Source organism: Microtus oregoni, unplaced genomic scaffold, assembly GCF_018167655.1.
Source record: "Microtus oregoni isolate MIOR12 unplaced genomic scaffold, Mior012 000040F_ref0000088, whole genome shotgun sequence".
Lineage (NCBI taxonomy): Eukaryota > Metazoa > Chordata > Mammalia > Rodentia > Cricetidae > Microtus > Microtus oregoni.
This window is the reverse complement of record NW_024543207.1, coordinates 18824298-18896386: the sequence shown is the minus strand read 5'-3', so window position 1 is coordinate 18896386 and position 72089 is coordinate 18824298. Positions and strand designations below refer to the sequence as shown.

Genomic DNA, 72089 nt, shown 5'->3' with positions numbered 1-72089 from the left:
CCTCCAAAGCAAACACTGAGACTCCGCTGACAGGGAAACCTGCCCTGAGCCTACAGATGCTGCAGCACACCCAAGTGGGTGTTGGACGTCCCACCCAGACTCACTCCCCAATAGCTGCAGATGCCCCACTGTGGTGATGCCTGTGTCCTTGTGTGTAGGTGTCCTTGGCCAAAGTCCCACAGCCCAGAGTGGCAGGAACAAAGGCATTGCTCACTGCCCTGAGATCCAAATCTTGAAGCTGGAAGTGCTGATTCCCTCAAGCCTCTGCGGAGGGACCTGCTCTGGGCCACTTCCTGTCGTTTGTGGGTGGCCCTCCTCTTACTTATTTCCCTCACCCTTGGGACTGAGTGCCTGACAGAGATAACTTAAGTGTCGTGTCTTTTACTTTCGAGTGACCCACAGAGTTCAGCCTATGGTCACTCGAGTATTCCTGTTTTGCAACAGAACATCACGGAAGCTGGTGTGTATCTGTGGAACCTCATGGCAGACAGGAAGCAAAAACTAGAGGTGTAGGAAGAGGGTTTGGTGAGCATGGCCGCCAGGAGCAGGCTCCTGGATGCTGCCTACAGCTAGGCCCACCTCCTGCCTTTCACATTCACCAAGGCCATCATCATAAATTCACAGACGCATTAAGCCATTCACTGGGTCAGAGCCCTCAGGGTCTGGACAACACTGGAGATGCCCTGCAGACACCAGAGATGTGACTGGGTGTTTTGTTCCCTCTCTGCCACTCTTTGGTGCTATTATTTGTTTGTGGTAAGGACAATTAAGATCGCTCATCTTCTCCTTGTCTTTTCCTGTGTACAGGTCTGTCTCTGTGTTCAAATATCCCCTCTCCACAAGGACACGGAATCTATTGTGTCAGACAAGGTCCTGCTCCAGGGACCTTATTATAACTGGATTACCTCTGCAAAGACCCTACTTCCAAATAAAGCACTCCCTGAATCATGGGCAAGTCAGCTTTGCATTCTTCAGAGGGAAGACAATTCAAACCGTCACCTGCTTCTCTTACTGGTTTCCTCTTTCACGGGGCCGCTATAGGGAGGTATGTCTGCCAAGGGCCCCAGGGAAGTGTCAGGCATTCTCAGGTGCACTTCCTCCACAACCTTGGCTTAGGGTACATACAATTTCCATTTACAATATCTGCACAAACCAACCTCAGCATTTAAAGTGGTAGGTCAGGATTTGAACCTGGGTCCGACCAGTGGCAAAGCTTGGGTCCTCCCCAGCCCCACCTGCCAACTCCTCCTGCTTCTCTTTATCCCCGTAACTGAAGTAAACCAGTCTTAATTTAGCTCTCTGCGCCCTAGAGAGCCCTCCAGCTCCTCCAGAGAAAACTAGAAAACCCTGGTGTGTCATGAATGTGCTGTTGGGAAACTCGCTTCTACAACTCTCTATTTTTAACTCAGGCAGTAAAAGTAACCCTTCGGCTTTGTAGTTATTGCCTAAGTCCAGCTAGTGCGGCATTGGCAACCCAGCCTCTGATTGCCTTGTTTCTATTTCTGTTTAATGCCAAGCTTATCGCCTTTGGGGAGCAGAAGGAAGTATATGACTCCAGGCATTCCCTCTGCCCCTCAGTGAGGGTGAGTCTCAAGACAGGGGGCATCAGACAGCAGGCCCCAAGGGCGTGTGCCAGAAGTCAGAACTCCGGATGAAGTCATAGCTCTCCTCTCCGTTGTTCCTGCTTACCTTGACCCAGTTCCTGTCACCTGTCTAGCCAAAATTTGACTTGAAAGACAGACTGTGCTCTTTGCCCCACAAATCAAGATGTTTACATTCTATCCACTTCGGTATTGTCAGTGACATAATCCCACGTTTGCAAAGGCATCGCTCCGAATGGAAGCTGGCATACACAGCAGTGAGTGTCTTCACGCTCAGCAGTCCCCTTCATGAAGGGCTCTCCTGCTCACACTGTCCTCCTCCTTCCACTCCAGGATTGCCAGGGTTCATACACACACGACTGTTGTCCTTCCTCTCACCCTAGCTGAGACTGTGACCCAAGAATGTGTGCTCTGATCCTGATCATAGTGCCCTATACAGTGACCTTATTTGGAGACAAGTGAAAATCACCATTGGGTCCCTAGCATGGCTGCTGAGCTGATAACTGGCATCCTCACCAGCAGAGGAGATTCATCCTGCAGTCAGAGGCGCTGCTTGGTGGGAGGCAGCATCACCTGGGAGACAAGGCTCTCTGAGCATGTCTGTGAGGGACCCTCTAGCCTGGCCTAACTGGGGGTGAGAGAACACACCCTAAAAGTGAGTGTACCATTTCATGGGTTGGGAACCCAGACTGACTGAGAAAGAGAAAGTGAGCTGAGCATCCTGGTGCCTCTTGCTTCCTAACTGTAGACAAGATATGGCCAACTGAACTGCCTCATTCACAGTCACTAGGCCTTCCCCACCAAGAGGGGCTTGCACCCTCAAACAGTGAGATGATTAACCCCTTGTTCCTTAAGTCGCTTTGGTCACACCAGATGAGTAACTAATACAGATTAGTAACAGGTAGTGACGGGAATGGTTCTACCACGACCCAGCAATGCCAGGGAGGGGTGCAGAAGACCATTGCCCAGGGTCTTAGTGGGACCATGGCTCTACCACAGCTTGGCTCGGTTTTCTGCCCTATGTGACATGTCCATTGTTCCGGGTGCCAGGTTTGTGGTTTTCCTTGATGACAGCCCAGGACTCTTAACAGAGCTCCTCCGCCACCTTCTGCAATTTCATTCTGTCAGATCTGGTGGGAGCCATAACCACCTAAAGAAGGTCAGCTCCAAGAAAGTTTGCTGGTGGTAAAAAAGACTAAATTCTGCTTAGAAAAAAAAGGAGGTTTGTTAGAAACGATTATTTCCTCGGTGTTGAGGACATTATATTAAATATCCCTGCCATTTCCCATTGATCACCTCCTTTCCCTGTGAGCTGGAACTAAAAATAAGCAATTTGTGCAAAGGGCTGAGCGCACACGCTGAGGAAAGCAGGCAGGTGTGGGCCCTTGGTCACTCTCCCCGCTTGCTGCCCAAATCACCACAGAAACAGACAGCACTGTTTCCCCCTGGCTCAACTCCCTCCCTCAACACAGAAGCACCAGACGAGATACAAACATGGAATGGATGGATACGGACACTCAGATAAAGTCACTAGAACAACAGTGTATTATGTTTCTCATCACTGTGACAAAGTACCTCACAGGAGCCACTCAAGGGGGCGGAGATTTGTGTTGCCCCCCTCCCCCCCCCCCCCCCCCCCCGCGTCAGAGGGTGGGAGACATCACGCGGTGAGAAAGCCGCCTCCACTCCTCACACACGGCTGCAGAGAAAACAGAGAATGCAGCCTTAGGAAGAGTCAGGTTATAACCCTCAAAGGCTGCCCCCAGTGACCCATCCTCACAATTCTCGAGAGAGTTCCAGCATAATCTTAAACTCTTGGCCGTGGTATGTACTATCTGAATTTCCATCGGGGTTCTCTCCGGAATGGCCCGGTGTCCTCTTCCTACAGCATTATGAGGCCTTTCTTGCCCACATGTCTAAACTCCCACCTTCCTCTGCAAACCAGTTCTGAAAACCCCAGATTTATCACAACGGTGGCGCTTATCCGGGGCATCTGTTCCTTTTGTCCTGACTAACCAAGAAGCAGAGAACATGGCCAGATTCCTGGTTAGGCTATAATCTTCAAAAACCCACCCCAGTGACACACCTGGCAGCTAGGGCCCATGTCCTAAAGGTCACACAGCTTCTCCGAACAGCACCACCAGCAGCTGAGCAAGCGCTCAGATGCATGCATGAGCCTGTAGGGCAGTGGTTCTCAACCTTCCTACTGCTGCGATCCTTTGACACAGTTCCTCATGTTGTGGAACTGTGAACCATAAAGTTATTTTGTTGCTACTTTGTAACTGTAATTTTGCTACTGTTATGAATTATAACATAAATATCTGATATGCAGGATGTCTGATGATACCCCTGATAAAGGGTCAATTGATCCTGCCCCCAAAGGGGTTGTTGTAAAGGAAGGTTCAGAATCAAACCATAGCTGACATGTAGAAGCAATCCTCACAGGGAGGTGTCTCAGTCTCTCCAGAAAGTCCCTTTGGAAATCTGTGGATCCTCTCATGTACTAGGAAGGGTTTTCTGTGGGGATGTGGTGTGTATCTGTCAGTATTCCTTAATGAAAGCCACGTACACTCAAATGCTTAAACATTAGGAAGGCCACACATTACCATGAATATTGGAGATGTCATCCCTGCCTGCCTGCATTTCTGTGGGCTTTCCTCTGCTCAAGGATCCCTACAGAAGACTCTAGTCATTGACCAGAACCATGCGTCTCTAACTTGCTATTGAGTCTGAGAATGTAGGCTCAGAAATGCCTGAGATGGCTCAGTGGTTAAGAGCACTACCTGCTCTTCCAAAGGTCCTGAATTCAATTCCTAGCAACCACATAGTGGTTCACAGTCATCTGTAATGAGATCTGGGGCCCTTTGAGGAAGAGACCCTGGTCAGTTGTTCTCATCAACTTAGACCATGAAACCCAATATGGACAAGTTCAACAGAACCACCATATACAGGTTGCCCGTGTGTGCTGATAATAATGTCCTCAGGTTGCCTATTCTAAGCCTATTCCTCTCAAATCCAAGCATGTACCCAACCAGTTGCTTTGGAGTTCTAGAGCCAATGAACAGCCCAAGAAAACGGATCCCTCAGATAAAGTGCACCATTAGGTCACTCTCACAGCGGCACAGTGAATGAGACCCACCCAGTGGAAGAGCAAAGAACTTATGTGGAAAGTGTGGAAGACCATTGCCCTCACAAGAGCCAAACTCATGCAATCTGTAAAGTGCATCTTGTCTGGAGTGAGATTCTTCTGCGTTAGCCTGGAAGAATCCAGGCTCCCTCCTCCCCCCATTGCCAGTACCACACTGCTCCTATAGACGTTCTAAGTTTCTAAGCATGCCACATGAGAAACATCCATTCACCCACCTCTCTGAATGGCCCAGCATCCCTCCCTAGTTATAGTGAGTGTGTGCGTGCCTGAGTGTATATGTGTGTGTGTGAGAGAGAGAGGGAGAGGAAGAGAGAGGGAGGGAGAGGAAGAGAGAAGGAGAGAGAGGGAGAGGGAGATACTCACTTGGTACCTCTGCCTGACCTGGAACTTATATAGATCAGGATGGCTTCAAACTCATAGAGATCTGCCTGTCTCTCTCTCCTGAGCGCTGAGATTAAAGGCATCCACCCAGCACGCCTGGTCCTTCTTGTGGTTTTATTCCTGGTGAGAATTTCAAATTATCCATGTCTGAGCCTCACCCAGGAAGATCTGTTTGATGGGCCCTCGGGGTGCCTGGCATATGTCAGACAACCACACATGCTAAGCAAGCAGCCTGAGTGGTCCCAGGGCGAGAGAGGTGAACACTGAGTAGAAAACCCTCATGGTGTTTGCTGCCCATGCTTTCCTCTCTTTCTTCTCAGTTTTCCTTCCTTCCTGTCATTGTAAGAGCCCAGCAGAGTCTGTCACAGCCGGCAAACGTTCCGTAAAGGAATGAACTCTTTCTATGGCTTCCCTGGGTGAAAGGACGGAGGGAGGTAAGCTATCTGCTTACTGGGGAGAAGGGGGATATGAAGGTTACTTTTCTGTCACATCTTGTTTGACATGAAAAAATGTATTTTTCACACCTGCAAAATTGACTAACAACAGACTTCGTTTGACTCAGATAAACCAAAAGTAATTTGGCTTTGGGATTGGATTAAACACAGAGAAGAGCAGACATAAGCCACGACTCGTAGAAACGGGAAGCAGATGAAAACTGACGAGAGAGCTTTCTCACGAACGGTACTAAGCACGACAGTGGCACTGGGCATGCTGGGCTTCAAAGCTGGCAGTGCCACGCTTATTAACCTCAAACATTCTTCGTACAGTAAAAGCCCCAGTTACACGACGTCTTAGTCGCCAAGCTTCAAACAAACAATATCACCAAACGCAACCAACCAGGGTCAAACATTTGCACAGGAGGGGGAGAAATCCTTCAGACAAACAAGAGATTATGAACTGACTTCAAAACTGAGTAATGAAGGAAGAAAGCAAGCACGGACAGTGTGATTATGAGCCTCACGGGTGTTCCAAGGACACGAGCTGCACACGGAGAATGACTGTCTCCTGATGTCTTTTTCATTCACAGGTGAACATGTATTATTCTCAGCCACTCTGTTTAAAACATGCTGTGAAAACTCACATGCAATTGGTTGTGCTTACTGGATACAAACGGCCTTGGGAACAGGCCCTGCCTCCTTCACCCTAAAGTGTGTGTTCAGTGCTTGGGGCCAGTGCTGGGATCGAACCCAGGGCCTCACACGTGTTGGGCACATGATCGCCCACCTGACACACTCGGCCCCTCTGTACTCACCATGTCTATCACTGTCCTGACAAAGTAGCCGACAGGCAACTTAAGAAAGGGGGGTTTACCTTGGCTCACACTTTGATGGTACAGTTTATTGAGGTGGTTGGTCACATTGCCTCTGCAGTCAGGAAACAGAGAGAGAATGATAACTCAGCTCACTTTCTCATTGTTTAAATCCAGGATCCCAGACTGTGGAATACCACTGTTCAGATTTGGGGTAAGCCTTCTCACCTCGTTTGCCTAATTTAGATGCCCATCACAGACATGCCCAGAGGAGAGGCTTATCCGTTCAGTGATTCTGGAGCCTGCCAATTTGACAATCAATATTAACCATCACACCCACTAACGCATTGTCTTGAAGGATGCATGCCAGGAGGGTTTAATTCTAACTACAGCCTCATGATAACATATATATTACACAGATAAGTTTCTATGTTATAATTATGTATATTTAAATGTGCATGTACTTACATGTTGATGCTAACTGCAGTGACGGTCAGTCTTTGTGGTCAACATGACTGGGTTTATAGTCACCTAGCAGACACACTGTAGGCATTGAAGGTGTCTCCAGAGAGATTGAACTGAGAGAGGGGAGCCACCCTGAATGTGGCTAGCCTCATACCATGAGCTGGGAGCCCTGGCTGAATCAAAAGGAAACAGGGAGAAGGCAAACTAAGTTCCTGCATCCATCTCTCTGCTTCCAGCTCAGATGCAATGTGACCACCTCCTCACACTTCTGCAGCTGAGCTTTCCCTGCCACGAGGAGCCCGAAGCCCCTCAGCCTGGGAGCCACGATAAATCTGTTCTTCCCTGAGTCATTCTCACCTGGTGCTGTATTACAGCAAAATGACAAGTGGCTAACACAGCTGTTTTCCCTCAGTGGCATCAAAATGCCAGACAGAAGGAACTCAATGGGTGAGATTCATTTTGGTGAATACTCTCCAGGGTTCCTAGCTGGGTGGTTTCATTGTTAGGAAGCACAGAAAGACAGCACACACTGCTCCCTGCACAGCCAGCTGAGAAGCAAATATGGAGAAAGATGGTAAGGGTCTCATATATCCACCAAAGGAATGCCCTGCATGACCTGACTCCCTCCATCCTGGCTCCACCCTATAGCAGGTTTTCTTTGGGTTCACCATCCAGCGCCCAAATCATGACAAGGAGACTTATTAATTATGGATACTCAACTTTATCTTATGCTTGTCCACTAGCTCTTATAACTTAATTTAACAAGTTTCTCTTCATCTACATTTTGCCTCGGGGCTTTTTACCTTTTATTCTGTAAGTCCTACTTTATGATAGCTGGCTGGCACTGGCTCTGGGCGTCTCCCTCTTTCTTCCCTATTCTCTCCTCTCTCATTCCCTTTCAAGCCTAGATCCCCCTCCCATTTATTCTCCCTGCCTGCCAGGCCTGCCTAGCCCTCTACTGCCTAACCATTGACCATTCAGCTTTCTATTAGACTAGTCAGGTGCCTTAAGCAGGCAAGGCGAAATAGCAACACATCTTTACAAAATTAAACAAATACAGCATAAACAAATGTAACACACCTCTAAATAATTAAAGAAATACAGCATAAACAAATGTAACACACCTCTAAATAATTAAAGAAATACAGCATAAACAAATGTAACACACCTCTAAATAATTAAAGAAATGCCGCATAAACAAATGTAACACACCTCTAAATAATTAAGAAATGCCGCATAAACAAATGTAACACACCTTTACACAGTTAAAGTAATATTCCACAACACTACCCCCTAAAAGTGCCACCTCTCCTAAGTGCCTTGGCTTTAGTACATGACTAAATTGTAATTAGTACATGACAAAATTGCACCAAACGGATACAATTATCCAAACTGTACACAATGTATCCAAATTTATCAAATAGAACCCAAGTAACTTGAACTCAAAGGGAGGCAGATAAAACAAGTGTGAGCCAGGACCCCAGGAGAGGTTGAGTGATGTGTGCATAGTTTGCAATAACTGAGGTTGGGAACCTACCAGAATACAGTGGAGGAGCCTGGCATGGGCTAGATGCCCTATAATACACACAACAGCCCCAAACCAAGAATGCCTCTGCTCGGACCATTGATAGTGCCAATGTGGAAAAGGTCTGGTTAGACTTCTAAAGTGAAGGTAAGCTGAAGCTAAACATCATGAGTATCTTTAGATCACTGGGTGAGGGACCACAAATGCTTACAAAGCAGCTAGGCCGGCCATCTGCACTGGAAATGCTATTAAAATGAATTTATCAGACCTTGTGAGTAGGTATCATTCTTATTTCATTGCTAAGAAACTTAAATTTTGCAGAAATTAAATAACTTTGCTCCAAAATTAACTCTTGAGTGCTGTCCAGAAAATGACTCCATCAGATTGCTTACCGATAGTTCCACTTCAGTGACAATGGTTTCAGCACACGATAAGAGAATCAAGTTCGAGGCAAATGGAAGGGCAGCCCCACTGTCAGGAGGAGACAGATTCCACTGCTCGTGGACGTTAACCAGAACTGAGAGCGAACGCTTTCACCACAATGTACTGCCTGAACTCATGGGCCATGCTGTCAATGTGCTTCTCCTGGGACAAAGAGCTGCCTGGCTACATCCGTGACATTGCCATCAGAAAGGGCAATCATAATGTCTTTTTAGAACCGCTCTGAAACTAGGCCTAATCGCGTGTCTCCTATTCAACAATCAGTCAACATTACATGCACACTCACTCTGAAACCCTTGGACTCTGGTCAAGCGTAGAATTAGGGTGGTGGGTCATAGCTTTTCCCAGGTTTGGTAATCTTTATATTCAGATGCTCTCTTTTGTGAAGTGGCAGGGTGGGTAATTTAGCCAATCACAGTCAGCTTCATAGTAACCAAGCAGGACTCTGCATTTGACACAAACTCCTTAAGTTAGGAAATGTTCTAAGGCTTGTTTTCAAAGCTCTCTCTGTGCATTCCCGGCTTCATGCTATCCACAGATCCAAGCCTTTATAAATTTTTACAATTTTATAAAACCCGACATATCCTGGGCTTCTAAGAAGGGTAGCCGGTGTCATGTCTCCTTGACCTCAGGCTGTGACGCCTTCCCAGCGTCACAGGCCGGATTGCGTTTCCTCCTCACACACCACCTTGTTCTAGGTCACAGCACAGCTTTTGTGAGGAACTTTTAAAAATAGCCCACTTGGGTTCCAAGCGCGAGCTAGCTCATCATTGCCTAAGCATTGCCTTGGAGAGGAGCCCAGACTGGAGGCTTGCAAGAGGTGTGGGAGCCAGGCAAGGGAGCCAGACAGATGGGCTGAGACTATGGATGATGCGCAGACCATGGTGCAGCCATGAGCAATATGCTTCCCTGCAGTTGCCACCGAGGAGTCAGCTCTTGAGTCCCAGAGATGCATGGACAGTGGGCAATGAAGGAGCAAGTCCATGCAGGATCCCAAAGCCAGGGGGTGGGGGGTCTTCCTTCTCCAGTCTCAGATTATTAGTGAAATGACTCACTGAACAGCCAATAGCCAGGCAAGAGGTATAGGTGAGATTTCTGGGGAGAGTAAGGAAGAGGAAGAGAATCTAGGCACAAGGGAGATGATGCCAGGAGACATGGAGAGGAAAGGAGAAGAAAGGGGAGGTGCAAGAAGAAAGAGAAGTAATGCCTTATAATAGAATGTGAATTAAAATAAATGGGTTCATTTAAGTTATAAGAGCTAGTTAGGAACATGCGTAAGCTATAGGCCAAGATTTCATAATTAATGAGGAGTCTCTGTGTCTTTGGGAGCTGGCTGGTGGGACAGAAAAGACTTGCTATATATGAAGTGCAACACGGAGGCTTGAATATCCACATAGGGCCTGAGAAAGCAGTCTCTCAGGTAGGCTAAGATCTCTTTCTGAAGGGAAAAGGGGGGATATAAGTATAGGAAGGATGGGATAATAGTATGGATTGTTGAATCTACTTTTGAAAAACCACTAGTCTCAAATATTTTACATTGATAATGGGTTTTTGCATATTGATACAAATTTAAGTTTATTTTGTTATCCTGTATCTATGTTTCTACTCTTGTTTAAGATATTATATCTATGCAGCTCATTTAAAAATGTAATGTAAAACTTTAGTCCTTGAAAGCTACTGTAGTAATTGGAGCGGCGGGGCTGCGTCCCCGGCACCCCGGCCACCTGGCTAACTTAACACCCGAAATAATTACATGGACACTGTATTCTTTTAAACACTGTTTGGCCCATTTTTATCTAGCCTCTTCTAGGCTAATTCTCACATATTAATTTAGCCCATCTCTAATCATCTGTGTTGCACCCCAAGGTGCGCTTACTGGGAAAATCCTAGCCTATGTCCATCCTGGGTCGGAGCTGAATCACATCTGCCCAGGAGAGCGGAGCATGGCGTCTCTGAGAGGAGCTGCATGGTTTCTGAGCTCACTTCCTCTTCCTCCCAGCATTCTGTTCTGTTTACTCCTCCCACCTATGTCTTAACCTATCAGGGCAAGCAGTTTCTTTATTTAATTAACCAATGACCTTCCTCCATCAAGCTACTTAGGATAATAAAGAAAGACAGATTAATAGTTAGTCATCTATAACAATCAAACTTGTAGTCATGTTAGGTATGTTTTCAAGGTCAAACAGATATATTTTAGAGACATGGTATTCAAACACTTTAAAGACATACAAAATATGGTATTTAAAATGTTTTAATAACATAAGGGTTTTCATGACAGTGAGACACATCTGCTCCTGGCAGCATCAACTTACTTCAAAAAAGGATGGTGGGCATCACAGAACCTCCACATGGAATTTGCTTTCATTTGTGACAAAGCCTCTGACTAAAGAGACTATCCTTGTCTAGACTGCTGACAGTATGCTGTTCAAACTGGACAAGAAGAACACAAAAGAACGTAACTACCAAGACAAGGTAGGACCGTCCTTCAAAATTCCTGCTTCACAGAAAAGCCTCTCAGATCATCTAGGCCCATAGGCCAAAGCTTGAGGGAAAAGTGAGACCAGGGCTTAAACGCCTAGGTAAAGTCTTTCACACAGAGCCAAATGAGGAAAGTCAAATCACACACACACGCACGCACACACGCACGCACACACACACACACCATCCTACTCAAGTGTCCAGGATGCACCTGAGGACATTGTCATCAGTACGAGGTAAAACAACTCCAATCCAGCAGCAACAGAGATTACTCTGCTGTCTGTCTGTCTGTCTGTGGTTTGGCTATCTGCTGGACTGCATAAGAGCACATAAGATGGCTAGGAATTAGTTCCAAATATCCAGAGTTCCAAATATTCGGAGCCCCTGGGTAGTCTAGAAGCCCAACTGCTGTGCCACTGAACACAGGCGTTGCCTTCAGCTTTACAAGTGGTGCGTGGGTGCACAGTTGTTCCCGAAACAGATTTTGCCAGGATTTCACACATCCACTTTCCAGAGAGATAGGAGGCTGGAAATGGAAGCCACAGCCACCCAGAGTGAGCAGGGAGTGTGTGCGGAAGAGATGGAACAAGTGCCTTTTGGGTTCACAGACTCCTTGGGGAGAGGAATTCCTTTGTTTGGGCTGCTATATAAGATGTCACAGCAGGGTGACTTAAAGTGCAGAACCTACCATCACCCAGTTGCTTAGACTAGGAGTCCCAGATGAGGTGTAGGAGGCCTGGCAGGAGCCTCTCTTCATCCCTGACTGCTTCTCCCTCTGCCTCTTTTCTCAGACCTGCATCCAGGCTCCATGTCTTTGTGTTTCCCAACATACAGAGCAGTTTTTTAGTTAATTCTTTGAAAGTTTCATAAAATGTAATTGGATCACATTCGCTCCTCCTCAAACTCTCCTCAGATCAACCTTCCTACACACTTAACTTTGGGTCAGCACAAATGGGACAGGACTCGGTGGGCTTTTTAAGTTCCCGCATCTCACATGAGCACTGGTCATACTGGATTAGGGTCCATCCAGCTCCTTCAACCTAAGGACTCTTTAAGAGCCTTGTTTTCAGATGCATTGGTGCTATAGCGTGGCACCAATGGAGGAGGTGCTGATTTCAAATGGGGGTGAAGAGGAGCGGCTAGAAGCTTTGGAGGTGCTGAAGAGACTGCTCAGTAGTTAAAACCACTCTCTGGTCTTGAAGAGGACTGGGGTTCAGTTCCCAGCACCTACCTGGAAACTTACAACCTATTGCATTCCAGGTGATACAAAATCCTCTCTTGATATCCACAGACACCAGATGCACACAGAGTATGCATTCATACATTCAGGCAAAATGCTCATACAATAAAAGCAAAAAAAAAATCTTTAAAACATAATTTTTGGGGAGATACAGTTCATTCAACGCCATGGAAATTGGGCAGGGAATAGACACAGCCTTCCCCTCCCCTAAATCCATGGGCTCAGACATAGTTGTGTCAAGCTAAAGCAAGTTGCCACCTTCTGTGATGTGTCTTGCCAAATACAGCTTCTATACATAGCTAACTGTAACCTAGTCTCAAGTGTAAACAAGACACAGCCTAAGCGTGCCTTCCTGTAACTAAGCTACGGGTCTCGGCCAGTCAGAGCAGCTGTGTTGTAAGCAGTCACAAGCCAGCTACTGATCAGACCATGTTTACCTAGGGAAAGTGCCCACTGCAGCCAATCACATTGTCTGATACATCATTTCCTTTCCACTATCAGTAGAACGACTCTTGTGTGGGGTCCATTCTTTGAAAGAATGCCTGCTTCCGGAATGTTTTGTGTAAATTTTGTTAAATTGAGCTGGTTCCCATTTTTCTTGTAACTGTTGAGTTAGTCAAATAATCACTCCTAAGAAGCCATTAAAGACAGGGAAGAGATGAGGCCACTGCAGGAAAGATGGAAGGGTTGATTTTTAATTATCCCTTTTTTATTTGTTGAGAATTTTACACACGTATACAGCATGTCTTGATCATATGCACCACACCCTTCAACTGCTCCCGAATCCCCGCGTGTCCCCTTCCCAACTTCATATGTTTTGCTTTTCCTTAGTAACCCAATTAGAGTTGTCCATGGATGCATGGAGCGTGGGGCCATCCACCAGGACATAGGCCACCAGAGGGGCCACCAATGAAGACTACTGATATTCCCCTTTTTTCAGCCGCCATCAATTACCGAGATCTCCTCAGCTGTGGGCGGAGCCTTGTGAGCCCCGCCCCCTCCATGCTGGGATCGAGACTGGCTGGCTCCCTTGCAGGTGTGTTTTCCTGAGTGCAGCCTTCCTAACAGTTCCACAACCACGCTCCCCAGCTTCTGAGTCCAACAGTCTCCCTGCCCCTTCTTCCCTGACATTCGCTGAGAGAGGCAAGTGGGGTGGGGGGCAGGAAAAATAGAGTAGTCAGAGGAAGTTCACAAGAGGGGTAAAGTGGGGACTGGAGGACAGAAATGCGAACGTGACTCCTTCTGCTTCTCAGCCCGAAAGTGAGCCTGGTGCTAGGAACAACCACAGAATTCAGCTTGCACACTGGTTGTGAGCAAAGTCGATTGATCAAAAGGACCAATCAGGGTGTATGTCAGGGTTCTCTAGAGGAGTGGAGTTTATAATGGGGGGAGGGGGGGCACAGAAAGGGAGCTTACTAGAGTGACTTGCAGGCTGCGGTCCGTCTAGTACAACAATGGCCATCTACTAACAGACGGTCCAAGAATCCAGTAGTTGTTCAGTCCACAAGCCTGGGTGTCTCAGCTGTCTTCAGTAATGATGGAGTCCCAGAGAAGTAGTCTGTAATTAGACTAAAGGGATGGACTTAGCGGTGGGAGTGAGAGCTAACTTCCTTCTTCCATGCCCCTTATACAGGCTGCCAACAGAAGATGTGGTCAGACTAAGGGTGGATCTTCCCACCTCAAAAGATCTGAATTAAAGGTTTATCTCCCCACGTTAAAGATCTGGACTAGAAGTGAACCTTCCCACTACAGATGATTTAATTAAGAAAAACATCTCTCATGGGTGTGTGCAGAGAGTTCCAGGTGTAGTCAAGTGGGCAGTAAGAAGAGCCATCACGCTGGGCCAGCAAGAGGATTCTGGGCAAAGGGCTTGACACCAAGCCTGGTGACCTAAATGCAAAGCCCCAGGACAAACAGAGTTGAGCGATAGAACCAACTCCTACAAGTTGTTTTCCGACTTCACATACCATAGCACACGCTCATGTGCATGCCACACACACACACACACACACACACACTCACACACACTCATACACAAACACACACACAGACACACATGCACACACACATACACACACTCACACACACTCATACACAAACACACACACAGACACATACACACAAACACACATGCACACGCACACACACTCATACACAAACACACACACAGACACACACACAAACACACATGCACATGCACACACACATATATACGCACACATATACACACACACACAATTTTTAAAAAATCCCCTCTCTCACACACACACACAATTTTAAAAAAAGCATCCCCTCATCTTGAACAAGTCCCTTCTCAAAACCCCTTAGAAAACACAAATGTCTTCCTAAATTCTCTAAGTTACAAAAAACTCTACATTCTAAAATCCCCTCATCAGAACCCAAAAGCCGTTTACATAATAAATTTGAAAATAAAAGGGAAATATTAGCAGACATTTTCCACGGATTCCAACAAGGATCTACACTCTATACAGAGGCAACCTAATTATAAAGCTGAGCAATAAACTTCCAGTCGAGCAGAATTATTCTTTTCTATCAGCCAGATGGTAATTGCTTTTAAAAATATGCCCGCGTGTGTGTAACTCACATCTTATCTGTTTGTAATCTCTTTGGAGGAAGTAAAATCCATCTTTTTAAATTGCCTGCTTTTTTATTCTGCAAAAGCTAACTCTGAATAAATTATCTTCTTAGGGAAACATTGCTGGCCTAGGCCAAAATTTTAAAGACACTAAAAAAAAAAAAAATAAAACTGTATTTTCTCAAAAAATAAATAAATAAATAAAATGAGATTGCAGTGTGGTAGAAAAACTATGGGAAGTGGAAACTCTTATGAGCAGCTATTTATGAATGCAGAAAGCAAAATAAAGTTACCTTATCAAAGTACTCGCTAGTCCCCGCCACCCAGGAACGTGGAGGGTTGTGCACATTGGGAACAGTTTTGTGTGGTTGCTCTTAGAGTTTCACCAAAATGACCCCATTTCTTTGAAACTTGGGTTCAAACCAAGTGTCTTAGGTCTCTCTTTCTGGAGACTATGGTTGGTCTTGTCAACCTGACGACTTCGAGGGTTACCTAGGAAACACACCGTTGGATGTGTCTGCCGGTGCATCCTTGAATTGAATAGCACCTTTCTACGGAGGCCTAGATAAGAGGAGTCCAGGGGAAATGCAGGGTTACCTTCTGAGCAAGTGTGCCCATCACTGCTGCGGCCATCTTCCATGAGGACTATAACTCCAGCTTCTTCAGCCTGCCAGTGTGGTTCCAGCACCAGAGTCTCCAGGGAGCTCTAGGAATGAAATGACGCTGCCTAAAGCGACAAAAGAAAGAGCTCGAAGACACTGTATCCAAACTCCAGATGTGTAAGCAGAATGCACAGAAACCATCTCTCTTCCAAAACAAGCTTACGGAAAACCATGGCCGTACAACAGGCTGACTTACATCAGTTTTTAAGTTTCCTCCTCCAAAGGGCCTCTGGAGCAGCCATGAGATCGTTGACTGGAAGAGTGGGTCATGTACCTTGCAATGGGGGTGTGAGGAAGAACTCAGAGGGGTCGAGGGGCACTGGACTTCCCGGTTCTAATGGGGTTCTTTTTGCTTCCCTCCCTTTATTGGCATTTCCGGTCCCATCTCCGATGTTATTGACCTCGCTGCCTTTGACAATGGTAAGACACTCTCTTTTCTGGCGCTCACAGCTATATTCCCAGAAGAGATGCCAAGTAAGGCAAATCTAGTGTTTCTCAGCGCCCACCCGTCTTTACCTCTAAACCTCTAGCCAGACTCATTCCTAAGTCCCTAGCTATAAAATATTTCATAAAAACCAGTGCCTTGTGAATGTGTGAGGAAGAATGAAACCTACGCTGTATGCTACATGATGGATGGAATTAATGCATCGATTGATTTTCTTATCGTGGTGACCAAATATGAACACAAAGTAACTTAAGGAAGAAAGGGTTCATTTCAGCTCATGGCTTGGCACTTGGACAGCAGGACAAAAAAAAAAAAAACAGAGTTCAATAGGAGTGAGGTATCTGGTCATGCTGCATCAGAAAGCAGGAGACAAACGTGGGTGTTTAGATGGATTTCTTCTTCGTGTTTGGTCTGGGATCCGTCTACATTTAGGGTGGGTCTTTCCTCCCCTCAGGTAAAGTTTTCTAGATATACTTGCTTGTGCAGATGCAGTCTTCTAGGCTATTCCAAATCCAGACAAATCAACAAGCTTGGGGATAACACAGGCAGGAACCCATCGGTACCTTCCTGACAGAAAAGGATTCGAGCTGTTGATGTCATTTTCTGCTAATACACAAGGTACTGAGAAGACCTGCAACGTGGCCCAAAGGAGCAAGTACCACAAGGCAGCAAGGACCGGGAAATTCTGCTGGAGTGGGAGCTTCAGGATCATAACTGCTTCCTCTCTGCCTGGCAGCGCAGAGACAAGAAGGGAGCCACTGGCTTTATTTGTGTCTGGAGCTGGTGACAATGGGGTACAAGAGCAAGGCAAAGCGTAAAGCATGCTGCCCCTCAATGCATGCGTGTGTACTAAAGATAGATACAAACGCTGTAACCCTCTTCAGACCCCTGTACTTCTAATGAAGGGCTGCAAGATCTGTGTCCTCACGACCCCTGTGCATCTTACAGCCTACTGTGTACCTCACCTGTACAAAATGTATTTCTTGCCAAGAGGTTTACAATGAAAGTTTGAATTTTTACAAAATAAATGACAAAAAAAATAGAGCTCAAGTATAGGCGTGGAGGACAGAGGTAGCTGCAGCTCAGGAAACCCAAGAGACCGTTTCCTTGAGGCCTCCTGCACAACTGCACGCTACCATTTAATTGTTCTCGAGCTGTGGTAACAATTAAGCTCTAAATCACAGTGGGATGAGATGGCCGTGTTCTAGAAAGCCCCTCTGTTGCACTGTGTCCACCGAAATCATTGCTGTGTTCGACAGACTAAGATTGTCCTGTCCTTTATTCCTAGTTAACACCTACTCTAAGTTGAGGTAAAACTGAATTTGTTTTCCTCCTTCTCCGTCATTTGAAAGGATTCTATCCTAGGCTCTCCTCTCTGCCAATGTGTTCATCAAAGAGACTCTCATCCCTCAGGTACTGAAACCCTTCTCTCAGTCCTGTGGTAGGAATTCTGAGGAAACACAAGCACCGAAGGAGGCCATGGCATCGCTGTAGTTTCTACTGTCCAATAGAGCTACTGCCTATTCCTCGCCAGGGATTTTCAATGGTGATTTTTCTACACTCAGTGCCAACTGACTGTGGGGTTTTATGTCCCCCACAGCAGTGAGGGACTCGCAGGAGCTGATGGCCTGGACTGAGACACACTGGAGAAAGGCTGCAGAGACAACACTGTCCATTCATAACCCAGAGGTCAGTCAGGTGAGCGCTCTGTGACAGTAGCTGACCTGCCTGTCTGGGGCCTGAACTGTAGGGGAAAAGCTACAGGGACGTGTGTCTGGAAAGAGTGCCACAGGATGGGGTGTGACCAGGACACTGGCTTTCCACTGGAATATTTGTTCTTAAAATAGTTCATTTTCTCCAAAAAAGACTCAATGATTCAGAAAAGCAGCTCCAGCAATGCTAGCAGACAGCATCTTCCCTCACCTCCCTTTTCTGTTCCTTCTTTGAAAGTCTCACACTGTACACAATGTATTTTGAACATGTACACTCCCGACTGCCCTAATCTCATGCTGTATACAATGTCTTTTAAACATATACACTCCCAGTTGCCCTCAAGCCTCTCCTGCCACAGTCCCCTCCAAATTCCATGATGTCTTTTCATGACCCACTGAGTCCAATCAATGTTGTAGCTATATACATGGGTGCCAGGTTATCCACAGAAGTACAATGTACCAGGGATCACGGCCCCAGAGAAAACTGAATGCTCTCCCAGGAAACTTCAGCTGCCAAAGCTCCTCAGCCAGAGGTGGAAAGATATTCTTTCTCTCCCTTCTTCTTCCTCCCATCTACCCATTTAGCTCTGTTCGTCAGGCCTTGGGTTGTGGTTCTTCTTTCTCAAATATTTGGTACTGTTTTGATTACTATTTTGGCTCGTGAGATATTGACAGTTTGGGAGGCCTCCTTCACAATCTTTCTGGGGGATAACTCTGAGTGAGAACTGGTACACTTCCAGAAGGGACAAATGCTATTTTTCCTGTGGGTGACCAATTTTCAGTTGCTCCTGGGTCATGCAGCTGCACCCATGTTTTCTCTTAGAATTGAATGCCTGACAGCCAGGGGACAAGAAGCCTCCTACTCTGCTTTTGTTTGGTTTTTGCTCTACCCACATCCTCATCTGTCCTAGCTCCTTTGCTACTGCTGTGATAGAAAGCACCATGGCCAAGGAAACATAAAATAAAGCAATTAGTTGGATCCCCAGGTCCAGGAGATTGGCACCCATGGTGGAGGAGCAAAGGCGTGGTGGCAGGAATAGAACTCGCATCTCAAACCCCAAGCTAGGGGCAGAGAGCAGGTTGGAAATGATAAGAGAGTCTTTTGAAATGTCAAAAGCCCACCCCCAGTGACACACCTCCTCTAGCAAAACCACACCTCCTAATTCTCCCCAAACGGTTCCACCAACCAGGGACTAAGCATTCAGACATATGAACCTATGGGGACTGTTCTTATTTAAACAGAGAACTGCTGCTGTAGACAGTCTGAGATATGCTCTCTGCCTATCTATTTCTTTCTGCTGTGGTCCTCCAGAGATTCCTCTGAGATCCATGCTCACAGACAAGCTTCTTTTCTGTTCTCTCGCATTATGTTAATGGGAATGTAACATGCCACAGTCACCTTGGAAGTGTCTGGAATTTTCATATGAAGTTAAATATATACCTACCCCTTGACGCAGTCTGGCCATGCTTTGCCAGCGATGAAGAGTAACGATGCATCCTTGAACAGGGTCATTCCAGGAGCCATAATGCAGAGTAGCCCAAGCCAGAAGCAAGCCGAATGTCCTCCGACAGCCAGATGGGTAAACAGTCTCTGGTGTGTGCATCCAAAGAACATTTCCAGCCATGCAAGCAAACTATCCCCACCCAAGAAGGGCCGGTATCAGCACGAGACTATAGATTGATTGACAGATGCTAGGTGTGTGAACGCACATCTTGTGTTGCCCCATTCGCATGTCATGTGCACAGAGAAAAAGAAGAGTGGGAGGGGGGGAGAGGGAGAGGGGACTGTTAAACAACATTATGATGATAGGAACCAATGCAGGGTGTCTATGGTGATGGAGGAGTATGGGCTTGACTTGATCTTTCTAGAATGATGGAAATCCTCGATGTCTTGATTGAGGTATTTCTGAAATTACCTATGTGCATAGTTTTGAGAACCCAGAGTTACGCAGTTCAACCCTGGGCCTCCCAGGGCAAGTAAATGATTGCTCTACTTTAAACCATCTTAAAATCAGAACTAAGCTACTAGCAGAGTTAGAGCATTTATTCTTGATTGTATTTTTCAGCGCTGACATTGTAGCAACAGACATCATGACAGCCAAATAAACAGCAAAAAAAAAAAATCTATTCCATTCTAATGCTCTGAGAATATGTAATATAACTAAGATACACATCCCGCATTTCAACTAATTATGGGATTTCACTCACCACCCTCAGCAACCGGGAAGCCGAATCAACTTTCTTTTCTCAGAATACTACGTTAGAACCTATATTTAGACCTAGCATTGAAGGTGACATGGAATAGAGACACTATCTTGACACAATGTCAGCTGTCATCTCGCACTTCCACACAACCGGAGAGCAACTGTCTTTGCCGGAAGCAAAGATGAGAAGGACAGGAGAAATGAGACTATGCTCCTGGACGTCTCTTTAGGATTAAGCCATTTCCTCCTCGGAAAGGAACTTGTGAGTCATCTCCTCACTCAGCTGCCAGAGAGAAGTTACACTCCATCACGACAAAATCTTCTCAGATCCCTTCTTCCCTGCTCAAGAGCTAAACACAGCCCACGAGGAACAGCCGGGAGAGCCACTAGATACTAGGTCCTCCAGGAGGCTACAGAGCCAAATGTGCTAGGGCCTGACCGCTGGACATTTGGAGGTCACAGATGAACAGTGGGATGTGGCGCTTCTAACAGATGCCGCGTGAAGCACAAAAGGCGCCCATCAACCATGCAGTGCTGCATGGCAACTCCAGGGTCATGACCTAGATATGGGCTTGTGTTCTGAAAGAGTGTCAGCGGAATTCTCAGGATTACAGCCCCGTCTACCTACTTCTTCTACATTCTCATTCTCTCTTTGGTCCTTGAACATCCCAGTATTTTAGGACTGGATTAAACTCCTCTGTTGGAATACACATTGTACCCTGTGCTCTTGATTAGAGTCGAATCAATTCAGGGCTAGGCATAAGGAATGTACCAAACACAGAGAGCTAACTAGTTTGACTTTGAACCCAACCCTGGTCACTGTGTAGGTGACATTTGGAGAGGGCAATAGTTAGGGAAAAGCAGCTGCCTCAAAAATCCCATGTTTAGCGCTGACTGTGGTGGCCCCAGGTGAAGGCTGAACCAAAGGGACGTTCTGGGAGCGAGTAGCTGCTGCCCTCAGCTGCGGCAGAAGAAGGGGTGTCGATATGGGAAAGTGTAGAATGCATGAGTTGAGAAACAGGCAGAGGATTTGTGACTGTTTATATTGGGAGGAAGAGAGGAGAGAGAGAGGAAGGAGAGAACGAGCAGAGGGACAACCTGGAATGTCTCTAAGAAGTAAGCATAACTGAAGAGTTACAGCACAAACCTTGTTGAAAATCAGCATCCACAGATTTGAGTCTTGAGAATTTATAAAGAGCCTTGAGGCTGCAGTCTTGCAAGCCCATCTTCAAAGGGGTGGAGTGTGACCTGGGGATAAGGAAGACACCTGGGATGGCTTGGCTTTGAGAACCTACATCCTCATACTGTTCACCTCCATTGATCCACAAGTCATCCCTTCTGACCTGGCGGGAAGAGTCTGCTGTCTGAAGACCCGAGGCTGTGTAGCTATTTCCTCCAGACAGACACATCCTCTCCTGTGGGGAAGGAGGTGGCTCATAAAGCTCACAGGATTCACCAAGCTGATCCTGGAGTTACAGTAGTAGGCACCTGCTGGGGAGAAAAGGCGAGTTTTGGGGGGTCTGCCTGTGAGTTACACGGAGGTTCCAGTGATGCAGCCTTCATGAACGACCACCCCAGCTGGAATGGGGCTTTTGGTGATGTTCTCGCTCAGTTCGCCCCTGTTCCTGTAAGTAACAATTAAACTCATTGGCTCATCAAGCCAGATTTAGAATTGTTTCTTTGGCCTCCAGTACCCTCTCTATCTGTTGTGAATAGGTATAGAATACCCAGTAAAGGAAACACATCACCCAGTGCTGACTGTACCCTCACAAAGGGTTTACCAGCTCTCTATTGTCAAGCCAGAATCCAGCAAACCACCGGGGCACCAATACTGTGTGTGCCTCAAGAAGAGGTAGCTTACCTCCTCAAGGAATCACACTGCAGTGTCAATCAATCCTGGCAGGAACCTGTGTCCCGACCAAAGGCAGAGGGGGAATCGCTCTAGTGTAGGTGAGAGGAAAACCCAACACAGGGAAGGCTGTGTATGGTTGGACCTGCAGCTTCTCTCTCTGGAACGGAGCTGTGAACATGAGAGAACACACCCACTAGTGAGCCAATACCAAAATGCTCCACACTGAAAACATACAGCCAAGTGACATTATACAGACCGAGCAGGTTGTATCTGTATATTTAAGAATACATATGCATGTGCATACATGTATGTAACAACAAATAAGGAAAAGAAGCCATGAATTTGAGAGAGAGCAAGAAGTATATGGAAAGGTTTGGAGGTAGGAAAGGGGAGGGGTAAAGGAAGTGATTGTAATCTCAAAAAATAAAAAGAGATTAAAGTCCACTTAGAACAGTCACGGGGAAAGACTATTATTGCCACCCTATGTCCACTGGCCCCTGGTTATTTCTAGTGAGAAATCATTTGGACTCACGCCGTCCTTCCCCAGGTCGCTCTGTAGCTAGATGGAAGTGGAGTCCACCACAGGTGCCGTAGAAATGGCCAGGTTCTTTAGTTACAGTGTTTTCTGGGAAAGCCAGTGGCTGCGGTCTCAGGGGAAAGGGTTAACTACCCTCTCTTATTCCGTGGGAGAGAAACAAACTTTCTTGCTTGCCTGTTATTAAAGCAGCAGAGCATGCACTATTGAATATGAGAAGATTATTGCAAAGGGTGAGTTCTGCTAGGGAGCTATGTGTTACCTAAAGTCCATAGGACTTATGCTAACCACGTTTTCTTCTAGATTCTGTTAAGTCAATTCAGTCCAAGTCCAGCCCTAGAATACACTCTCCTGGAAGACAGCTGTTGCCACTTCCGCTAACTGGTCCAAACTTGTGAGGTGATAAATACCTTCCTGAGTTTGGCTTGGGTGGAAAATAGCAAACACATGACCACAGAGGTGAGGGTTTGGAGACGTTAGAGGCAGGTGACTGCCCATGAACTAAGGAATGAGGGATCGCTAGCACAAGGCATATGTGAGAGAGCCTGTACACCAACACTACACCAAGCAGGAAACACCTGGTGCACACAGTAGGTGTGAAATAAATCCTGGGTCATAAGCCATGGGGCAGGCAGAGGGTCATTTCAGCCATTATAACCAGAAAAGAATACACAAAATTCACCTTAAGAATTTATAATAGACCTAGGTGTGAGCACACCTTTAATCCCAACACTCAAGAGGCAGAAGCAGGCAAGCCTCTGAGTTTCAGGCCAGCCAGGAGCCATACATAAGGCACTATCTCCCTGTCCCCCCACCCCAAAGAATTGTATAATAGTTCAGATATATTTATCTGGAAACTATGAAGCCTAGAACGCCACCCAGGCTGATGTGGAGAGGATGGCAGAACCATCACCCCTAAACTTCAAAGCCCTGTGAGGACTCTGGATGCTGCTGCCTCCGGAAGCAAGTGGTCCCCCACCAACACCCTCATCACTCCTTTTGGTCTCCCCGAGTTTCACTGTAGGAATTAGATTGACCAAAACCAGATCACGTGTCTGCCTGTCTGGAAGGCGAGCTGAGAAAGTGAGTGTCTGGCCTCTGAAAGGAGTGGCTGTAGGTACACAAGCTCTGTGTGATTTACCCTCTGTTTCATAGTGAATGGTCCCAAACACAATGGCTTACCCCGACGGCATTTCTTTTTTAACCTCTCACAGTTTCTGTGGCTGAGGAACTCACTACAAGTCCAGGACCTCCTCTGAAATGCCCAAGGCTGAGGACTGGAATTGTGAATCTGCCTGCCAGAACTGCCTTGGGCTGTCTTTCAAGACCTCAGGGCTTGGGCTTGAGATTCCCCACATAGAAACTGGGTTGCAGAGACGAGAGTGCCAGCAGAAAACAAGTCAGCTCGTTGTCCTGTGACGACGATGACCTCAGCAGTCACCTGGCTTCATTGCAGACCTGTCCTCCACTGGTTAGATCAGTCAATCCCAGTCCGGAGTTGATTGAAGGGAGCCCAGAACCCACTTCTCCCATCGAGAGCAGTGAAAGAAGGAATGAGATGGGGTGATCTGTGGGTGTGTCCTTGGAAGATGCATCAGGGGAACTCTCCAAGGTTAGGAAGAATTGCTGATGATGTCCCCGTGGCACAAACATCGTCCTGCCTAGATGAGGCTGCAGTAGTTACCCTCTCAAGCCCCTTCCTTCTCCTCTTCCTTCCTTTTGCCCTTTACCTTGATACTCAGAAGCCTGCAGAACATGATGCCACAAGACAGATTCCGAGAAGCTGTTAGGTCTGGGAGTCAACTTTCCCTCCCTTGGCCTGTATGTATTCCAGGCAGGACACAGTCTTCTCTGATCTCAGACATCCTTGTTGGGAAATGAAGGACTGGGCTTTTAACTCAACAACATCAACAAAAGTGTGTATGTATCTGCCTCGTCTTGAGCACATGCAGAGCGACTGCATCACGTGCCCTAGAGTCCCCAGGGTCTTTGATGAAGCTGGGAAATGACAAAGATGCCCCTCATGGGAAAGTAGCTCCAGAACAGCAGGGTTTTCCTCCAACAGCCCCACAGTGACAATATGCAGGGGGCCTAATGGAGTTGTGGGTGCAAAAATCACCCTGAACTAAATAAAGCTGGGGACTTAAATCCTGGCTCCTCTGGGACAGCTTGACATCTTTGCATTTTAGTTCACCTGACTATAAAACCAGGGTGGACTCAGTGCCTACCCAGAATCATTCTTGTGGGAATTAAACAGGATCTGTACACAGTGCTTGGGATGCTTAAGACACAGTGTAATGGCAACTAAATGCAGACTTTGCTGATGAAGTCATGAAGGAGGATTGGTCCTGTGACCTTGTAATAACACAGATCCATACAAAGAAGCATTTATGTCAGTGTTCACAGTGACCTTAATACATGTCCATGAGAACAAACACGATGTGCAAATTTAGGGCAGGTATTTCTTGACATGATTATTGTTAATGTCTTACTGACCTTGAGACTGGAGTTTGCATAACCAAAAGCACAGGAAGGCAGTCCTTTTTATTCTTTATTTATCTGTTCACTCACTGAGATAGGGTTAGCTTGTAGCTCAGGCTGATCAGGAACTCACAATTCACCTGCCTCGGCTTCTCAAATCCTAGGATTACAGACACGCACCACCACACCTAGTTCTTGGAGGCCATCCTTGTAGGCAAAGAATAAATGCACAAACCCTGCTCTCTGTCTCTTCTAAACGCTTCCGCCAGAGAGATGACATCTGGGACCACTGATTAAAGGCTCACGAGACAAGCCCTGGGCAGGTGCAGCTCAATTCTCAGCCGCTCGGCCTGCAGGGAACCATCTCAGTTCCCTCCCACGTATGTTTTCACCCTCAGTTCTTCTGTGCTCTGGCTGTAGACTCCCTTGCCACCCTTTCTCTAGCTACCACTGGAGAGGAACAGTTCCCCTTTGATGTTATTATGTTCAACTAGATGCATTCCGCTCAGCTCTTCTAAAGTCATAAGCTTAATCATTAACAGGATGGGTTTTAAGCTTCTATTTGTTTTCATTGTGGGTATGGAACGTCCTTTCTGAACGGCTGGAAATCAAGTAAACAGGGGCAACTGTAGCAAAGTGAGTCTCGTCGCACATTTGGATGGAGTTTGATCTCTTCATTCGTCCTATAATGTAGAGCTTTCTGGAATCTACCAGAGTAGGAGGAATGAAGGCGTAAGTCACAAACAATGCCACACCAGTTTGGAATTATGATTAATAGGGTGGTATTTATTTAAAGGGGAAAAAAACTTACAGATCTCCGTCCCAGACAACAGCCCTCTATGCAACCAGGAAGGGAGTCTAGTTGCCAGTGGAGCAGGAAGTGAAGAGAGAGAGGAGAGGGAAGTGGCCGCTTTTTAAAGGGAGAGAGACCACGCCCCCATGGGCTGGTATCTCAGCGGCTAAAGGCTGGAGGAGTGGGAGGACCTCCTGCAACAGAGGAAGGCAATGATGAGCCCCCCAGGCTCCCCTTTGCCTCCTTTGACCAGCCTTCTGCAGCGCACAGCCATTGGCTGGAGGAAACAAAGAAGCAACTTAGCAACTTCGGCTCAAGCGCCCTTTCTGGCCCTTTCTTTCCAGTATGTCATAGTGTGTCATTGTAGCTACTGTGCAACACTACAGACCCAGCTCTTCACTCTACTTGCTGCTTTCAGGTTCTGTGTGAGCAGTAAACACTTCCATCCCCTATAGAATCCCTGTGACTATCATGACCCTGCTATATGGAAAGTCCTCAAATGCAATGTGTGTGTGGCTCTCTTAAACATCCCCACTTACAAATTTTGGTTATTTTTTATATTTTAACTAACATTTTAAATAACATTTGGCCTTAGAGATTTTGTTTAAGATTTTGTTTTCTTTTACAGTGTGTGCATGTGTGCATGCCTGTGGAGGCCAGAAGAGGGAGTCAGAATCTCTGTATCTGGAGTCACAGGCGGTTGTGAGCCCCCGAATCAAACTCAGGTCCTCTGGAAGAGCAGCATGTGCTGCTCTTAATGACTGAGCCATCTCTCCAGCCCTGGCTTTAGACTTTTATACAGTTGGTGGTCCTGGATTCTGCAAGTGAGGCAGATGACCCATGAGTTAAGTCTGTGAGTGTGCCGGTCCTGATTGGGCCTCTTGTCCCAGCATCAGCATTAGTCCTGATCATTTCTCTCTCTGAGTGTCCACAACCAGACACCCTGTGTAAATGCTGTACCACTCGGCCTCCTGCTGCTAGACAGAAACTCCTGAGCCATTTACAAAGAAAAGAAGCTGTTTGGCGCACCACTGAGCAAGCTGAAAATCCAAACAGCAAGGCACAGCTCTTTCATTCAGCCAGACTTTCTCATCTTCTCTGCTGGTGCTAAGGCATAGCAGATCAGTCTCAGGCCAGCTGGTCAGCAGCAAGCCTGGGCACTGTGGATCCTTATTATTTATCATTGGTAATTTAAAAAAAAAGCTGATTGGATAATAGCTGGACAAGAAGAGTTTGAGCGGGAGGGAGAGCTAGAGGAGGAGGATTCTGGGAAGAAGGGCAGAGTCAGAGAGTTGCTAGCAGGCACACAGAGAGCAAGATGGGCACACTGTACTGAGAAAAGGTGCCAAGCCATGTGGCAAAGCATAATAGAAATATGGGCTAATTTATGTGTAATTTAAGTAAGCTAGTAATAAGCCTGAGCTATTGGCCAAGCATTTATAATTTATATTAAGCCTCCGAGTCAATTATTTGGGACACAACTGCCAGATAATTGAGAGCAGGCAAATGGGAGAGAAACATCCAATTATACCTGAAGGTCTCAGGGCCTGGGGATCTGGGAGACTCGGGTAGAGGGCCACCATGATATGGGTCTCAGCTAGACCATCCCTCTTAGCATATGGCAGTGTGGAGCCAGCAGCTAGAAGTATTTAGAATTCAGTTTCTTTGCCAATAAAATGTGTCTTAAAAAAAAAACTTGGGAGGTCTTCCACAGCAGTTAAATCATACAAAATCATGAGGCATAGACCTGTGATAATTAATATTGATTATCAGCTTGGTGTGATTTAAAATCACCATGGAAACATACTTCTGGGCATGTCAATAAGGGCATTTCCAGAAAACGTTTACCTGAGCAAGGAAGAGCTACCCTGAATGTGGGTGGCATCATGCCATTAACCAAGTACATACAGGGGACAGCAGAAAGCAAGCTGAATTCGATCAGCATCCATTTCTGCTTCCCTGTGGATGCACTGTGACCACCTGCATCTGGCTCCACCCCCATGCCTTCCCCACCATGACTGACTGTGCCCTCAAACTACTAAAACAAACTTCTCCGTCTTTCTCAGTCAGGGTTACTGTTACTGTGATGAAGCACCATGACCAAAATCAAGTTAGGGAAGAAATGGTTGATTTCACTCACAGCTCCATGTAACAGTTCATCATCAAAGAGCAGCGAGAGCAGGGTCTCCCACGGGGCAGGAGTTGATGCAGAGGCCATGAAGGGCTGCTTCTTATCAGCTTGCTCATCATGGCTTGCTCAGCCTGCTTTCTTAGAGAATCCAGGACCACCAGCCCAGGGATGGTGCCACCCACCCATCAATCCCTAAAAAAACACTCGAGGTCTTGCCTGCAGCCATATCTTACAAAGATGTTTTTCTTAATCGACACTCCCTCCTTTTGGGTGACTCTAGCTTGTATCGAGTTGACATAAACTAGCCAGCACACCTTTCCTGAGCTGCCTTACCAGACATTTTGTCAGAACAAGGAGAAAAGCAGTTGGTACTGATGCCTGCCCAGGCTCTTTCTGTGTCAGTTTTTCCAATCTGATGCAGTCTGAATGCTTGAAGGAACTCTCAGGAAGTTGCAGGCAGATACTTCTACCCTCTTGCCCTTCCTTAGTGATGAGGATGAAGACGACGATGATGATGATAGCAGTGGTGGTGCTGCTGCTGCAAATGATAAAAATCAAAGAATGGTATAGAATAAAGTCATAAACAAAACGAACAGGAGACCAGGGCAAACAGACCTTGGGTCCGCTTCGCTTTGATTTCACCAATAGTCGGAGCTGTTCTTAGTACAAAACACAATGTGGGTGCTGCTCAATCAAGACTCCCAGGGGCTCCCGGGAACCTCCCTCTCCTAGTGCAATGCCAGGCAGGCATGCACCTTCTGCTGCTCTGTACCAGTTAGGCTGGCTCCCCCATTGCACAGCTATCCCCAAATCTGACTCCCTTCTGGTCTGTGTCTTCACAGTGACCTCACCAGTTATTTTCAACGTTGAAAACTCAAAATTTGGTAAAAGATGTCAGAAGTCGATAGGCGAGGTGCTGGCATCCAGAAGGAACAAGAACTGAGCGGACCCAGCTCCTTAGCATCCACAAACCGGCAGCGGTAGTAGAACCTGACGCCGGTTAGGACAGCACAGGGATATACTCTGCACTTGAGAGATTGGTTTCGCCTTCGCAATTGGGCCACACTCGCAGCACACCGGAACCTTCACAGTTCAGACTAATCTGAAATATCTTTTAGTTGAAATTATCACCGGATTTCGAGTGTGAGTTTCCAAGGCTAAAGGAAGAAAAGAGGAAGGAAGGGCTGGGAATCTGCAGGTGGAAGACTGATCCCTCCTTAATTCAAGCATTGGAAAGGTTCCTCACGGAGAACTGTCTTGGGGACGAGGGTGGTGCTGCTCAGAAGATCCTTTCCCGCCCTCGGCGCCGGTCAGCACCAGAGAAGGCATTTGATGCTTCTCCGTAGCATTTTGAAAAGCTTCCACTGCGCATAGCCTGGCCGGGGAGAGCGGAGAGTCTGTTGCCAGCAGGCAGGAGGGGAGCGGCCCAGTGAGGGCTGGGTGGGCTGACTAAAAGGTTTGCTCCAAGTCGTGACTTGGAGGCTGTGCTTTTAGGTTTGGGGCTGGCCTGGCCTCTCATCCCGCTCTCAGGTTGGACTCTGATCAGTCCTTAAGAAAGTGTCCCTCCTGCCATCCTCCGCTCCCACCCGCCCCAGAACTGTTGCGTAGAAACATTGGGCTCGTCCGTCTGATTGGAAGCATTAATAAAGAGGTAGATTTCCGCCGTTCCCCTCTACGTTGTCCTAAGGAGGTTAAATGGGCTATGAGACCGGAACCCCAGACATAGCATCCAGAATTGGGGACAGAGAACGAACGCAGTGATTCTGAGACCCTATTAGCGTGCTCAGGCCAAGCCATCTCCGGCTCCCCAGCTCAGGCAGCTCGCGCGCAGCCCAGAGCCAACGGTGCGGACGCGCACCGCTGTCTCCCCCCAGCGGCCGCGCTTGTGTCGCCACAGGAACCCGGCGGCGGGGGTGGCACGGCGCAGTCAAGCCCGCGGCTCCGCCCCGCGCCTCCCCCCTCCCGGACGGCAGAGCCGCCCCCTCCGCGCCGCGCTCGGCTCAGACGGAGCAGCCGCCTCTGCAATGTCAGCAGCCGCAGCGGCGGCGGCGACGAGAGCGGCAGTGGCCCGGGCCCCGCGGTAGCCGCCAGCGCCGCACGGCCCGGCACGCGCACAGCGCGACTCCGCGGCCACCTCGCGGCCTCCGGGGCGCCGCGGGCGGCTCTGCGTTCCTCGGTACTGCTCTTGGACACCGGGCCAGCCGGTCTGCGGCCACGCACAAAGGACCACGGACACCGGGCGTCCGGGAACTGCGCCCTGGGACCTGCCAGGGAAAGCGGCGGTTCCGCGTCTCCACGCCTTCCCTCCTTGGGCGGCCGGAGCCCTCGCCGGAGCGGGCCCGTCATATGACAGCGGAGACACAGCGGCCAGCGAGCGCCGGTGTAACCAGCTCCGCTGCGCCACGGCCGACAGCTCCTGGGGTGGCCCTCGCCGCGCCCCGCTGAGCGGTCTCCTGCCGCCGCCCCAAACCCCGCGCGACCCACCTATCCAGCTCCGGTGTCAGGAGACCCGGGGAGCCCCCCGCCAGAACCGAGCCTAAGATGGCCACGCTGCTCCGTAAAATCGGGCTCATTCGCCTGCACAACCGGGACACGGAGGACCCCAAGCACCACCATAACCACCGCGGCGGAGGCGGCGGCCAGCAGAGCGCTTCGCTGCGCGGCAAAGGCGGCGGCAAGAGCGGCGGCCACAAGCAGCAACAGCAGCAGCAGCAGCAGCAGCAACACCCCGGGGGCGCGGGCGACGCCAGCCCCGGGCCGGGCAAGGGCAAGAGCAAGCGCGCGGCGGAGCTGGCCGCGCGCGACAAGCAGCCGCAGCCAGCCGCGGGGGCGGCGGGGGCGGCGGGCGCCGGGGGGCCCCGGGAGCGGGCGGCGGGCGCCAGGGCGGGGCCGGGCCCCGCGGTGGCCGGGGCGGCGGTGGGCGGCAGCCTGGTGCCCGCGGCGCGCCAGCAGCACTGCACACAGGTGCGCAGCCGGCGGCTCATGAAGGAGCTACAGGACATCGCGCGCCTCAGCGACCGCTTCATCTCGGTGGAGCTGGTGAACGAGAGCCTCTTCGACTGGAACGTGAAGCTGCACCAGGTGGACAAGGACTCGGTGCTGTGGCAGGACATGAAGGAGACCAACACCGAGTTCATCCTGCTGAACCTCACCTTCCCGGATAACTTCCCCTTCTCGCCGCCCTTCATGCGGGTGCTTAGCCCGCGACTGGAGAACGGCTACGTGCTGGACGGCGGCGCCATCTGCATGGAGCTGCTCACGCCGCGCGGCTGGTCCAGCGCCTACACCGTGGAGGCCGTCATGCGCCAATTCGCTGCCAGCCTGGTCAAGGGCCAGGTAAGGTTGCGGGGCCAGGGGTCAGGTGTAGGGGTGGGTGGGGGTTCGAGGCTAGGCCAGAGATGGGAAGCAATGTCTGACCCCTCCAGGGACAAGTAAGAACTGGTCCATCTCATTCTGACCAAGTCTACATGGGGACACTTGGTTCCACCGCCTCTGCTTCTTTTCCCTAAGGGATTTATTTCTTCCTGTCCATTTCTACAGCCCTGATCCCCGGCGCTGGTCTCTCTGGCTTGTTGGTTCTCTTTCTTGCTTTCCATTTTCTGCTTACCGTCTTGCTGCAGGAGCCTCTCTCCTTTTCTCTACTTCTTCCCCTGGCTACACTTCACTCCCTCTTTCCCTTTCCCTTCTGATGGTCCTTCTTCCCTCCCCTCTTCCATTTCCACAAACCCTTTTCTGTTTTTTGCCCTCCTGAGTTTCCCATACTCTCCTGCCCTTCTCCACTTTTCCTCCTCTCCACTAAGTCTCTGGTCAGCGTGATTACCACAAAGGTGCGAACTTTTCCTGAAGCCTAGGATCTAAGCGTCCAGCCCAGCACATCATACACAGGCACATGCGCGCGCACGCAGGCAGACACACGCACACACACATATAGAGGTGTACACACATAAAAGCACACGTATACATCCACTCTCACACATGTACGTGAGCATACACACACACACATATACATGCCCTCGCCCACACTGCACGAGCATACACACACACACACACACACGTTTCTTCTTCAAACCTCTCAGGTGGACTCTATTCAGACCAGGCCAGCTGCCTGCTGATAAGCCCTCTCCCCTACTCCCTCCCTCCCTCCCAGCAGCCCACCCTTGTAAAGGTGAAAGTTCTCTGGGAAGCCTCTCTTAAGAAGTGTGGTCTTGTGTTAGATCAGGCCAGACTCCATCCAAGAAAAGCTGCCCTGCCCAGCCCCCATCTCAGCCTGGTGCTTGTCCCTTGGAGGAACACCTCTGGAGTATATGCTGGGCCCCAGTCTCTTTCAGACCTTGTCTCTTCTCTTTACTTGTGCTCCCCTCTACCCCCCTCCGTGGGTGTCAAAGCTAAAGATTCAACCAAGCACAGAAAGGAATGCTAGGCAGATCTGAGCCTCTCACATATTGCATCATGGGGCCACTTTACAGAGAAACAACCCCTAAACTTACAGAGATGAATGGCTTTTCCAAGATAAGCCTCCCACCCAACTGCAGGGAAGGACCTGCTGGGTCTGTTTTCTTATGTTCTGTGTTCTTGGCCACACTCAAATCCACAGTGGGCATTTTCTAACATCATATTGTCAAATCACATTTCTATCTGGCTTGGATATCTTCAGCATGTACAGAGAATTCTCATTTCCTTTAAAAGACCCCCGGCGAAGTCCACATGGTCCTTGTCCAGCCAGCTTATCATAGTCGGTCATTTCTTCCTCGGTGCCTGTCGCTGCCGTTTCGCTGAGGGTACACACACTAATCAAACACGCTAATCAAATGGGGCTTATTCTACCCACTTCCCTCAAGGCGGAACACCTGGGGTTTAGAAAAGAATGAGAAAAGAAAAAGAAAGGCATCCCAAGGCCAGTGAAAAGGTCACTGCATCCTGAGCCATCCTGCCAGTCCACCTTTTCCAGGGGTCACAGTCCTGGTAGGAATAGGCTGGGCATGAGGACCCCAGAGCAGGCGCTATAGCAGAGCAGGCCAATGCTTTGACAGCCTGCTTCCTTCCCCTCACCATGAGACACTGGCCAGAATACAGTGTGTATGAGATTGAGCGCCTGCCCCTGGGAGATGAGGGCTAGCTCTGTTTCCCACTGAGGCTTTGAATGCGATGGGAGGATAGTCCCCAGAAATGCCATGGTCATTTGTTTATCAATCACTTCTCCTCGGGGAAGATGATGTGGAAGGTCAGAGAAGAGGAATGAAATTTGCTTCATAGACTCAAGTCTGTGGCATTATGGACTTGGGGGGTATATAAGCTCCAGTCTGCATTCTGAGGTTCAGGGAAATAATAATTTTGAATGAGGAAGTGCGATTTGTAAACAGAAATGTCTTGATAAATAGTTTTTACTTAATGCTGCAAACAATAGCAGCTCCCTCGGTGTCTGTCCACTTCCAGGGCTCTATGTGTATGTTCTATTTCTTTATAGATAAACCGAACAGCATTGCAGATGAGAGGGTTTCTCACCGACAACAAAGTTAGCCGCATTTTCTTCCTTAGTTTGATAAGCAATCAGACCCTGTTCCGTCCACCTAGCAGGTTGCCTCGTATTATCTGATGAGACGTGGTATTTTTGAAGTGGTGGCCAAGACTTGCTGCTTTTTAAAATAGCCATTTACTCTCCCTGTATTTCCTATCCCCTGGTTTCAACACACAGTCCTCCAAAAGGGGGTGACAACGTGGTACACATGAAATATTCAAAGGCAATGAAAGAACTGAAGAGATGAATAGCCATTAAAGTTTTAAGGGCCTGGGTATGACGGGACAGCAGCATCTCTGGTAACCTGAGGACTGTGACGTCTTGGTCCCTTTGCAGAGCCGTGGCCAAGGGCTGCTCGCCGCATATGTGGTAGACGCCAACTATTTCCATAGTTACAGGTAACCTACCTGCTTTGGACCCATCCAAAGACCTGATTATCTGTTCCCAGGAAGCAGGACCGCTGTTGGCCCATAATCACCTAAACAGACTGTCAGCCCTAGTGGCGCTGTTCTTCTCTTTGCATTTCAAATTTTTAGGGCTTGTGTCCTTAAGCTGCAGTTAGAAAAGGCTTGTTTGTCCCTTTCCTAGAGGAAAGTGTTCAGTGCTCACTTAACTTACTGAATTGAGGAAACACCCTTCCAGTGTCTGCAGAAGCATCTCAAGACAGCTTTAAGAGTTTAATGTGTAACATTCAAAAGTATCTGGTTAATAATGTTGTCTACAAAGTCAAAACTCAGGTTTGTTCTGTGTGTGAAGAATTCAGGAACTTCATGAGGCTTTTCCTGTACTGAATGTGCGTCTTGTGTTTCCAACATGCCCTTCACGTTGCACTGTGCATGACTCTGAATTAAATGAACACATTTGTTTCTTATATGCTATACTCTGTGTATAAACAGACGTAAGCCTCTTACCTGTTTATAGCTAAATCAAGGAATTCTCAACAGGGACTTTTTTAAAAAAAGAATACTGGACCTCCAGGCAATCCTCCTGCATCAACCTCCCGAATGCTGGGGTTACAGGTGTGACCCTTCACACTCAGCAGGAGAGATTCTTGGCTAATTCTTAGTCCTCTGCAGTTGATGAACAATTTCTGGGCCTCTGAAATAATCCATGCAAACGTCAAAAGCTTTTAGAACAGCGTCTATCTCCTCTGTCGTGCACAGAGCCATAGGAACACAGTTCGCAGCTCCATGGTTGGCAGTGTTAGCTTTGGATCGCTTTCAGAGTTTTGCTTGAAACTGAAGGAAGCTGCAGTGCCAGCACAGGGCTTGCACTAGCAGGCATCACCAACAGTTTGCACTAGCAGGCATCACCAATATCTCGCACTAGCAGGCATCACCAACAGTTTGCACAAACAGGCATCACCAACAGCTTGCACTAGCAGGCATCACCAACAGCTTGCACCAGCAGGCATCACCAACAGCTTGCACTAGCAGGCATCACCAACAGCTCACACTAGCAGGCATCACCAACAGCTTGCACTAGCAGGCATCACCTGTTTTTGTTCTGAGATCACTGGGAGCAGAGCCTACAAGCCTAGGCCCACTGGTTCCCCGAGTGAAGAGGAAAGCCTGGTCACAGCATGCCTCCAAGCTCACCAGCATCTCCAGGTGGAGCACATTCTGTGGTCGCACGTGTGGCAGGCAGCCCACCCATGGCTGCAGATAAAAGGCACTTGATTACGCCCTAACTCAGGGCTCTCTTCCGACACTTGCACACCTCCTGAGTGTCCCCGTTTTAATTAATTAGCTATGATTGTCCTCAGAGAACCAGATGGCCCTGAATGACAGTTCCTCTCCCTTCTCCTGTTCCCCTCAGAACTGAGAGTCTGCCTTACAAACAGGAGTGACAGCAACAGCTAACACTTCCTGTTTTCAGTGCCACAGTCTGACCAAGCTGAGCACAACAGCAGCCACCAAACCTTTCCGGGGTACAGGTGTGGAAACCACAGCTCTTCAGAGTCAGGATGACTTAAGTCTCCATTTCAGCGTCTCGTAGCATCTCACCAGAGGTCAGACCCCTGAGTCAAAGGTGTAAGAAAATGCTGCTTGCAGGTGGCCATTTATTCATTGTCGTCCACGAAGAAGCAGCAGTAGCCAGCTACTTGCAAAAGGTCCACAAACCCTCAGGACCCAACCATCCTCCAGTCTAGTGTTCGGATAACAACTGATCAGCAGCTGAAAGAGTGCCATGTTTCTAAGGCTGTATTGATAAGGGAACCCGGCAGAATCGTTGCTTGTCCGAGTGTGATGCCTGAGGGAGGGCTGGGCATCCCAGCTGGCCCATCTGCAGCCCTGGAAGGGGTATAGCCCAGGAGCCACATGAGAGCTTGCGGTCTGCAGCCAGGCCTGTGCAACCTTCTTAGAAATTATATTTTATTAACTTTTTGAGAATATTATGCATGCACCCAGTGTAACTCCTTCCAGATCCCTGCCCCATACCTCCATCTCTCCCAGCTTCATATAACCGGCTTTCTAGTTTGTGTCCTATATACTCAGGGATGTGAACCCATCCGTGGTGCCTAGATGACTTACCAGAGGTCTAAAATCAACTCTCCCTCCCACAGGTGCCAGTGGCTTCCCAGATAGATGTGCGAGCTCACAAACCTCCACCCCCACCGCCATTGCTGGGTTATTTACTGGTTAAATCTGGTAACCAAAGTCACTGCAAGTTTATGAGACCAGGAGCCCTGTCATGTTTTGATCCAGACATCCCTGACCTCTGGCTCGCTCTCTCTCTCTCTCTCTCTCTCTCTCTCTCTCTCACACACACACACACACACACACACACACACACACACACACCCTCTTTGATGGTCTCTTAGGATAGGGACCTCCTACCTTGTGGGGGTCATACAGGTGTCCCGTCTATAGCTGAACCCTTCACAGTCACTGACTCTCTACTCTGACCAGTTGGAAATTTCCATTCTAAAGGACCTCTGTCCAATATTTTGACATTGTGAATACCATGTTGTCATCTGCAATACTCACACTCAAGAACGGCACACTCAATCAAGTTACAAAGGCAGGTGGGCGGATTCGATGTTGTGTTGACTCATGCTCATAACTGTCCTGGAACATGTATGGCCTGTATGTAGACTTCAGGTTGGACGTATGACACTGTGTCAGAGAGTCTGAGTTCAGGTGCACATGCAGGGTCAGAAGCAAGACCCTTCCTGAGACCTCTGTCCCGAGCAGCAGGCCAACCAACAGCATTTGCTTATGACCGCACAAATCCACACCATCATAATGAGCGACCCAGGCCACCAGCCACTGAGCTCCTCAGCCCTACAGCTTCTAACCCACTGCAATGTACAGTGTGTGTCCAAGCTTTGTTAATTTGCAAGAGTTGTCTCCCGGAAGTACCGTGACCTGGTGGTTCCCATTTCAGACCTTCATTTTCCCACGACTCTGAAGGTTAGACATCAAAAGTCAAGGTGCGACAGAGCCTGCTTCCCCTGAGGCCTCTGTCCTTGACTTGTACATGGCGTCATCCCTTCTGATTCTCACCCCATTCTCCCTCCACCTGTGCCTCTCTTCTGGCCTCTTGGGATGACATAGTCCTAGTGAATTAGGGCCTATTGAGGACCTCAACTTAACCTGATAACCTTTTAAAGACCCTGTCTGCAGATCAGGTCATGTTCCCAAGGTCTGAGGACTGTGGGTTCGACATTTAAACTGGGATGAGGGAGACATACCCAAAGCCAGCCCCTATGTGGATTTATTAACTAGTTGAACAACTTGGTTCCAGAGAGCCTGTGGCTGGTTTGTAAGGCATCATGAGTGAAGCCGTGCTGTGAAGGCATAGGATGGTGAAACTTGACTGCAGTGCCAAGCCGAGAAGTGCCAGCATGCTCCAAGGGAAGCCAGGAAGTCTACATCCTGCATGGGGTCAACTAGGGTTGGGGTAGCAAGTATGTCTGATTCACCCTGAGAGACAAGGGTTTTATTCTTATGAGTCACCGTGCCGTTTGGTCCTGTGCTGCAGGGAAGGGACAGAGATAATTACCAACGACCATGACTCTGCAGCTTGGAGTATCGATATGCCTGACTATTTGGAGAAAAAAATAGCTACTTGTTCTCCTATCAAGTAGGGCAGGAGGAGGACACAGACAGGACTCTGCATCCTAAAAATAGCCCCACACCAACCCCAGTGCTCCGTCGAGAGCTCCCGCCCCCAGTACCTGGCACAGTTAATAATAGGAGCTACCAGTCTCCTGCCTTGGGAGTCCGGAGAGTCAGAGTTTGCTCGCCTCTCTGATTTAACTGCTGGGGGAGAGGCCTCTGTTTGAAGAGACGCGCACGCACGGTTACTACTGTGTCATGAGACACTGCGTAGAAATTCTGACAGTGACACAGCCCGAAGACTCCATTGTCTCCTCTACATCTCTTCCTTTATGCCCAGGAGTGATTCCTCTGGATCAAAGTTTAGAGGGAGAATGACCACCCTGCTACCCCAGTCGTGTTGGGGACAGATAAGGAACCAGCCATAGTGGCTCTCGCATGCAAATAGTCAAAAATAATTTTTAATAACAATAGAATAAATGAGCCATTTATATGGGTCCTCTGTGCCACATTTTAACTATCCCTATGGTGGATATCCCCAAGATATGCTGCTTGGTTGATAAGGAAAAAGAAGGGAGGCCATGTGACTGTGTTTTCTGTCTGCCCGCAGTTCTCACAGGTGGGGACACATATGTGCCTGACGATCTTGACTCTTCCAGTGTCGAGGCCCAGTCCTCAGAGCTTAATGTCATGGTCTAGGTGCAGACCCTGACAGAGGCTGCTGGTAAGCCTCTCTCTGGCCACGGTGAAAGCAAACCTTTCCTTCCCTCTGACCGCTTACACAGCCCAAGGAGGAGAAGGCTGGAGAGAGACAGTGTGCTCAGGTCAGTCCACCCAGCATCCCCAGGTCCAGCTAGGCAGAGCTGGAGATGGGGAGGGGACACCATCTGTACACAATCCATTTGTGAGAGCATCCTCAAGGCTCTGTTGCTGGAGAAGTCACTCCTGACATTCCTGTGGTGTCTTTTTCTACTCTGTCAAGTCCCTGGTCCTCTCGTGGCTTGTTAATCCTGTGAGTCTAAGGAACTTCTGTGAGCAGGGGCACAAGGATACCAGACTGGGGAAGCCAGGGGGAGCAGAATTGGGACCGCCCAGGGCACAAGGATACCAGACTGGGGAAGCCAGGGGGAAGTGGAGCAGATTTGGGACCATCCAGGGCACAAGGATACCAGACTGGGGAAGCCAGTGGGGAGTGGAGCAGATTTGGGACCACCCAGGATGTCAAGAGTATCAGACTAAGGAAGCCAAAGGGAACAGATTCAGGAACATCCAGGAGAAAAGGCTGACAAGTGAGGGTGGATGTGGCTATGAGAGCAGGGAAGGAGTTAGTGGGGCGTGCCCTTCTCCGAGTAGCAAGGCAGCTGTCTTCAGGGGACACACACAGGAAGGGACCGCCATGTGTGTTCTCCCAGTCTCCCAAGAGCTTCCCTCTACCCCACCTCTTACATGGTGTCTCGAAAGGCGGACCTCTTTTGTTCAGACTTCGCATTATGAACTTTCTAGAACACAGCCAAAGGTCACCAGTATCACTCAGCACAGTGGCAATGCTCCATGCTCCATGGCCCCATTGGGGTCTCACCAGCCCCTCCTTCTGGAATGCCTTCTGGCCCTTTTCCCTGGAAAGGACCCCTGTCTATCCTTCAGAGTTCTGCCAGCATGCCCTGGCTCCTCTGGTCCCAGCGGTGGCTTCCTCCTCTGTTCCCATCTGCACTGACTGTAAAACACTCCCTTCCTGCATGCCCGACAAGGCACTATGAGTTGGCGGTCGTATTTTCCTTCTCTTCGTGGCATCCCACTCCTTGAGCAGGTGTCCACACCCTTCACAGCCCCCTTTCTGCAGCATAACCTAAGAATGAGAATATGCATCAGGTGCTTCTGCTGTCAGTGAAGGAGGACTGTGGATAGGCAAAAGGAAGCTCAACCTTGGCCTACCTGGACTTTTCTGTTTCGAGGGTCCGGAGACTTACGGCTCCAGTCCCTGAGAGCTGAGGGCCTATGACTCCAAGCTTTGGAAGCCAGAGACTTACTGCTCTCTCCTCTCAGATTGGAGGCTCTCTCGCCATGGTTTGCAGTTTCCTGGTACTGGCCATGAACCTCACTCTCTAGCAGCAGGAGGCGGTGGCCACAGTCAGTGGTGAGCAGCGGCAGGCAGGGCGTGCTTTCTGTTATCCCAGCACAGTGGAGGCCTCAGATGCTGGGCCCCTCAGTGTTACGGTGACCAGCATTACAGCTCTGAGATCTAGGGTGTCAAGATGCTCAACCCTTGAGAGAGACTAGTATCGCAACTCTCAGGCCCGAGGTGCCTGAGGCCTTTGGTCCTTGAGTGGCTTCACAGAGTTCTTCCCGAAACCGAGTCCCAGTTTCTTATCTTCACCGCTCCCCAGTCCTCTGCCATTTCTGTTCCCTGTATTTCTACCCTGAGAAAAGCCACTCATTTGTGCCAGCTGGTCTCTCATCACTACAATGATGTGGCCAGCTCTGCGACCACCTTCTTTTCTGCTCAGTACCAGCTCAGCCCGCTGGATTAATGATAAAGATCACATGTAGGCAAGGGAAGGCTGCTGATAAATGCCTTTTATTGTCTAAATGTTGCAACACCAGAGGAGGGCACAGAAGGCTTCTCCTTGCTAGTTCCAAGTGTGAGGAAGCAGCCTGCGTTAATAACTGCAAAGGGAGTCGGGTAAGGGCACCGCCCATGGTCCTGGATGCAAATGAAAGATTACGTTTGTACCAGTTCTTGTGGTCTCATGCAAATCAGCGACTGTGTGTACCAGCTACCTGCCTTCCGCTGGGCCCCTTGAGAAGCTCTTAGCCTCTCGCCTAAGCAAAAATGGACTGCAGGGTCATCTAGAGCTCCCCACAGCTCGCGATAGCAAGAGGTCTGGCGCGAGCTGTTTGGAAACAGTCGTTGTCAGCAAGCAACTGCGATTGCCGTGTCGCTTCCTCAAGGCATCGCGGTGTGTTCAAAGCAGCCCGTGCTGGCATGAGGAGAGTCCAGCTGGCTGCTTGACTGATAATCCTTGGCTTCAGACAACTGCATCTGGGGCACAGATAAGTGTCTAACAGCTGTCAGTGGGAAATGAAACTGTCCCAGCATTTTAATTTATTTAAAGGAAAAATAAACATTAAGAGGCATGCTTACAGTAAAGATATCTCATCAACATTAGCGGTGTTATGAGAGTGTTTGATGGTGCTCTGGCAATGCCTACATAATTATCGTAGGAGAGTGGGGTCCCTCTAACTGGTCCCCCTTCCTAGGAGCCTGCTGCTTGCACAGAGCTTCCACGGACTATTTCATCAAATCCTGGCAGCAGCCCGTGAGCTAGGTGTTGTTTTTATTCTCACATCACAGAGGAGGAAACTGAGAACGTGCAGGTGAGGACTCGTGTGCCAGAAGCGAAGGGAGATAAAGGGACGGGGCTGAGGCACCAGCAAATGCCCCAGGACCAGAGCCATCCATTCTAGCATCGACAGAGTCAGCAGCCACCACCCAAGTGCCATACAGAGCTGGTTTGTTCACCGTGGGTGACTGTGGATGGTATAATGGCCTTCACACTCAGAGTGCCCGTGTGGCTTCAGCTGTCAGGACTGAACCAAGCAAGGGACAGTGTGTCCATCAAATTAGGACCATGGCCCTGAAGTGTCAGCAAAACCCAGATTCCATGGAGCCTTGTTAAATCTATTGTGAGAACGGAAAGCATGCCTCAATTCTTTGAAACTGTAAGAGAAAGATAATTATCACCGTTTTATTTCTTCTCTATACAAAAGAGAAAGGAATTTTAAAGATTCTGAAAATAACTCAAGAATGAAGTGCTTTTTAAAGATAATTATCACATTGGCAAAATCAGTAAGTTTGAAGAAATTACTACTTTAAATATAATTTCTGTAAAATAAATACCAATTTCCCGTCACAATATTTGGCAAGCATTTCCCCTCACCCTCAGAAAAATTGTTAGATTTTTGATGAGGGAGATAAGGAAAAGCTATCTCTATATTGATAAGATCACACCTCAAGTTAAAATGTGCGCAGCCCATTCAGGAATTGCAGAGAAAAATCTCCAGATAAATGCCATTAAGGGTACTTTCTGCTTTTAATCTTAAAAATCAGACTTCTCCAAAATTCAGAGTCTGGAGTTACAGATTTTTCTTTATCATGGCAGTGGTAAACAACAGCTTTGGGGGGGGGGGGGGGGCGGGGACTCATATTGGATGGGAACAGTTCTGACAACCCTTGTGACTTCTAAGAGTCAGGAGCTGCATGAGGTGACTTCACAGGAAGTGGGGTTTTGATGGGCTTGCATCAAATACATAGCAATTGCTGCAAGCGTCCATTTGTTCAGGGATCCCTGGGGGTTAATGGCACACGTTATGCAATGTGCCTTCTTGGCAAGGGGACGTGGAGATGCTACAGGAGAAACCTACCAAGAATGGAGTTTGTTGCTAGTTTAACGAGTTGTCTTTGGCTGGGTATCGCAAGCCTATGAAGCGTAGCTTTTTGCCAGGCATCGGCATATCCCTTTTTAATACTGTGTGCTATTTCCCCTTCCTTGGAAGACAGCAGAACAGAGTATGAATCATAGTTGTGTTGTTGTTGGCTTCTGTTTTGTTGTTTTGTGGGGGGCACATGCATTAGGCATTGGGGCACATTCCATCTAACAGGAGAGACATAGGATTGATTTCCGGTGTCCCCTTCACTGTCCATGTTTAGAAAGAAAACAAAACAGCCTCTCTTCTACGCCTGGAATACCAAATAGTCACCAGATAGGCTAGACTGTCTGGCAAATGAGCCCCGGAGAATGGCCTGTCTCTTGCTGGGGTCTAGGGTTACAATGCAGGTCCTCGGGGTTGCAAGGCAAGGATGGTTCCAGCTTCTGTACCTGCTCACAGTCAGAAGCTCCTCCTGCAGCTCTTGCCTGCAGGGGTCTGAGGACTTGTCATGGAGCAAGGGTCTGCTATCCTGTCTTTTTTGTCTTTGTTCCCTTCCTTCCAGGTTGGCCTGGAGAAGGGAGGGGGCTGAAAGGTTTGTTGCCCACAGTAGCAAGGCTGAGTTCTCCAAGGACAGCCCCTGCATCCCACACACAGGCAGGCAGGCAAGCAGAACACTAAGGGTTTTCTAGCCCAGCCCTGTGCTTGGCTTTAGGATGGATGTTAAAAAACATGGCAATCTGAGAGAGCTTGGATAAGAGTTTTTGTTGACTGCGTCAATCTATAAAACTACATAAAACTTTAAGGACATTATCTTAATTTATAAATAGGACTAACCTGATAAAAAGTGAGCTTGAACTCTACTGAATTGAGTTAGGCTGATGATTTTATTAGCAATTCTGTTTTAAAAGGATCCTGGCATCTGCCTTTTCATTAGCAGGAGTGATGGAAGCCCTGTGGTTCTTCCTGAGGAATGCACACGGAGAAATAGATTCCTGGAGCCTCTCCCCCAAGCACATGGCCCCCACAAGGTCACCTCCACAGAATGATGCTTTAGAAGTATGAAATAAAATGCATTAGAAGACTGTCATGGTTGGCTACAGTTGCTACATTTGTAATATGATGAGCTGAGCTGTAAGGTTAAATGACACTCTACTAACACACTATCAGGACCAAGAGGCACCGGCAGCGACCCCCCACATCCGCCAGTCATGAGCCCCTGCCATGTTTACAAATGTGCACAGTTATGGTGTGGCATGTTTTAATGCGGAATTCCTTTTGTGTTTGTTCTATTATTGGGTCAGCGTCTCACTCTCAGCCCAAGCTAGCCTGGACCTCACTGTATAACCCAAGCTGGCATGAAGCTCATGGCTATCTTCCGGCCTCAGCCTGACGAGTGCTGGGATTCCAGTGATGAAGTTGTGGGTTGTTATTGTGATTTAATTCAGAACAAGTTAGAGAAGGTAAAAAAAAGCTTTGCCACTCAGTGTCCCAGCCCCTGGGAGAACTCAGGTTTCAGCCACGGGGAGCATTCAGGTCTCAGCCCTGGGGAGCACTCGGGTCACTGCCCCTAGGAGCATTTGGGGAAGGTAAGAAGCTTCAGGTGGCATCTACTTTGAGATAATGGCAGTCTTGGGAATGTCCAAAAAAAAAGCTTATTCTACAGCCAGAACCCCTGGGAGAGAGGGCTACAACCCTCACACGTCCTGGTTCTGCCATATTACTGTTGGGTCGGCTTAAGATAAAATCCTGGACCTGGAGATAGACAGGGGTTCTAATCTCATTATTCTTCCTGACCACACTTCACTGCTAAGCTTAAGGTGCCTCCCCTAAAGATGAAGAGCACTCATCTCACCACACAGGGGAACCCACACTGGGGAAATGATGAGCATGGCAATACCCAGAGAAGAGGCGATGAGGAGACTACCCTTCTTTGAAGGACTAGAACTTGCTAAAGTACAACAAATGGTAACCACAGGCCCAGCCGTGAGTTTGCACGCAATGCCCACTACGCAGAGTGATCTGCCGTCGTATCAGAGTCTCCTGCCCACACTCACAGCCGGTTGGCTGAAATTTCCCACACTAAGCCCCAGTTCAATGTGAGGAAGTCTCTCACCCCTGCAGACTCTCAGGATGAGCCCTTGCCGTGGCTTCTGTGGACTTCATCTATCTCACCCCTCATCAAAGCATTTCGCACCATCATACTTCTGACAGTGGCCACCCGAGACAGACAGCTGAGGCCAGCAGTGCCCAGCTACCTCCCCTTGGACCATAGTGATTAAACTTTGCTTTCTATTGGAAGCTGGGAGTTTTCGCCTGTATAAGTCTGTTCAACTGTGCTCCCCTAAGAGTCCCACCCGATGGCTGTGAGATGGCCTAGTGGCAGAGAGGGCTTGTTGAACAAGCATGAACCTGAATTCAGATACAAATACCCATGTAAAAATCCAGGCATGGCCACTCCTGCTGTAGTGGCAGAGGGCAGGGGGCAGGGGAGTTGCAGGCTGCAGACATAGAAAGATCTCTGGGGTTTGCTGAACTCCAGGCTAGCCCTACAAAATGATTTCATCTTTCCACGGTAGAGGAGCCTACAGGAATAGCTTAACCAATGTGGGGCCTCGGTGTGTTGTCATAACTACCGATGTAGGCATGACGCGGTTTGCGTATCATAGTTGGCAAACGGAAACGGTTCTGCCCGGCAGCTCAGGCTGAATCCTTGTATTTTCTTCACATTTATCCATGTTTATCATTTCTTTAGCTGAATCTAATCTCACTTGAAAGCAGTTCAGTCGCCCTATCCTACATGAAATCTTGAGAGTCTTCCATTTACAAACCTTTACACGGGTCGTGTCTGCAGCTCTGAGAGCATGCTCAAGTCTTAGCATCATGCTGGGCTTTTCCAGCATTGTCAGATGTCCCTGAAGTCAGCCAGATCCCTCCCCAGCCCTAAGGATCCACACTCAGTTGGAAGGGCAAACCCGGCAGGTTCTGCAGTAGCTTTGAGTCAGTGCTGATGTTCTGTCCCTGGTGGGAGTCAGTGGCTTGGTGGACGTAAGCAAGGGTGACTGTCAAGTGATCCCTCTCAGGACTGTTGAAGGACCCCCTGCCATCTCTGTGATCAGAAGAAACGCAAAGCCTTCAGAACTAACTGCTTATTGCTGTAGTAGTTTGTGTGAGATTGGCCCCCATAGGCTCATAGGTTTGATTGTTTGGTCCTTAGTTTGCAGAAGTGTTGTGGGAAGGATTGAGATGTGCAGCCTTGTTGGAGGAGGTGTGTCACTTGAGTGTGGGCTTGAAAGCTTCAAAAGCCCGAGTCATTCCAGTTTGAGCGCTCTCTCTCTCTCTCTCTCTCTCTCTCTCTCTCTCTCTCTCTCTCTCTCTCGTGTCTAACTCGGGATAAGATCTAAGCTCTCGGCTATATAATACCCCAGCCCTGTACAATGTCTGCTGCCATGCTAACCCAAATGTGGGAGGAATTGCATGAAGGATACCAAACAAGTTGCCCTAGGGGAGGGGTCAGGAAAGGAGTGGGGGCTTGACCCACAGGTGCTGGAGTCGTTAATTGAAGTGCTGAAGTCCAAGCCTCTGATTTGGGTTCAGCTTTAGAATAAACAGAACAACTGGGGGTTTCTGGAAGGGTTTGGCATAAGAAACAAGGAGCCGGCAGTCTTGAGAGGCAAGACAAGCTCATTGATTTCATAGGCTCCTAAGGGTGACAGGAATGAACCACGATATACCAGGCTCTCAGTAATCACTGGGAACTCTGGCTCATTCTCCTCTCTATGGAGCACAAAGCCAGGGTAATCTTCTTCCCTCCATGTGGTCTCTTGTTGGAACATCATCTGACTGAACCAGTGAGCCCCTCAGAGGATTTGAGAACTACAAGACCACCCAATCCTCATTCCACTGCACCCAAAGCAGAACAAGTCTCTCCACAATTACGGGCCCATGGATCTGAATCTCATGGGAATTCCTATACTTCACCATTAAGTTGGGATTCCCAGCAAGGCTCAGGGAAATGTGAAAGTTGCTTCTGTGGAGACGTGGCTGATATTTCCAGCTATGAAATCCACTGAAATGCTACTTTGTAAACATTGGGTGGATCTCAATAAAAATAACACATTGGTATCAACTGGTCCTCTAAAGTCAAACCCAGTGGAATAATACAAAGAACACATAAGCCATCGTGTCTTCCAGAAGCATGTGTCTGCACACCATGCAATGGCATTTGCCTTTTCCTTAGCATGTTATTCTTTCTATACACTTATAACAAGAATTGGTACAATCCTAATTTTGTACTCATTCTTAATTTTCTTCACTTTCCTTCAGTTTCTTTTATTTTTCTGCCTCCTGCTGTTCTTTAAATCAGTAAGTCATAATATTCAGGTACGAATAGTGTTGTAGAAAACACTATTCGAGAAGGTTTAACTTTGAACCTGGTGAGTAAATCCTTTACACATAACTTTTGCACACCACCTCTGAAGTGTGGCACATATGTAGGGGAAGATTATGAGTTTGGGGAGCAGAAACTACTGGAAGAAAATGAGCCACATGAGTAGATATAGGGGTGCATAATGTGTGCTCAGAACAGATGTGGAGGGGGAGCACAAGACACGTGACATCCCTCCCCCATTGGCCAATGGTACAGTGATACAGATTTGTGCTCTCTAGGAGAGTTTCGTTCTAGAATATTCTTAGGACTTTTAAAAACAAATGCCTTAAGTCTCACACTAAGCAGAGTTAGAAAAGTAGGTTTGTGTAAAGCTGAGAGGAGTTTGGCACCATTTCCTCATTCTGTGAAGATTCTCATCTTGTTCAGTGTTGAGTATTGCATATGAATGACAAGTTCCACCTATCTCACCCAAGGTGATGCGATGCTGTCTCTAGACAAAGAGAGCTCAGGAGCAGTGCCTGTCGCTTCCCTCGGACGACCACGCACACCTCCTGGGTGTTTCTCCACTTGTCTGTTTCATATTCCCAGGCCTCATCAGAAGTGACTGCTTCTCTGATGTGACAGGCTGCTCACCCACTCCTAGCTGCATTGCCCAGCTAGAGAAGGCCTTGGGCAATATGGAGGTCACCCATAGGAGGACAAGATAACTCTTGGATCTGAGCTGCTGATAGTTGGCAGCAGGTGATTGGACTCTGGAAGGCACAGCAGGAGAGGCTGCCGTGACCCTGGAGACTTCATTGGTTGTATGAGAAACGTCCCAGAGAACTCCAATGTCAAGCTAAACACACTAATGGCCTTTTGAGAATGGATTCACCCTGACTCGGTGCGTGGGGCGGGGGGGGGGGGGTAGATCTTTTGACCTCTGGGTGTTTTAATTCTTCAGAAATGAGCATTTAGGACTCTTAGGGGTGAATGTCTTGCTGCCCAGAGAGTAGTTACAGCTTTGAGTGATAGCTAACATCACCCTTACAAAGGACTTTTGAATCCTCGTCACCAGAATCAGGACACTTCTTAAACATAATGACCAGTTTTCATTTTGTAGATTTTCCAGATTTGAGAGCTGAGAGGAGTGTCTGCCGTCTCTCTATAAAAGGGAGTATTTTAATTTCATTACAGGAAGTCAGGAGGGAAGGGAAAGTTGGTTGTCACCAAGGCACTTGTGCCAGGCTCCTGTGTTTCTCGAGTTTGGTTAGTGCCTTCTAGTCCCTAGGGATCTCTGCATGTCAGGACGGGCTCCTTTCCAGCATGCCCCTTTTGCTTGCCTACACTGAGACTTTTTGCAGAGACCCAAATTCAAACAACTCATACAGCTGGCTTGGTGTTAAGTCTTAGTGAACCTTCACCTTCCTGTTTCTGCTTTGAAAATCAGAGCAAGGTCTACCGCCAGCCTTCCTTAGGACCCAGTCATCTGTTATGGGAAGTCTTTTGCATGTTGCTCAGTGTATATGACTACGTCACGGTCCTCTCTCAGAGGACCTGGAATGTCCCACCCATCCACCCAGGCTACCGCACTGTTCCGCTCTCCAGGAAGCCTCATCCCTCCTCCTTCCAGGCTCCCATGAAGTGGGTGCTTGCCTTCCATCCCCAGAGCATTCCCTTGAAGCCTCCTTGAACAGCTGAGACGTGTGTCCCCACACCCAGGAGGAAGCAAGCCGTTAATGCGTCTGCATGAGCCTCACGAGTCCTTGAGAACTGTGTCTGTGAAAGCGGTGTCTCTCCGCCATCTGTGTTTGGGTTCAGTTATCATTCGACAAATGTGGAGAAATGCATGAAAATACTCCCCCGGGGGGGGGGAAGACTGGCAGAATCATGGGACTCCTTGGGCAAGCCCAGAAGACAGCCAGGTGATGTCACCAAATGAAGCAGAGCAGGTGTCCGTGGGGGTACAGCGAGGTATGAGTCACTAGAGAAAGCCGGAGGGTAATGGCAGTGTGGGAAGAGTGGGCATTTTTAGCAACGCAGCCACACTCCGTGCAAGGACACTCTGTGGTTGACACCAAGGACAACCGTTTCACTCCTAGCACCGTGAGCATTCCAAGCGATCTGAAGTTCCTGCTTCTCCCTGGGCATCGCGCCTGCCAGCCACGGTGTTTTTGTGAGTGTGAAGTGGCTCTGCGGGGTTTTGTTGGTGTCTGGTAGCCTTGGAAGTGTTCTGCTTTACTGTTTGCCTGGACATCAGCCGATGGCCACTGGAGAAGTGAATGAGGACTCACTGTCCTCACCTTGCCAGGCAGCGTGTTCAGTGTGAAATTTAGTCGTGTTTGAAGATCTTTCTAATCGTCTTTTGTTTCTTCTTTAAATGATCTGATTTTTCTTACCTGGTCATAGTCACATCCGAGAACTATCAGGAACTGGTAGCTTTAACAGTATGGTTGAGGAAGACACCGAACTGCCCCGAGGGAGACCCCAGACCAATGCAAGGCGCATCAGGAAGGACACCTTTGTTTATTGGTGTGCTCCTTGTGTCTGTTCTGACTTTACTAAAAAGTAGAGATGTTTGTTAGAATAATCCCCAAACGTCACCACCAGTCTGCCCCCAAGGCCCACGAACAGCCTACGATCACCCTTCCTTCTTGCTCCCAGCAGACACCATTAAGAGTTCATTAAGAGTTGGAATTCATTCAGCTGATGCTTTTGAAGTCTTGACTCTTTGGGCGTGGTCTGAGGTGCTATGTGTGCACCAAGAGCAGAGAAGAAGTGTGCTTGCTCTCTTGGGAGGTCGGAGCAGAAGCAAGCTGGTTCACACCTCCCCAGAGCTGCGGGACACTGCGTTTTCCACCCTGTCCGGTGTTTAGTGAGTCTGTGTGTTCTTTTTGGATCCCTACAATAAAGACAGCTTTGTAACTCTCACATTATCTGGTGCCCAACGTGAGGCACGAACCCACGACCCTGAGATTAAGAGTCTCCTGCTTTAGTTCATGCCTCCAGCCACCCCACACTGCCTCTGCCTCCTGAATGCCAGGATTAAAGGTGTGGGCCACCACCACCCAACTGGTATGTGCCTATTCTTATTGTGGATTAATATGTCATGTTTGGTTAATATTTCTATTTCCTTGGGAGGCCTACCAAAAACATAAAAGGATAACTAAGGTTTGGTTCTCTGTATGTGCATGCATGCATATATGTATGCAAGTGTGTAGATATTTGTAGTTAAAATGGATATTTAAAATACATAAATTTTTATTCAAATAGGATGCATATAGATATTTACATCTTAACTTCAGAGAAATATCCCCAATGTTTGCAATATGACAATGAGAATTATCTTTAAATTTTTTCTTCTTCTAAATGTACCTTCCTCTAAAAGGCAATTAAATGACAAATGACAGGTATGGATTTTGTCTTTTGCTGCTGACTTCAGCCATCTGCCCTCAGGATGGTAACTGTTTAACAGAGAAATAGATGGCTCCCCTATTCCATCTTCCAGAGATGCTTCATGAATAAGCTGGAGTCAAACCTCACCTCCGTCTAGCAAGCCAGACGTGGTAGCCCATACCTTTAATCCTCCCATTTGGGAGGAAAATGCAAGCAGATTTCTGTGAGTTCCAGGCCAGTCAGGGATGCATAGCAAAACGCTGTATTTTTTATTTTTTTTTTATTGAGCTATATATTTTTCCCACTTCCCTTTTTTCCTCCCTTCTCTCTTTCCACCCTCTCCCTTACTCCCCCCCACCACCACCACCACATATACACTCCCAATTCTCTGGAGCTGTGGACTGATATCTGGTTATCCTTTGTTTTGCTTTATATCTTTTATCCACTTATCAGTGAGTACATACCGTGTTTGTCTTTCTGAGTCTGGGTTACCTCACTCAGGATGTTTTTTTTTTTCTAGTTTTATCTATTTGCCTGCAAATTTCATGATGTCATTATTTTTTACAGCTAGATAATACTCCATTGTGTAAATTAGCACATTTTCTTTATCCATTCTTCAGTTGAGGGGCATCTAGGTTGTTTCCAGGTTCTGGCTATTACAAATAAAGCTGCTAATAACATAGTTGATTGAGCAAGTGTCCTTGTGATGTGATTGAGCATCCTTTGGGCATATGCCCAAGAGTGATATCGCTGGGTCTTGAGGTAGATTGATTTCCAGTTTTCTGAGAAACTGCCATACTGATTTCCAGAATGACTGTACAAGATTGAACTCCCACCAGCAGTGGAGAAGAGTTCCCTCGACTCCACATCCTCTCCAACATAAGCTGTCATCAGTGTTTTTGATCTTGGTCATTCTGACTCATGGTATCTCAGAGTTGTTTTGATTTGTATTTCTCTAATGATTAAGGATGTTGGGCAATTCCTTAAATGTCTTTTGGCCATTTGAGTCTCTTTTGCTGAGAATTCTCTGTTTAACTCTGTATCCCCTTTTTAAATGGCATTATTTGGTATTTTGTTGCCTAATTTCTTGAGTTCTTTATATATTTTGGAGATCTGCCCTCTGTCAGATGTGGGGTTGGTGAAGACCTTTGTCCATTCTGCAGGCTGTCATTTTGTCTTGTTTACCATGCCCTTTGCCTTACAGATGCTTCTCAGTTTCAGGGGGTTATATTTATTGATTGTTGCTTTCAGTGTCTATGCTGCTGGTGTTCCATTTATGAAGTAGTCTCCTGTGCCAATGTGTTCAAGGCTGCTTCCCACTTTCTCTTCTATGGGGTTCAATGTAACTGGATTCATGTTAAGGTCCTTGATCCACTTGGGTTTGTGTGATATATATGGATCTATTTGCAATCTTCTACATTTTGACATCCAGTTATGCCAGCACCATTTGTTAAAGATGCTTTCTTTTCCCATTGTACCTTTTGGGCTTCTTTGTCAAAAATCAGGAGTTCATATGTACATGAATTAATGTACAATTCGATTCCATTGATCCACCTGTGTGTTTTTATGCCAATACCAAGCAGTTTTTATTGCGATAGCTCTATAGTACAGTTTGAGTTCAGGGATGGTGATGCCTCTGGAAGTTCCTTTATTATACAGGATTGTTTTGGCTATTCTGGGTTTTCTGTTTATTCATATGAAGTTGGGTAATATTCTTTTAAGGTCTGTGAAGAATTGTGTTGGGATTTTGATGGGGGATTGCATTGAATCTGTAGATTGCTTTTAGCAAGAATGCTGTTTTTATTATGTTGATCCTACATACCCCAAAGCATGGGAGATCTTTCCATTTTCTGATGTCTTCTTCAATTTCTTTCTTTAGAGACTAAAGTTCTTGTCATACAGGGCAAAATATTGTATTAAATTTTTTTTAAAGTGCTGACTTTGAAAGAGCTGGTGATTAGGGGCTGTGCTCCATTCTGGTTCAGTGCGTGAACCAGCAATGAATACGGAATTTCTCCAAAGACTCGGAATTACCCAGAAGACAGAACACGACATTTTATCTAGGACCTCTCAGAAGGCATGTCTCCCCAGGGGTCATCTCTGTCCCTCCAGTGGCCCACAGTTGTCTGGGCACCAACGAGCCCACTCTAGTTTGGTAGGGCAGCCACCGTTACTCTGTGACTAACAGAATGTGTTTCCTCCTGAAAGGATCAGAAGACCCTAGACAGGATGGCAGTGTGAGAGGTTGTTTGAACGCTGTAGCTCGCTGACTAGAGAATGCCCTAGATTTTTGTGTGAAGTCTATGCCATAGAAGGTGGACGTTCTCAGATTCCGCTTCTCAGAGGTCGCGCACTTTCTCAGCATCCCCATGTGCTCACGTGACTTACACGGGACCCGGGGCCACGCCTGCGCAGTGGTCTGAAGCTCACACATTGCTCTGCCCATATCCGCCAGGCTTCTTTCTGGTCAGTTACCTCTGTAGAGACTGCTGGCCCCGCCATACCCCACTGGGAGAAGACCGGGCAGACAGTCAGGGTCCCGTAGCCCTCCCCTGTTGTCAGCAGTACGTACAGTCCATAGATTCCTCCTGTGCTCTCACTACCATGAACAAAGTCTCCCAAGTGGGGTGCTGGATCGAAGGGCAGGGTCACGCTGCTTACTGATTGCACACGTATCAGCAAATTGCCTCAGGAGAAGTTACCCTGAGCGAGCTCTGACCTCTTCACCCCCATAATCACTGAACCACCTACCCTTACTGGTAAAACATGGCTGTTTTTTAACTTGTATTTTCTTATACTATTGAGACTTGGCATCTGTGCCTTAAGTGTCCTGGTTGTATGGGTTTTGTTTCCAGCTCCTTAGAATTCCTCCGTTTCTAGCTTGTTTTTCCTCCGTGGGGTTTGGACGCTACCAGTAGTTCCTACATTTTCTGTGTTCTCCACCTCTAGTGTTTTAATGGGAAAACGAACCCTGATTATGCACATCCATTTTTGGTGGTAGATGCTGTGTATAGGCCACCTCTCTCCCAGCTCCCACAGAACATTCTGTCTACACCAATGGCCTTTGATTTCACATCACTTGGTGTCTCCCTCCATCGTGTGGACAAAGATCGGCTTCGCTAGGCTGCACACAGGGAATGGCTTTCTCGTCCAAGCATTCATAGCTAAAATATTTCAATTATTTGTCAAGAATTTTACTCAGAGCAGAAAAACTCTGGTGCCAACAGGTGAGTAGGCCTGGCCAGTGACCTGCACTTCAGAGTCAAGGCTGCAGCAGGCATGGCTCCTGTGTCGGGCCCCCGCCCTGACCCGAAGCATGTGGGCATCAGGTTCGCAGCCCTTCCTAGCTGGACCCACCAGGGGCTTACACCACTTGTGGTGCAGTCCCTTGTGGGAAGTGCCCATTTGCCAGTTCAGCTGTAAAGAAGATAGAAGAGTCACACAGCAGTTTGGAGAGGGCACCGATGTTCCCTATGTCAGATCACATTCCTCAAAAGTAGCCTGACCCTTACCACTCCCCCATATCCGGTTCTGCCATCTTCAAACAGCAAAGTCAGTGTGAGGCTGCGTCTCAGTGATAGGAAAACCCCTCAGTAACGCAAGCACAGGTGGAACCAAGCCGGAGAGGAACTGGACTGGGTCCCTTCAAATCATAAGGCTGGATAAAACTGCTTTTGTTAGCCTTTAAATCATAAAGCAAGGCAAAGTCAATACCACCATCACAGAGTTAAGAGGAATTCATTTCTTTTGCTAGTGTACACAGTACACCTGGGTGACCTTTCTAGCTGTGAGGAGAGGGGCAGTTTGGTGGCTTTTCTCTTTAGCTCCTCTGGACATTCCCTAATGCTCTCCACAGGAGCTCCTTCATGGGTCAAGGGTCGCCTGGAAACAGCCAGCCCCTGCCCACTTTCAACAACAATGGTAGATTTTCCTGTGAAGCCCTGAGGGTTCTGAAGTTGCTTGCCTTGTGAAGGATTTTCCCAGAGACTCTAGATCAGAACCTGAGTGTGGCTGAAGATCCAGCTCTGTGGGACCTTCAACATGGCATGTGTGCTAGACCTAGCAGTACATGTGGTTAACAAAAGAAGAATCACTGAGGTCATGTTGGTCACCTGATCAGCACAGTCTGGGTTCTCAGAGTGTTAACAACGATGACAACGCGTGGCATGGTGAGAGCTGGCTATTCTGTAGCTCAGTGAGGCTGCATGTCCTGGCTCATCGAAGAGGAATTGAAGGATTCCAGGAGTCCATGAGGGGCTGACATTTCGGGTGAATGTTCAAACATTCTGGGGTTCAGCCCTGATTCTAGAACTAGACAAAGTTTTATGGTGCTGCCCTGCTACCACAGAGAAATTATCAGGCCCAAATTCTCCAATCATTCATTTGCAAAACTACAGCTGTACTTAAAATTAGCCCAGCACTGATGTGTGAAATACCACATGGGACACATTGAAAAGTAGCGATGTGTGCACCAACAGTAATATGAGGGTTACAGTTCAGGTAATAGGGGGCGATTCTACAACAGTCAATGTGTGTTGCTCCACAAACTTGCCTGAGCACCCGCCGGATGCTGGGCATAGAGCTGTGCAGGGCTTGCAGAACTCAGTGCCTGAGCAATGCATGCAGATGTCAGGGTCAGAGCCTTTGCTGCAACAGAAGAAGACATGAACACAACCATAAACTACGACATAGTGTTGCATGGTCCACAGATGGCTGTGTGACTCTGTGCTCCTTAAACTTTGCCTCGGTTTCTTCCTTACCAGGAGAAGCTATGGAGTTCTCACCTGGATGAAGACTGGGAAGTGTAGATATGTCCTCAGAGCAGCGTCTGCCACAAGCTTTACCTACGCCAGATTAGAGTAGGCCTTGTTTGAAGGTTTCCAGGGATGCTCATAAAGCAGGTGGGATTCTTTCCATTAGTATAATTCTTGCTCAGAAAGCAAAGGCAACATTTCCACAAACTCTTACAAAACAAGGAACCATCAGGACATACCCTCAGAAAGGACTGGGAAGTACTCGCAGCCACCCCAGGTACTTATAGAAAATGCCTTTTCTCATTTTATTCGGTCAGAGAAAAATAAGCTCCTCAGTTTTCTAAGCTTTTCAAAAGAGACTGGAAACTGGAATTTAGAACTAGCTTCCTCCCTTGATGGCAATCTTTAGTCTATTTTATTGTAATAGAACACTATGTTTTAGACTGAGGTCCCCAACTTGTTTTGGCAACACACACTAAGCTGTTTCCTGCCATATCTCTGCCCTATTTCACTGGCAACATTAAAAAAAAAAGTGTCGGATCTCATTTGTTCTGGAGCCAGCCCCAGCTGCTTGGAGCACCAGTATAATGCCAGCAGGCTTGAAAGAGTTCTGAAGGACTTACTGCACCCTCGCGTCGTATGGCAGCTTCTCCTCCAGCTGGTCACAGCACACTGTGGGGCTGGTATTTTCTTTGTCCTCAGGGCTCTGAATTTGAACAAGACATCGTGTTGTAGACAGTGGGGAGTAGGAAGACAATGTGGGTGGTGGTGGTGGTGGTGGGGGGTAGAAATGAAGGAATCATTTGAGGAGGCTGGGGATGGAGGGAGCTTTACCCTCAGGCCGTAAAATAGAATGTTCTGGTCATTGCCATCTGGGACCTGGAACCCCCAGCCTTACAGGAGATACTTGCCCTGAAGGTGTAGAGAGAGCAGGTGGAATAATCTAGAAGCACTGAGGTTCCAACTGGAAGGTACCCAGGCCTCCGGGGGCTAGCCTCTGCTGGTGGCTGCGGGCTTGCTCAGCCAGATCTGCCGTGGAGCAGGCTTTTAGAAATGGAGTGGTTCTGTAAAGTGTATTGGGATGACCTGTGTGAAAGGCCTTGCACCCACTTAAATGACTCCAAACAATACGTTGTGGCTTTTGAAATCAGGGTAGCAAACAGTTTGCAGAAGCACCTGGGATCCTAGGGATGGGAGACTCTGGGCTCCCCTCCCCCTTGCAGCCCTGAGTCCCAGCAGGGAGGGGAGGAGTCCTCATGCTTGCTGAGTGGATGCTCGCTCCTGCACCTCCAGCCTGCCACCTCATTAGCGCCTCATTAGCAGACACCGCACAAAACAATCCAGAGGCTGTTCTCAGGGCAAAGCGTATCCAGTGGTTACAGCTTCTTATAGGGAGTTTGGTCATTAAAAGTTTTTCAGGGCCTGAAGGTCCAATTTTCCACAGGCAGAGGCATCCATTTTTAAGCCGGTGTTTGGAGCTTGCCCGCTGGGTCACAGAGCGCCTGCCCCAGATAGGACACCGCTGTCACTGAGCTTGCTCGTTAGGGAAATGGGCTGAGAACAGCGTGTTCTAAGGGCGAGGTTCAAGGCCAAGGGCAAAGGCCTCGGACAAGTGTGCTCCTGAGCTCAGCTTGTACCTGTGAAGGCACAGCATGTTTGTGGCAACATTCATCAGTCCCTTTGGGGTATGTAAGGCCTTCAACCTATTTGCTATGACACTGTTTCCTCAGCAGGAAGGCATAGTTGGGCTTGGTAATAGTCACCTCCCTTGTCCTTGATCCCCACCAACTCCAAGAATTACAAACCCCCACCTCCACCAGAGTCCACCTAAGGTAGCCACACAGGTAAGCACTTAGACCAGTGGGGCAGCATTGACACTGAAGCTTCTAGGTCCTTGACAACTTAGGCCTTTCTGGGGCATTAGAGCACTAAGATGGACAGACATGGCATGCCCACACTTACGCAGCCCCCACATCCCTCTAGAGAGGCAGTTATAACCACCATGCTGCCTGAGACTGTCCACCTTCACATACCTGCTTAGACTCACTAAACCCCACTGCCTGACTCAGCTCCAGCCACGATGTCTTCTGGGTCATGCTGATGTAGAAGCTGACCTTGCAAATTCAGCCTCAGCAAGAATTCTCAACCCTGGCCTTAAAGCCCAGCGGTTCTTGTTAAAGTCGACCTGGAGCAACAGGCTGTCATTGAGAGGGACAGAAGTCAATGCGGATGGAAGTTACCTGTGTCCCTCACCCAGGATAGCTATGGCTGCACGGGGCATGTCCTCTTGCCCAGAAGGTGGAGTCCTCCACCAGGCATCTTGGTGATGCTACAGACTTCAGAGAGACAGCTCCCTGGGAGTTGCTTGAGCTTTCTTTACAATGAGGCATTAACAGGGGACACTTAGGGAAGATGGTTGATCATTTGGATCTTTAAGATGTCCACTCTGAGACAGGGCGTGTCACTGGGCAACATGGTCTGGAAGGGGTGAAAGTGGCAGTTGGTGATGACTGAAGCTGTAAGTGTCCCTGACATAGGGTAAATGACGTGGACTCTGGATAGAGAGTGGGCAGCTCTGGAGAGACCTTCACATTCACTGTTCTTTCCAGAGGCTCAACCCTTCCCCCCAGCATAACTAGTCGTTACCTGACACTGTATGAGAAAGTCACACCAGGGGCACTGTGCTCTGTCCCCAGAAACTCTGCCACAGAACCTGGTGGGCGTCTGCCCAGCAAGTGTGTGGATATGTGTAGCAGCTGAAATCCAACTTCCTGTCCTCATGGACACATTTGGTAAAACAGATGAAGGAAATGGTCATATAGTCTTGTTGCTGTGCTTTTATACTAAGAGCAAACTATTCTAAAAAGAAGTGTGTATTTTATGTAGTGTGTGCCCAAACCATAACGTTTTTCTTACTTGAATTGTCCACAAAACATGTCTGAAGTTAGCTTTATTTGTTTAATGCCATCATGCTCTCCCCATCTGCAAATGCCGGGGCTGTCACATGCAAGGTGAACTTTCTCTGCCGTTACAAGTTCTGCTGCGTAAAGAACAGACTGCAGTCATGAAATGTCTCAGCAAGTGCATAGGCAGACCTGCGCCTCAAGGTTAAAAACCATCTGCAGAGTGAATGCCAGGCTCACCGCCCTGGCTGCCTGAGAAATCCTGTTTGCCTTCTTGATGCATTTTTTTTCCAGAACAAACGGTTTTCTCCCAAATCATGACGTTCTGCATGCAGGGGCAGACATCAGTGTGGCTGCCCTCTCTCCTGGCACACCAATCCCCTGGCACTCTCCACTGTCACGTTATCTAGTGCTGTCTTGGCCCCCTCATTTGGGAGGGGTTTCTCTTCAAAGGCACTGTATTATCTGTGCCAAGGGAACCGAATAACAGGAGGGAGCTCCGAAATAAAGAAAAGCTGTGATTACTCCATGATGGTCAGTGATCAAGCCAATGGCATCTGACAGGGGAGGGTTCGGGTCACAGACAAACGTGATCGTACGTGGGGGAGAGTGGGCCATGCCAGTGTCAGGCTTTCAATAGGGAGAGGGTAGACGGCAGGAAGTGTGAAGGGTGTGTAACTTTTGTCACATCATGTCTCCCTGGAAACCATCTGCTCGGCTGTGTATTTCACTCAGGGGTGTGTCCTCCCTGGTGACAAAGACAGTGCAGCCTCTTCCACAGTGTGACTACCCATGAACCTATCCATTTTTATGGGACACACTAGGAAAGCCCCTGGGTGAGACAAGGATTGCAAAAACGGATAAAGACATCCATGACATCGTGGGCTTGCAGCGGGTAGGTGGCCACAGCCTGGAATGAGCAGAGTTGTCCCCAGACCAAACAGGAGAACAGGAGTGAGAACAGATGGGAACAGACCTGTGTAGTTCTGGGCAATGGGAGCGCGCTTCCATTTTCTTGGTGTGTCCCAAGGAGATGGAAAATGCTGATAACGTAAGAAAAACCCCAAGGAAAATCTACAGGTAGGGAAGAAAGTGGGTCAAGATATGAAACAAGGGGCCAAACTGGCTGGGAGGATATCATTGTTCCTTGAAAGTCACTCTCAGAGTATGCAATCAGACCAAGTCATCTTTGACGAGGGGGCCAGAAGCATTGCTGAGGGCGGTGACAACATGGATGTACACTCCTGGAGCTAAGACCTGGCGTAAGATGTTTCAGCAAATGCAGAAATACAAATGTAGCGTAAACTGTAGGTCTGCCCATGAAAATGAGCTGGGCATAGATATTCCCATAACTTCCCATGCAGACTCTAGAACTATAAAAGAGGAAGCACAGCAGTGACTGTGCATCCCAGCTTGGCCCATGTAAAGCAGTCTCTAAAGAATGAAGAGAGGGAGGGCTGGGAATGTTGCCCAGTTGGTGGAGTGCTTGCCTGTCGTACACAAGGTCCTGGGTCTAATCTCCAGAATCCATAAACCAGGGTTGGTGGTGTATGCCTGTAGTCCCAGAACTTGGGAGGTGGGGGCAGGAAGGCCACTCTGGGCCATTCCTTACTTCGTTTTGAGTTTGGGGCTAGATTAAGATACACGGAGCCCAATCAATCAACCCATGGATAGGGACACAGCTCAGTAGTAGAGTGCTTGCCCAGCATGCATGAGGCCCTATGTTCAATTCCTTGCATAGCACAAAAATAAAGATCCAAAACTCTGCCAGTCACTCCTTATCTTGGAGTAAGACTGCCCTAGCCCAGTGTTAACTGTCAACTCGGTGCAGCCAGCCTCAAGTCACCTGAAAAGTCCCCTGCCAGGCTTGTCAGTGGGCGTGTCTGTGGAGGCACAGCTTGTGAGGTGACACAGCAGAGTCCCGCCCACTGTGGCACCATCCTTGCTGCCTGAGCAGTGCTGGCTAAGCGTGAGCCTGAGAGCCAGCTCCTTGTGATTTCTGCTTCAGATTCTTGCCTGTGTTCCTGCCCTCAGTCCCCTGAGTGATGGAGTGTGACCTAGAGCCAGATAGGCCATTTCCTCCCCTAAGCTGCTTTTGAACAGTATTCCGTCATAGCGGCAGGAAGGAAGCTAGAGCAGGTACCATGAATTGACCAGATCTCTGGGAAGATGGGGAAGCAGTGGCAATAAAGACAGGGCTGATGCCCGGGCAAACTGGCAAAATGCATAGTGGTCATAATGAGGTTCAAGCTCCAGAACAAAAAGGAAGTGACCAATGACGAGAGAGAGCTCTCTGGGGAGGAAGTCACAGAGAGGCCAAGAAAGGAAGTATATGGAGAGCAGGCTGTCAGTGCCTTGATTGTCCTCTGTTCTCTGGGTCACCCTAGCTGCACAGTCAAAGGTCCATTGTGAGGATCTGGCCGGGGTGTTCTGAGTTTAAACACCTCACTGATCTTTCTGTGTCTTGGTTACTTCACATGTACAGAAGGTCCCTGAGCCCAATTGCTAGGGTGCCCTGGCATAGCTCATGTGAGGACTGTTCCTTCCTGGAGAAGGTGTCTGGCACATGGTGGCCTGTGTCTACCTTCGCCAAAGTCTTGCTGCCTCTCCACCGTGCTGAGACAAACACTGCTGGACCCCACCCCACCCTGAGGACCTGACTGCTCAAGCAGAAGCTTGCTAGTGAGGCTCACAGTGGCACCTTTAAAATGATCATCTGATAGCACACACTTTTTTTTTTTTAGCAGAAATGTTGCTTTTTCTATGCTTGATTCTTCCAACAAAATACCATCTGTTCCAACGCAGACTCAACAATCACTAGAACTTTCTTCAGGCTGGAGAGGAAAATGATGTTCTGGATGTTCTGTGTTTGTGAGAATTCAGGAAGTATGCCTTTGGCATTGCCAGTGGCTGGGGAAATTTTATGGCATTGTTAAATAAAAGACTTTCGCTTTGAAAGATTCCCAGTGAACACCATCAAAATGTACACAAAACCAATGGTGTGTTTGCCCTTCCAAGAAGCTTCACAAAGCTGAGCGTATACCTGAATCCATACCCTGCTGAAGAACCGGGAGAGTATTTGGGACTGGGTTAGACAATGTGTCAGACATTAGATTTCTCCATGAGGTTCTAATAAGGAAACATTTCCTGATGAGTGATGTGACTTTGCATTGAGATCCCAAAATGCTCGGAACATGAACCGCTTCAGATTTCAAACCGTCTGGAGCATCATGCCAGAGAGGGGTTTAAGTGAATCTGTTACGGGGTGTCTGAACCATGAAAGGGATCCTGAGCCACACTTGGCAGAGACCGTTTGATGAAATCCCATCTGAGAACACAGGAACCTAAAGTCCAGGTGCTGGAGACTGGAGCTGGGCAGATGGGCTGATGAGGATCAGGGCTCACTGGAACACTCTGGGTCCCTGAAGGTGGCCCATCACACTCAGTAAATCTCCCTCCAGCCTTCCCAAGAAGCCCTTCTTCCTGGTGTATCCTGGTCCTCTTCAGAGGGCCCGACCAGCATGTTCTTCCCTAGGTCTTGCCACGGTCTCCTGGGGCACGGGGCCTCCAGTCTCAGCAGCCCTGGCTTCTCTGTAACCTTTAGTGAGTCAAGAAATAGCATATCTGGCTCCATACAAGTCCCGAGGGTTAGATGAAGTTGCTGAGACAGCCCGTGTGAAAACAGCCAGAGAGCAGCTGTTATCCAGTGACTGTGTGTCTGTGACCACCCCTACAAAGGCATGAGGCAAGTTAGCAACCTGGGATTTTCACTTCAGACAACCCCCGCTGGCATTCCAAAGCAGAGCATCTGCACCAAGAGCATGTTCCCATGGTCTTCGGTCCCTCGGTCTTTGTCCTCCTGGCCCGCAGTGTTGCAGGTGGAAAGAGCGACTTAGCCTCTGCCTGGGCACAGAACTGACTGGCATGCTGGCTGATCCATACGGCCTAGGGCTATTGATGGAAGTTTTTGTCCCTCCCTGTCCCACAGCCATTCAGTCCCAAATAAGCACACAGAGGTTTGTATTAATTATAAACTGTTTGGCCTGTTGCTCAGCCTTATTATTAACTAGCTCTTACAACTTAAACTAACCCATAATTCTTGTCTATGTTTAACCATATGATTTGGTACCTTTTCTCAGTAAGGCATTCTCATCTTGTTTCCTCTGTATCTGGCTGGTGACTGCATCTCTACCTTTCCTCATCCCAGAATTCTCCTACTCTGGTTGCTCCACCTATACTTCCTGCCTGGTTACTGGACAATCAGTGTTTTATTAAACCAATATGAGTGGCAGATCTTTACAGTGTACAAGAGTGTTATCCCACAACATGGGGCTCACTCTGTACAGCAAAACGCTGGCCTTGAGGTCACTGTGGAAGTCTCTCTGGTTGGTTGTTGGGAGCAGTCAGACCCCAGATTTTTGAGCAGGCTGTAGGCAAGTGCTGCACCTCTGAGCCAACTTCCTGTCAAGAGAGTTCACCAACAACTAGATATGCAAGCAGATAATGCTTTGTGATACATATACTCCTATGGGTACAATATCTCTTAGGAAAGAGCAGAAGATGATCAAGAGGGGATGGACTTTTTAAATCGGTCTAAAATGTCTTTAACAGTTTTTAGCTACATCAAAATCCAAATTTGTCTTATTAAACATATCAAATCTAAGGACTTACCATGTCAAATTTTTCTCAGACAAGTTATAATCTTTTTCTAATCAGTGACATCATCATAGTTAATCAAAGCAGTTGCGAGCATTGACAGCTCAATACCATAATTCTAGTATGAAAATTAACAATAAACACACAATTTGTCAAATCACATTTCTCTAAAATCCAATCTAATCAAAAGACAAGAGGAGGTGTCTGTGATGAGTGAGCTGTGAGTCTTTTTTCTCTCCTATAGTTCAGTAGCATTGCTGCTCTGACCTTTCAAAGGTAAGTTCAACCATCCCCGTCTCTGAGGAGCAGCAAAAATTTTCATGCCACTCCTCCTCATCTCTGAAGAGGGCTGCAGTCACTCTTTGCTTCCATAATAGAGTTCCATTGCTTTAACAAGTCTCTTTCCCCTGGATGGGAAATTTTCTGAGGTCTCAGCTCTTAGTCCTTTTATTTCAACAGCAGATTGAACACCATACTGGCAAAAATGAGTTCTGTGTCCCAAGATACAGTATGGATAAACTGACAAATATTCGGTCAGCATTCTTGGGCCTATTTGCAGTGAGATGTAACAAGTTCTCTGAGGAAGCTATGTCATCAACATTTACAGTATCTGTTTCTTTGGAATTTCTGACTATGAAAGCATCAAAGTCTACTGATTTTGGCCTGACTGGCATACACACAGACAGAGAGACAGAGACACCCGCCACTCTGCCCCACCTCACCTCCACCTTCCAGCTCCATGGGGAGGTGGAGCCTCCACCTCTCCCCGTTGCCGTGACCGCATCCAAGTGCGACTTAAAAATGGCAGTAAATTGCAGTAAATACCCCTAAGAATGCAGCATCCCCGCTCAGCAGGAAGTAGCCAGACAGATTGACAACGCCCAAATTCCCTAAAAGATAATTTAAGTGGGGCCCCTTCTGTGGTTGCAGAGCAGCAAGCCTGCTTCCCTGAGTTCCCCTCCACTTAATGCGCCAGTTTGGACCCAGAACGAATGCAGCTGGGGCTAGAAGGCAGCTGGAGCAGAGCTTTGCTAGGTGGCTGTGGTGGAAGGCACATTGCCTCAGCCCAGTCTGTGCCTAGCCTGGCGGATGCCACAGCAGTGCCAAAAGTATCATCAAACGCAACAAGTGCTGGAGCTGAGACAAGCTGGAGCACAGACCCCACTGGGCTGCCCGAGACCGCAGCAGCGGGACAAGGAGAAGGCAGTGGCAGTTCCAGGCTCTGCACAACGAAGAGTCTGCGGCAGAGCGAATTTAAATCAAGAGACTTCCCTATTGTAGGACCTATGGCTGGTACAACAAATGTCTTGTTCATTATTTCATTTGTATGACATTTGTTAATATTGCTAATGCCTCTTATATGATGAAACAACTCAATGGTTACTTGAATAACCCTTGAAACGTTACAATTAGCACACCAGATTGTTGATGCCTGAGTGCTCTGTTTTAGCCAAAGGGTTGGTAGAATACCATAACCCAAATGGGAGGTTGGGTCCAGTGGTGATTGGGAACCCTACTGCTGGCAATCTTAACGCCTGTTGCCATGGGCATTCATCTTTGAATCCTGTGTGAGATCAGACAACCCATGAGAATGCAGCACATGGTCACTTAGCAGAAGCAGGATCAGCTGGGCTGCTAGGGAAGCCAAAGAGGTGCACGAGCGAGAAGGTGTCTTCCATGCACTCAGCTGACAAGAATGAATGGCCACAGGGGTATGGCAGCTGGGGTATGTTATTTAGGGGACTGCTGAGGGAGCAGTGGTTTCTGACCGCTCCTGGGGTCATGGCAAAGCCACTCCTAAAAGTCCCGAGTCTGAAATGGTCACACACCTCTGTTCACTTGAGGGGAAGAGGGTGTGTGGGAAATAGTCTGAGGAACCAACAGTCTCTGGGATACTTGAATCTACCTGTCTTACAGGCTTAAGTTGCTCTCTTGTGTTCCCTAAAAGCCAGTATTCTCCTGAGGAGATGCTGTCACTCTCTCCTGAGTACAGGTTCAATCAAAGTGACCAAAAGGCTGTGTGGTCAGGAGGGTCTTCTGTTTTATAAAAAATTTAGGGGGGAGATGTTGGGAGCAGTGAGACCCCAGATCCTGAATTTCTTGTAAACAACTTGTTTTCCCCTGATCTGAGTGCCTACAACTGCTCTGAGCACAAGACCTTCAGGAGTTCCTCATGGCAGGAGAGTGGTTATCTCTATATAATCTGCCCCTGAACACAATGAAGGGGGCATTCTTGGGGAATTCAAGGATGACCTGTGTCTCTCTCTCTGTGTGTCTGTGTCTGTCTGTGTGTGTCTGTGTATTTTAACCTCCAGCCCCCTTGCCCGAAGCTCGCGAACTGGGTGCCAGCACACAGAGCGCAGACACGGGGGCGCGGCAGTCGGTAGTCACATTCCTTCAAGGAACTTATTTGTTCCCACAGTTTGAATGCCACCACTATGGGGGTCACACTTGCCCAGGCTCACATGATGACAAGCTATGTGTCTGTGCACATTGACGCATGTGTGCATTTACAGGTACATACTCACGTATATGAATTACATGCACTCACACACGCATGCATACATACTCAGGTCATGCTAATGACTGCGTGTGCTCCAGGCCCTTCCATCCGATGCCGTTCTCCAGAAAGAGACCTTTCTTTCCTAAGGCTTAAATGTCCTTGGCTGTGACGGGGCAGCTGGTTTCTTTGAAGCCATCTTGTCCCGGTTGTGTCTTACCTATCCTCTCGGAAATGTACAAATGGATTTTGCTTAGGCCTTGTTTGAATTTCCAACCTTAGAAGAAAGTGTACCAGTCAGGGGTGGGGGCGTCCTTTCAAGTTTCCAGGCGCCGGATGTCTGTTTCCTTCAAGCCAGGAGCCTCTGGGGTTTGGGTTTCTCCCCAGAGAGTCGTGTGACAGAAAGCAAGGCTGGGGAAGGGCTACCTGGGCTTGGAACCTGTGCTGCAGGACAAGGTTTCTGGATGCCTTAAATCAGCAATTACACTTCCAAAAGTTTTGAAAATAGGGCTTGTCTCTGGAATTAGGGCTCAGAAGAATGTTCAGGAGCCCGGAAAGTCTACGGGAGGACCCTGGAAACATTAGTAGACCCTCGAAACTCACAGGCAAACGGCGCACAAATACCAAACAGAGTTATTTATAAATAAAAACCCACGGAAGTGAGCGATGCGGTACTGGGGTGTTAATGTCCCACAGCTACAGTGGACACGAGAAGTCTGAGGATTTAGATGATGAGATGCGTCCTGCTCGCCTGGAGGCAGCTTTAAAACAAACAACCTAAGTCATAATATCCACTTTCAAAGGCAGTATTTCCGTGACTTTTTTAAAAGAAGGCGAACTGGCATCACCTTAAAGGACATGGACGACATGATTATGGCAGTAGCAACCCGGTCACTGCTGTGCAAGTCCAATCCTTTCGGAAGCCCGGCCGTGTTTCTTTTACCGGCAGTGAAACCGAGAGCCAGCAGCTTGCCCACAGCCACACACACAGGGAGTGCCGGAATGAGGATTTAAAAGCAAATCAGTTGAATTCTGCCCCTCCCCCACACGGTGCACGTACGCATGCATAAGAGTACACACACGTATGCATGCGTGCACCACACAGCCTAAAAATTCCCTGTGTGAGCCCACAGAGCATCTGGCCGTGGCTCCCAGAGTGCAGCAGTCTATTTTAAGCTTTTACTTGGGGCTACACTTCAAAGCTGATCCCAGCACCACCAAGAAACACTCTGAGGACACAGGCGCCACCCATCACACCCTTCCTCTGGTATTTTCGGTTGCGAGCCTAGCCTTAACCACTGAGCTGTCTCCCCAGCCCCACACCTTTCCTTCCCTCTCCTTTGACAAAGCTGGGCTGGGAGACATTTAGGATCTGATTCACCCCAGCAGCCAGCACTGCTCCCACTCCAGGGGCGGGCCACGTGTATCTGCTGAATGGCAAGGATAGGCCCAGCCCCTTTGCTTGACCCCAAGCCGGTATCAGTTGGTAGTGACTGTTCTTCCAAGACATTTGATATTGCCTGGATAAGTACAGTGTCATATGGAGCACCTAACAGAATGAGGCCAGACACAACACATATACATACTCTGTACAGGGTAACCTACAAGCAGACATACCCCAGCCGAGAGTCACTACTGCCAACAAAGCCACAACACACTTGCACCCTCATCGTGTCCACATGACGGTCCCACAGCTCCCAAAGGCGGCATCACTGGTGTTTCCTGAGCCAGTGCCCAACACATGGAATGAATGAAGTCACAAGGCAGCTGAGGGTGCCTTTGACAACGGAAGGTCAGCGTGTAGGTGGATACAGTGGGAACTGCAGAGTCAGAGAGGACCAGTCTTCGGATTTGCCTGTTAGCCTGTTAGCTGCTAAGACATGGGGATGCCTTCATGGTTAATCATGTGACTCTCTCTCTCACACACACACACACACTCACACACACTCACACACTCACACACAGACTCACACACAGACACACACTCACACACATACTCACATACACACACATTTACACACACATACACACACTCACACACACACAGACACACACACACACACAGACACACACACACACACACACTTATATTTTTTAAAGCCGCTGGCAAGCAAGATCAAACTGAAGGCCCCCCTGATGGTTTTGTATCACAGGTGCAGGCCCAGCTCCTGTGTTCCTATTTCTTTTTTTTTTTTAAGATTTATTTATTTATTATGTATACAACATTCCTTCCATGTATGCTTGCAAGCCAGAAGAGGGCACCAGATCTCATTATAGATGGCAGTGAGCCACCATGTGGTTGCTGGGAATTGAACTCAGTACTTCTGGAAGAGCAGTCAGTGCTCTTAACCTCTGAGCCATCTCTCCAGCCCTCCTGTGTTCTTATTAATCCTCTTTTTCATCTCTGTTGGGCTGAACCCTTAAGCACTATGTTTCCCTGGTGCCCCCCTTAACAACCTGCAGCTCCAGAGAGGGAAAGGGCACCAAGAAAGTTGTCGTAAACTCTGGAGAATGACCCTACGCCCTATCGAGGAGGCAATCTTGTCGTAAACTCTGGAGAATGACCCTACGCCCTATCGAGGAGGTAACTTGGAGTTACCTCCAAGTCTTCTCTCGTGAAATGCAAGTAAGGATAGTCGAGGAGAAATGAGAATTATTCAGAGGAGTATCTGAGACTAGACTCTGGTTACTGTATGGAAACAGACAGGGAAGATGGATGCTCTGAGAATAAGACAGCCGGACCTTAATTGTATCTCCTTCACAATCCTCAGTGCTTCCAGTTCACTTGTCTCCGTGAATCTGGAACAAGTGCTTAGTTAACTTTCTTGTTGCTGCTACTGAAGTCCTGACGAAGGTAATGTAAGGGAAGGCAGGTTATCTGAGCTCACAGATCTGGGGTCCAGCCTATCACCACAGGGAATCAGGCCAATAGGAGCGTCAGGCAGTACCACATCCAGAGCTCCATGAAGAAGCAGGGAAAGATAAATGCTGGGTGCCTGGCTGGCCTTCTCCTCTTAGTCAGGAACCCCAGCTCATGGAATGTTGCCAGCCACATTCACTGTGAGTCTCGCCCCTCAGCCAATGCAATCTAGAAACTCCCTTATGGGCTCGGCAGTGGCCACAGGACGTGTGGGAGAGGGGCGTCCTCTCCCTGTCTCATGGCACTGCAGGGCAGACACATCAGTGAGAACAACTCGGCCCCCTGGCAGGACTGGGGAAAGAAACACTTCCTGCAAAAGCTAACATTGACCTGTGTGAGCCCGAAGCGGCCCATCTGAAGCGGCAGGCGGTATGTGCTCACTGCAGGGCTGAGGGCCTCTCGCTGGCTAGCTCAGTGGGGAGAAGGCACTGAGCTGCTGGCTCTTGGCGGCCTCTCTCCTGCCATCAAATTGACTTCGCACTGGACTCTATGTTCATGATCCTCCCGGGAAGGAAAAAAAAAATCAACAAAGGGCCACTTGTCCCAGTAAGGGTTTGTTGGTTGAATCTCGTAACAGTAGGGACTTGGACAAAGAATAGGCGAAGCTTATGTTCCTGACAAAGCCACTGAATATTCCAGAGTCGTTGCGAGCCTGTTTGTCTGGCTCCCTTAATTCCGAATTCTCAGCCACACCAGCAGTCATCAGTACGGTACAAAGGAATAAAACACTCACATTATCTAAAACTGTCTGCTCTCGTGGATGTGTAAACCAACATCCCTACACTTCTCTACTTCTGATGCCAAAGCTTTGGGCTTTGACCTCAGCAACGGCTGTGCAAGTTCTAAATCTTGGTGGTCCCTTGTTATAAGGTATAACCCCACCCTTCATAAGGTATGGAAGTAAATAATTAAAGATGGGGCTCATGCCCTGGCGAGACTTGGGGACATCATTACAGCCATCAGGAGCTGCTGCCTCCCCTCCCCTCAGGTCCTCTTTCTCCCTTTGAAAGCTCGCTTGTTCTGACTGGGAGCCTCTATAAAGAATGTCAAGTGTCCTGGAGAGCAGGGAGGTAGCAGTAAGGCAGAGGGCCACTGGACGTGCAGAGCAACCCTCCCTGGGTTTCTGCCTTGTGGATAAGAAGGCCCCCGTGGACTGGAAGTGTGAGTTCTAAGTTCACACCTGTGAGCTGCTCTTCCATAATCAGGTTACTGGGATCCAGCATCACCAGCCAAGGATTCAGGAGCCAGTCCAGCATCTCTCACTTGGTTTATCGGAGAGAGCTAGGGTTGCAGCAAGTTTGCAGCCTCCGGTCCCATAGCCTGGGTAGATCCCCCCCTCAGTGTGTGGGTGGTGGTGGACCCTGAAGACCTGACTCCAGTTTAAGGTCCAGTATATACACACAGTTGTGCTGTGACATCTGTGTGAAGCGTACCAGAATGCAGAGAACCTGCTCAGTAACCAAGAAGCAGTGGGCGACCAGATGCAGGCGCTTGCTGGCTGATTGAAGGCAGCTGTGTCTCTGGGTGTCTGGGCCCCATCTGTGTATGGCATGTACGTGGTTGTACGTGGTTGTACACGGTTGTACATGGTTGTACGTGGTTGTACAGAGTTGTACATGGTTGTACAGGATTACTCAAAGAGAGCTAAACTCCAGGAAAGAATGACCCTAGTTAGGAGTAAGTAAATCCACAACGCCAAAGGGGCCAATTCAGGTGAGCAGGCACTTACAAGGCTAGGTGACTAAGAGCCACAGCAAGCTATCCAGTAAGGGCCCACTGCCATCCCACCTTCTGGTGACGAGCCACAGGCTCTCACTTATAGTCTGTTTCCATTGTGACACCTCTTTTCTCGCCTCTGAAGGTCTAGCAGGCATGTCCACTCCCTGCCTTCGGGCTGCATGTGGCTGAGGGCAGCTATGAATTTGGCCCAACACCAAAGTATAAACTTACTGAAAACATGATGGGATTTGGGGGCTGGAGAGGAGGCTCAGCGGTTAAGAGCACTGACTGTTCTTCAACAGGTCCTGAGTTCAATTCCTCGCAACCACATGGTGGCTCACAATCATCCATAGTGATATCTGGTGCCCTCTTCTGGCCTGCAGGCAGACATACAGGTAGAACTCCATATACATCATAAATAAATCTTTTTTTTTTTAAAAAAAAAAATGAAGACTTTTAAAAAACATGAATTTTTTTGCATTCTTTTTGTTAGTCAGTTATGTGGTTTTCAAAAATGAACTCTGTAGATGAGAACATGTTGTCACATACCAAACAGTTGAACACGCCCAAATTCTCCTCAGAGTCTTCTCAGCCACCCAAATCCTCTGGTCCACTGCACGACCCGGTCTTCAGCTTCAACACATGCATAGTTCTGACCTCTGACCCCTACCTGCCTCCCAAGCTGTATGAACTGCCGGGAGTGCCGTAATGGCTCCCAAGCTTGGATTTTAAAATTCAGTCCTTAGTTGCACACATAATATGAACACATAATATACACATCTATGTATAAATGTATTTATTTCCATGCCTATCAAAGACAACCCAGAAATTAGACTTGAAGCATTCGGGCGAGAAGGCTCCTCTCCTAAGGGATCCTTCAGCTGTGTCTCAGGAATGCAGGGAAGCTGCCTTCCAGGCTCACAGATTGAACCAGTTTGGATAAAGCTGAGGCTGTGGTTTGGGAAAAGTGCCTGCACCCCAAAATGTTTACAGTACGTGGCTCCCCAGTGTGCTCTTTATCGAAGCTGTATCCCTCCATATCTACTCCGCGAGAGTGTCCCATCATCCTTGCTGGTGGCCAACACATCTCCTAGATTCAGACATCAGAACGACGCCCACCTCCGTATGACCCTTTAACAACCCTATGAGGAGCCGGTCCTCGGCTGAGCCTCTAACCTGGTGTCTCTTTCCATCTCACGCAGGGACGGATCTGCAGGAAAGCTGGCAAGTCAAAAAAGTCCTTCAGCCGCAAGGAAGCCGAAGCAACCTTCAAGAGTTTGGTGAAGACTCATGAGAAATACGGCTGGGTCACCCCTCCCGTGTCTGATGGCTGATGCCTGCACGCACCCTAGACGCTTGAGCCGCCCGTCCACACTCCATCCTGCCATCTTCTCCCACCGCTGCGCGTCTTCTACCCTTTTCTACTCCAGCCAGAACTGTGTCCTGAATGCAGAGGACACGCTTAAGTTATTTATGAACTGATGTGTTTACGGAGAGAAAGAGCAAACTGTTCGGGATTGTGTTTCCATAATAAAGGACCGTCTCTAAGTCACTTTAGAACAAAGGTCGAGATGGTGATGTTTCCCAGCCCCAACCCCCACCCCCCTACCCACCTGTCGCATTGCCCTTAGCTTCTTTCCAGGACAGCAGCTCTGAGCAGCCGGCGGGAATCTCAAAGCCCCGCCCACTTCATTTCCATGTACAAGGCTCTGTTCCCAAGTCAGGAGCACCACACACCACCACCGGGCCCGCTGGCCCCTGTTCGCTGTACTCTGTATCTGTTTCTCTTCCTGGCAGGTCGACATAACTTGAAGACATATCTTTCTTTCTGTGGCCTGTGGTCTGCTGTGATGATATTTAGACCTCATTCATGCTATGACCTTTGGCTCATGAAAACACAAATCTAACATTGCCAGGCTCTAGCGCTGACTTAAAACTACAACTGCCCTCTCGATTAAAATGTGCTCCCATGCTTATCTTGTGCTGTGCTGCTGTTCACAGATAAACCAGTGCCATTTGATGAGAGGCAGGGGGTGCTGCGGCCACCAGGGAGGTTCAGGACATAAGGTGCATGCACCCCCCCTGGGGCTCAGCGCAGCAGATGGGCCAGAGGGAACATTCTCTTCTGACTTTAGGGAATGCTCGACGACAGGGCGTCTGCATCCATCTCTCAGCCACCACAAGACAATTGCCCATTTGCTGAGGTCATCGGACTCATTTTGTCTTCCGTGCTAGTGACAGGAGACACCAGAACTGCCAAAGGACACCAAGTGACTCGAGGAGGACTTGCATGACCCGGTCTGTTACTTCACCCGCTCGTCACTTGTGCGTCCCCGAGGTTGAGGCAGGAGCACCCTCACCGCGGTGTGAACCTCCTGTGATTTAATCTCCCCACACTTTCATTTGCTCTTCTGTTAAATTACCTAGAAATTCCTAAGAAACTCCATGAAATGAGGAGATGATGTTTATGAGAACATGCAGAAAGAGGTAAAATGTTCATTCCAAGTGGAAAATCCTATTGGACACATTTTAAATAAAACCATGCATACCTGATAGCCGGCCTCAGGATCAATCATTGGGAGCTAACCTACTGGAAGTCTTTCTTCTTTTCTTTCTTTCCCTCTTTCTTTCTTTCTTTCTTTCTCTCTCTCTCTTTTCCTTCCTTCCTTTCTGCCTGTCTGTCTGTCTGTCTCTTTTCATGATTATAGATGTTTTGCCTCTGTGAATGTCTGTGCACCACATGCATGCCTGGTGCCTTCAGAAATCATTACAGGGCATCTAGTCCCTGGGAACTGGACTCACAGATAGTTGTGAGCTGCCATGAAGGTGCTGAGAATCCAGCCCAGGTCCTCTGGAAGGGTAGTCAGTACATTTAACCATGGAGCTGGCTCTCCAGCACCACTGGAAGCTTTTCATCTGCATGAAATCA

The 72089-nt window shown here is 48.3% G+C and overlaps 1 protein-coding gene across 1 annotated transcript; it reads left to right on the top strand.

Annotated features, from left to right (window-relative positions):
* Positions 1–29958: 29958 nt before the first annotated feature.
* Positions 29959–71712, top strand: Ube2ql1 (ubiquitin conjugating enzyme E2 Q family like 1). The gene is made up of 2 exons (XM_041632234.1): positions 29959–31275; positions 70363–71712. Exons 1-2 carry the CDS (start codon positions 30481–30483, stop codon positions 70492–70494), a joined length of 927 nt encoding a protein of 308 aa, XP_041488168.1. The 5' UTR covers positions 29959–30480; the 3' UTR covers positions 70495–71712.
* Positions 71713–72089: the final 377 nt, after the last annotated feature.

Coding starts and splice junctions, on each gene's coding strand:
- Ube2ql1 (XM_041632234.1), top strand. CDS start 30,481: ATGGCCACGCTGCTCCGTAAAATCGGGCTCATTCGCCTGCACAACCGG. Junction 31,276..70,362: donor CCAGCCTGGTCAAGGGCCAG/GTAAGGTTGCGG, acceptor CATCTCACGCAG/GGACGGATCTGCAGGAAAGC.